Below are 60,948 nucleotides of genomic sequence, written 5' to 3'. Positions count from 1 at the left end.
CAGAGTTATTAACAACCGGCTAATCTCGCTAACGACGCAGATTACCAACACTAAGCACTCTCACCTAGAGAGATCTCATTACTTTAATTTCTGTATTAACTACTCCTTAATCAGGTACTAACTTGACCGTTGGAGGCGGAGCTCTCAGGAGTCTCCGTTATTTTGCAGGTACAGGCGTCCGGTTCCAGTCTCGGAATTGTAACTCTCCCGCAGGACATCAGAAAACCCCGAAACAAATGATATAAAGACATCTAAAATTATCGTGGAGCAGTTCAGAAGCGATGTCATTAGTTTAGGAGTGTTTAATTCTTGTATTGAGAATTTAGATCTCTTAATGGATGATTGTAAATGCCGAATGACTATTATTATTTAACAAAATCACCCCTCCCTATTCCATTCAAAAAAAAAAAAAAAAAAAAAAAAAAAAAAAAAAAAAAAAAACTTTTATAACCTTGTATTAATATCTTAATTCATTATTACGGTTCAGTTAGTCAAAGAATAGTCATATATAAATCAAGCATATTTTTGTTTCACAACTTTATAAAATTATAAATATTTTTTTTTTGTTGAAAATAAAATTATAAGTTATAAACCTTTGTAGATTAGCTTAAACATACTTTAGGAAAATTGGCTTAAAATAATACCAACTATCAACAGTGTGTGCAAAATAATACGAACTTTACTATTTGCTATTAGCTGTATCACCTTTTGTACTATATGTGCAAAATAGTACACCAGTCACTGGAAAAGTATCGTCTATATTTATATTTATTATTATTATTATTATTATTATTATTATTATTATTATTATTATTAATTTTCTGTTTTAAATAATACCCCACCCCTTTGTTAGGCTTTTTTTTTAATATTGAATGTGTATTTAATTTTTTTTTTTTAAATACTTGTAGTAATTTTTTAACCATACAATAGTAAATAGGGTATTTAAATGCATTATTATTTTGATACAATTAGTTTCAAAAATTGTCTAAAAGATCCAAAAATTTCCCCACATTATTTTGGTCGATGAATGTGGGGAAAAAGCCTAACAAAGGGATGGGGCATTATTAATTTGGATTATAAAGAAAATTGTTAACAAAATATGTATTTTGAAAAGAAAACATAAAATTAATAAAATAATAATAATAATAATAAATATAGACGGAATATTCCTCGAAATACTTTTTCGGTGACCGATGTACTATTTTGCACATATAGTACAAAAGGTGGTACCACTAATAGCAAATAGTTGAGTTCGTATTATTTTACACACACCATTAATATTTGGTATTATTTTAAGTCAATTTTCCTATACTTTATGTTATTAAGATTGAAATGTCATGCGTGCTGTATATTTTTATCTTAAGATGGGTAAATAAACAAAAGAAAAGAGGGTTATCCGTTAATTAAGGGATCGGAAAGGTTAGCAATCAAGCAAATATTGCGAAAGGCTCTAGATTACTACTAGCACACGTATATACTCAAATTAGATTGTTTCAAGGTTGTAAATAAGCAGAAGAGAGAGAAATATTGCCATTTGATCAAATGAAAAACAACCCTTAACAAAAAAAACAGAAAGGAAAAAGAGGGAGAGGAAAAAAGAAACAAACTTTAAAATAAATATATGGAAGCTTGAATTGGTTTTTATAATTTAATTCTTACATTATTCAACATCTCTAAGTGATTCTTCTTATCCTACATCTCCTCTGCGTTCTCTTTTCGAGGAATCGAGGCGCGGAGGAGGTACAACATAAGAAGAATACACACAAAGAGGAAAAAGAGAGGGGTTAAGGTTAAGGTTAAGAAGCTAATTTATAAATTAAGGCAACTGCGAACAAAGAAGGTTGATAATATATGATGTGGAATCAACAACACCACCACCTTCAACAACAACTATTACCACCACCACCACAAAATGTTGTTAGTGAGGTTAAGAAAAATGGTGAAGTTGCTGTTGCAATTGATAAAGATAAAGGAAGCCAATATGCTCTTAAATGGGCTGTTGATCATGTTCTTAATAAGGGTCAAACTGTTACTTTGCTCCATGTTAAGCAAAGAAATCCTACCAATTCCCTTATAAGTATGTAATTGTTTAATATGTTTCTCTGCATTCATTTATGATAGAGTATAAAACATATTCTTGGGCCTCAACCATCAACTTAAGTTTTTGGTTGAGATGGTGCTCTAACATGGTATTAAGAGCTAGCGAAATATATTCTTAGGCCTCAACCATCAGTTTAAGCTTTTGGTTGAGATGGTCTTCTAACAACTTATTTATGTTTTTGTGTACTATAAACATGCAAACATAACATTATTTCCTTCATCTATACATATATGGCTCTCTCCTAGGGTCGGGTTGGGTTGAAAGTCAAACTTTTTGGCCTTTGGCGTGGGGTGTTTAGGGTCGTTATGTTCTTAGGCTATTTTGGCCGAACAAACCTATTTTACCATGTTCAGGTGGAAATCTCGGACAAAATGTGTTTTTATGGTGAACCTTGCTTGCAGAACGATTTATGATCATCTCTAATGGATTTCTATGGAAAGAGGTGTTAATTTAAATTGTTAATTATGAACCATTTGGAATGTAGGTTGCATGGCTGTTACATGTTACTTTAACCATCACGAAAAGAAAAAAAAAAAAACCAACATTATACCATAAAATGTAACAGTATATGCATGATGTTTAATGATTTCATTATTTGTAGGGTTGTTTAAATATCAATTAATTCATAATTAGTATATCACATCGTACTTAAAAAGATATAATTTCCTCTTAACAAAAAAAAAAAATTATGTGGTTGTTTACAATGTGTTGCTTACTTGCCTTATTACCAATGTCTTATGCAATTACAGATTCGCCGGCGCCCCTCTCTGATAGCCATGAAGATGTTGCTAGATCCGCTAAGTACTACGCTGAAACTCAAGCTCGGGAGATCTTCCTTCCTTTTCGATGTTTCTGCAGTCGTAAAGATGTTCGTTTTCTTTACATTCTCTTTTAAGCTTCTATTGATATGTTGTTCTTAGGTACAAAATTAACTTTGTTTAAGCTTACAATCTTATCCATGATTTTTTTTTTTTTCCTTAGGTTGTATGTAATGAGGTTATTTTGGAAGACATTGACATTTCGAAAGCTTTGATAGAATACTGCCAACATAACGCGATTGAGGTCATGGTTGTAAGTGCTTCATCAAGGAATCAATTGATGAGGTAATATTTGTGTACGTTAATGATTAGACATACAAGTGTTAAGAATCGTGTATTTTGGATCAAGATCGGTAGTTAATTCTTGGACGATTAGACAACCAATAGGGGGCATAATGTCGATAGTTGTCTTACATGAGTCTCACTATAGTTTGCTCACTAAGGGTATTTACGACATTTTGCCCTCTATTAATTGCCTAATCTATTAGGCATATTAGACTTTTTATGTCATGCGCTTCTTTTGTTTGGAGCAGGAGGTTCAAAGGCCCGGATGTTGCAACAAATCTATTCAAAGGTTGCCCTGAATTTTGCTCTGTGTATGTGATCTCGAAGGGGAAAATGTTACATAGTCGATCCGCCACTCGTCCTCTCCCAAGACCTTCTAGCCGAAGCCCGCCACATTGCCAACCCATTCCCAATGGTATCCCTATATATGAATCCCCTATGCGTCCAGGTGGTTACGTTTCAAGAGGTACAATTATCATTTAGACCGTGCTCTCTTCACTTAATTGTTACACCTATTAAATAGACTTTCATTGAATATTAAGTTGAAATAAACAAACCTTATATCAAATCTTTTTTTTTTTTTTTTTTTTTTTTTTTTTGTGCAACAGACAGAGAAAAGATGCATTTTAACCCAAATAGGGGCATTGAAGAAATGGACTCAATAAGGCAAGTGCGCGATTTTTACAGCGGTTGCACCAGATAGTTTCTGCGAAGTACCATATATGCATATACAACAACCATTTAACCATAATCTTTATTTTTTTGGAAATAGGTCACCATTTACTAGGGGAAGAGCAGCAAATGGCAGGGCATATGGTGAAATTGGTATGCCAGATTCAGACATATCATTTGTTAACCCTTCTTGGCCAACCAATGAGCCAAGAGTTAGTATTGATCGTCCTTCCTTTGATGCAATGGACTGGGGTCTCGCGCCTCGGGCTTCGAGTGGATCGGATGCAGATCGTATGAGTGTTGGTTTAGTGACAGACAGGAAATCAATCGATCAAAATGCCTTATTGGAGTATTCCTCTTCAAATTGTAGTGGCTTTTCATCATCTTCAGTAAGATATCTAACAAAATTGAAGGATAAGATTTCATTGTCTTTGTAAACCTTCGTAAAAATTGATTAAAAGTTTGATTTTGATTGAAATTGACAGGAAGATTTTGAGTCTGAGATGAGAAGATTGAGAATGGAGCTCAAGAAAACTATGGAGATGTACAATGCAGCTTGCAAGGAAGCACTAACTGCAAAGCAAAAGGTACTGAAATATTTTTTTACTAAGATTAAATACATGTGCCATATGACTTGTGTCCGATTACTCGAATTGAATATAAAATTACGTGGCTTGTTATTGACTCAAACTGAAATTGACATGACCGTAACCTATCCAAAAATTTTGTTGCTTAGAGAGCCACAAGGGCAGATGATGAGAATCGATCTCAGGATCTCCTAAAATCGGGAAGAAAACTCTAACTAACCTGCCCAAAAATTAACTTGGCTAATATTGATAATTCAACCCGTTAAGATAGATGAATGTAGACTCAATATGATGCACGAAAACTTTGTTTGGAATCAACATTTCTATTTTGGGCACGCTTTTATACCCGAAACTCTCTTAAATAATGTTTCATTTCCCTGATTTTCCTCTTCTCCAAAACTTATGTTTCCTAGTTTAATTTCCCCGAAGCACTATCTTATTATCCGTTTCCATGTAACCACAAATATCTGAGCCCGAAAAATATGTAATGCAAAGTACACTAATAATTTGTTTGTTTGCCAATTTTATCCTTAGGCAAGTGAGCTTCAAAGATCAAGGATTGAAGAAGATCACAGATTAGAAGAGGCACGTTACGCAGAGGAAACAGCACGAGCAATCGCGGAGCAAGAGAAAGCCAAGTGTAGAGCGGCAATGGAAGCAGCCGAAGCCGCTCAGAGACTGGCAGATCTCGAATCACAAAAGAGAGAGCTAGCAGAAAAGAAAGCCACCAAAGAAGCAGAAGAGAAGAAGGCAGCACTTCAAGCTTTGAATCACAATGATGTTAGGTATAGGAAATATAGCATCAAAGAGATTGAAGCTGCTACTTCTTACTTTTCTGAATCACTTAAGATTGGTGAAGGTGGTTATGGTCCTGTTTATAAGAGCACTCTTGATCATACACTTGTAGCCATTAAGGTTCTTAGGCCTGATGCCGCGCAGGGAGAGGCACAATTTCAACAAGAGGTAAGTCATGTGCTTCCAGGTTCATAAAATAATTTGTACATATGATTATAGGTCGTGTTTAAGGAAATGAGGTTTAGCTTATTATTTTAGGACGGCCTAAAATTGGATAAATGTTCGCATATATCAAGATGCTAGGGCCAATATATGTATGCTAACTATATTCCCTTACCTCCCCTCTCTACTTTCAAGCGTTGACCTGTATAGCTAAGCTAACTGACTTGTGAGAAATGCTGGTTCAGTAGGGTCTTTCTTACAAAAAATAAGATGCTAACTATATTAACTGGTCTATGGTAAATGCTACAAAGTATTCAACTTGCTAAAAGTTATGGAACAAAAGACTATAATATATGCACAATTACATGTGATGCAGGTTGAAATATTAAGTTGCATAAGACATCCAAACATGGTGCTCCTCTTGGGAGCATGCCCCGAGTACGGTTGTCTAGTCTACGAGTACATGTCTAATGGAAGCTTAGAAGATCGCCTCTTTTGTAGAGATAACACTCCGCCACTCCCATGGCAACTAAGATTCCGTATTGCAGCAGAGATCGGTACAGCATTACTCTTCCTTCACCAGTCAAAGCCTGAGCCATTAGTGCACCGTGACCTTAAACCAGCCAACATTTTACTAGATCGAAATTTTGTGAGTAAAATCAGTGACGTTGGTTTGGCAAGGTTGGTGCCACCATCTATAGCCGACACAGTAACACAGTATCGGATGACTCAAGCAGCCGGAACATTCTGTTACATCGATCCAGAGTATCAGCAAACCGGGATGCTAGGGACTAAATCGGATATTTACTCCTTAGGCATCTTGTACTTGCAATTGATCACGGCTAAGCCAGCTATGGGTTTAACTCATCACGTACAAAGGGCTATCGAAAGAGGGACTTTTCGAGATATGTTGGATCCGTACATACATGACTGTCCTTACGAAGAGGCCTTACAATTTGCTAAACTTTCGCTTCAATGTGCAGAGTTACGAAGGAAGGATAGACCTGATCTTACACAAATACTTCCTGAGCTTAACAGATTTAGGGAGTTTGGTGAAGCAAATATGCCCACCATCATGTTTTCTCCCGTACCTTCAAACTCGTCGTATAGGCCAAGTCAAGTCATGACCATAAACAATGTAAGTTCTACACAACTATTACTACTATTACAAGTACAATACAGTAATCCCTCGTCCCTAAATAATATATCACATTCAATTTTTGGTCACTAAACATGTACATGCTACAAGGACTAACGATCTGTTTGGTTTCAGTATTCACAGGATAGTGAAAACCCATCATTGCAATCGACGGCATCTAGCAACAGAAGCCAAACAAGTGTTTCATCTTCATCAGGAGAAAAATTGTAGCATCTATAAAATCTTTTTTATTTCTCTCTCTCTCCAATCGTAAACTTTATAACATTTGATCAATGTAAACTCCCTAGAAGGCTAGTTTTCACCTAGTCCTCCCTACCCATGGATCGCCTATTGGCCACCAAAGAAAACGTAAAGATGAACAAAATATGGATGCGACAGAGGTGGTAATACGCTATAAGCTAAGTTGTGATGAAAAAAGTGGGAGAATAGTATATTTTTCAGATTTATGTTAAGAGTTGGATACAATTCGACTTTGGAATAGAGTTTTGTATGTACAAAAATTTTATTAACAGATAATTCCATTGTCTTTTTAGTCCTCACATTTTTGTTGTGGCAAATTAGCAATGTTTCTATAAAAAAAATTTGATGTACTCATATCAGTTTCATCAGGGTTGATTTGAAGTTGTAGAATTTGTCAATGCAACTTTTTGGAACATTTTCCCTATACAAGACTATAAAGAATATACTTGTATAAGCTTTTAACTACAAATAAGTAAAAAAATAGGGAAAAATACATATATGTTTATCCTACCAAAAACAAATTTTGAGCAATCCTTTCAAATTAGATTATTAATGTTGCAAAGAAGCAAACGAGTATAGGAAAGTTTTGAAAGGGTAAGAAAACACAATAACTAAATTCAAAGTCTTACCATCTTAGCCAACTATTATTTTTATAGACGAGTATAGGAATTGTTATAAAAGGTGCAGCGGGCTGGCAGTGTCCAGTAGGCTGAGGCCCTTGGAGTAGCCTACGCAAGCCTACTCCAGCAGACTGAGCTACCCAGCGCCACCAACTCGGACAAGTACAAAGGTAGAGCTAGAGCATAAGTTTAAACGATAATAACCAAGAAAGGGACCAACATGACAACAAATTTCTGCTCAGCTAACCCAAGAAGAATTAATGAGTATATTCAATATTAACAAATTATCCACACCATTCCAAGAATTTCATTTGCAACCACGGATTCAACCCCCAAACAAAAAGAAAGAGAAAAAATACTACAAGTTGAAGGGATGTCTTGCCTATTTAAATGTAAACAAGTATCCTAGTAATAACTAGACTATCTGCATTGCTTGAGTAAGTCTTGGTTCTAAATCCAAACACCCCTCCCCTCTCTTCCCCAGGCAGAAATAAAGGGGAAACAAAGACGAGGATGTCTAAGCAGCCAATTGTTTCACAGGATCATTGCAGTAAAGAAACAACAATCTCAAACTGACATACACTATTGCCCTTCATCCATCTGATCAGTTCCTTGCCCCAATGCATCAGGTTCCAAACCTTTTGTTACGGAGTCTTCTAATGCCTCCAGGAAAGAAAGAACAGTAAACTTGTCTGCATGCACGAAGAAAATAAAAAATACAATCAGCTTCAATAATTAAAGCTTGTCACACAGCAGCACTCGAAATCATTGAACTCTTCAAAACTGTTATTAATCAGTACACAGATATCCTGATACATTACTCAGACAAAATCCTGGTTTTCTACAGACAAGTGGTTGAGCAGAAAGCCTCAGAATTGAAAAACAAACGAACGAAAGGCAAGAGAGGAAGGGAGGGTGCAGGTTGCTCACATTTACTCGGGTCAATGCCAAATTGAGCCAAATCTATTTGGCCTGTCTTCAGAACCTACAGAAAAAAGAATATGAATAACAATACATGCAAGAGGGGTGGGGGGAGGAAAAAAGAGCAACCCTTTTGATGATATATGTTCTTACATAAGTGAAAGCATCAACTTGTTGGCGGAAAGGAGCACACTGTAGTACTTCTAACAAGTCATGACGTGACTGTTGACCCTGTAATCTCAAAGATATAAAACATAGCCCTGTAGAAATATAGTAAGCTTAAAAAAGTACCAAAATATATTTACCTCTGGCAAATATGAAGCCAGGCGTTCTTCAATAGGTAAAGTCTCAAGTAATGGTAATACCAAATCAGGCTTCAAAAGATCCCCTAAACCAAAGCCTGTAACAGACAGACAGCAACAATAAGACACAGCCATTATAAGACACTTCCTTTTATCTGATTTGATGAATGATATACGCTTATATTCACATACTATCCAACAGTGAGTCAGTGAGTTCAAACGTACACAAGACAAGCAGCAAAAGATGAACAAAAACCACAAAGCTTATTGATTCCCATAAATACCAAGGCATCCTTAATCTACAAATGACAAAATTCTCCTATGCAGACAGCAGAGTGAGGTAAAGACTAACAACCATCAATGAATTTTCCCATTTAAATGGCAATCAATATACAGCCATGAAGCAGATAATGCATCAGACTGGGTAACACTTGTAGCATTTTATTGAATCGGAGATGGGCATTACCCTTAGTGATGTTACAGCTACAAATATTTTCCTCATTACCTTAATTACAAAATGCTAAAAATAGCAGGATAATTCAGAAGAAAAATGAGTCATTCTTCTTTAACACGAAGCCGATATAAACCAGGAAAATAAGATATATCAATCACTTAAAACAACTCAGTAACAATAAGAGAACAGACTCTATATATAAATAGATAAGTCCTTCATATACCAGGAGGAAAGACTCAAGCTAAAATGTTTGATTACCAAAACACTCTCACAACTGCATATGTAAGTGATATATAAATCTTAATGAAATGTGTGGTTACCTCCATCAGGATCTTCCATATCATCTACAGATCCTACAAGGTAACAGATAAGAAATGAACATAGGAACTGGGGGGACGGGGAGAACAAAGGAAGAGGCCAAAATTTTGATGGTCGAAACAACAGTGTTTTCAGAAAAAGATACCTGCAGGTTGTAGATTACTTAATATCCTTTGCAAATCAGACATTTTTACTGGTCCAGGGGCCGAGGTCACATCACTCACTACTTCACCTCCCATGCTAGAGCCAATCAAATTACCAGCTCTGCATTTTACAAACAAGTATATGAAGATTTAAACTATATGGGCAACTTTTAAAAAATACAAGTATTTAAGAAATGAACATATAAGAATACAAAGAGATGATGGTCAAACTCAACTTTAAATCCATTATGGAAACCGGGAAACGATTATGTAGGGAGTAGTATTGGTTGACATCACAGAATGTTCCAAAATGCTGACATTAGCAGAGTGTAATTTACCAAATTTATACTACTAGAGTTGAACCATTACAGGCCATAATACTACAAGCCATATAAACTTCAAAGTAACATTATATTCCTACCCAAAACATAAGTTATTTTAGCCCATTCCTTTCACCCAAAATATAAATGCACTATGATACAAACGCAACATTAAAAACCATTACTTTTAATACACTACAACACTAATGCAACATTGATCAACTTACTAATTATAATGTGTGCTATATAAATGTCAAATTATAATAGTACTCATAAGTTATTTCAGCCCATTCCTTTAATCCAAAATAAAAATCTAAACAGATATATTAAAAGGCGTTCCTAAGAACGTCTATGTGCCACGTAGGCCCTTTCACTACACCATGTCACCTACTCTACATCTCATTATGCCGCATCAGCACTCAATCAACCTTAATCATTATGCCACGGCACCCAATCAACTAACATTACTCCATATAAAAGCATAAGGATAAGGAGATTCGAACACCCAAGCTCTTATAATAAGGATGGTTTTTTAACCATCTAAACCAATTATCAACCATATTAATAACATGAAAATAAATGTATATAATTGCAAATCACAAGGTCTAATTTAAAAAAGAAAAAAAATTCACCATAAAAATTAAATACATATAATCACCAGGTTTAATTAAAGTAGGAACTCGGTGCAATGCCCAGGCCACACACTAGTGTTCTATGATAACAAAACAATATTAAATGCCATTAATAGTCTTAATACACTACAACACTAATGCATTATTAATCAACTTTCTTATTATGTGTGACAATTCTTGAAGTGTTATATTTTGGATCAAAGAGAGTAGCTCTTACTAATAAATTTTTTTTTTTCACTCAATCAATGGCAACTTTCCAGGGGCAACTTACTAGAACAGAACTATGCAAGTTATCCTAGACAGACAAAATTAACGCAAAAAAGGTGTGCTGTTTGAATTTTTGAGTGTATAATCTTCAACATATACATGATCTCATCTCGTAAAAGCAAGCATTTTCTATTCTTCTTTTTTATTTTCTTTTTGGGCATTTGAAATGGAAAGAGAAGCACTTCATTGTAATACTCCCAAATACTGACATAAGCAGAGTGAAGTTAAAATTAGACAACCAAATTAATTAGTAAAGGCCACAACACAGCAAACATTGTGATCGTTTGGTTAAATACTTGCACTTGCCTAGCATTAGCAATTCTTTTGTATTTTCACTTCCTAGAAATTGAGCAATATTGTTTGGTTGAGCATAGGAAGATGGAATTCCCATGAGAAGTTTTATTTATATAGGGGGGATTAGGTAAGCAATTTCCCTCATTATGTGAGAATTAGAACTTTCCTAAGTTTCAATTCCTATGCTCATGTCAACCAAACAATACTAGCTTCTTTTTTTTTTCTTTTTTTTTTTGGTTTAAGGGGTAGATTAGATTAATTCATCAACGTAAACAATACTTCCTCCGTTCTAGTAATATTGCAACAACTGGACTTTTACACTATTCATCACGCTTGTTTGACCACATATTATGATTTTATACGTAAGGTAAAATTAGTCATATGGAGTCTTGTCAAATTCGTCTCGTAAAATACTTTCACAATATCAACTTTTTATAATTTTTACTCTTTATATAATTACAGATATTTAACATATAAAATGTGTTTTGGGATGCGTAATTTCATCCTTGTTGCAATATTTGTGGATCAAAGAAAGTATAAACTTCTAGTTTTTAGAAAAGTAGACTTCCCATGAATTAGAACATCAGCCAAATAAAATCATACTAACTTCAACAAAACAATGTAGCTTTTACGAAGGCTTTTTATCTCAAACATTGATAAGTTTCCCAGGAGAACAGAGTTCTGCAAGTATTCTTATTCCAACTGTGTACGAAAATTAATACATACATGATGACATCCCTTGAAAGCAAGCATCTACTATCATTTTTCTTTCTTTAATTTTCCCTTCTCCCTTTTCTCTGTTTTTATGCAAGGTATAGGCACATTTCATTCTCAATGCAATATTGCAATGGTTGATCATCAAGTACAAATCCCCTATGAAATCTAAGCCTATAGTACATCAGATTCTCAGAGAAGAAAATGTACCTAGATGATATATCATCTTCAACCATATCCTCGGTTTGAATGGGAATAGATGCTCCAGAATCCTCTTCAGCAAGAAATTCTACAACCAAAAAAAAAAATAATAATAATAATAATAAATATATAAAATGAAGCTCAATAATTTGTCCAACATGGTTAACATATATATTTCACTGTCAGTCTGAACAAAAATGAATTCTAATACTATATTGCAACTAAACAGGATGACTGAGACAAACTACAAACATCTATCATGCACAAAGACCTCTGATTGGTGACATTTATCATCTTCAAAATATCCCAATTACAGAGGATTGTGTAGGATGTCTTTGAAAAACTTTAGAAAGATGAGGGTCGAAGTCCAGTAGACAGCGAACAGTGAACAGTGCCCATGCATTGCAAACATGCTTGGTTTGCCCACCAACCAACAATTATAGATAAACTAGATAATGACTGGAGAGAAGAGAGAGAAGCAAATGGAGTCCAGGACAAGGCCAACATCATTATCTTCCAACAAAGGACTTTCCGTCCGCTCTTAAAAGATAATTCTTGAACCCCATAATTCTTTTTTTTCTCTCTCACTCTACAAAGATGGGTTCTTGCAGGTAACCTCTTGCAAAACGATATCATCAACATGAGTTCCTGCCAAAACCATCTTACAACAGAAAAAACAACTTAACAAACACCAAATAAAATGTCCAATAAAAAAAATTCTCTTCCTTAGACCCAAATAAAGCAAGAGAGAGAGTGTCTACAGAATGGGTCCACATGCTTTCTTTACTGTTCCATCCTTCAATGTATGCACCAATTTTCATATTGAAATGCTCCTAACTGTATGCCCCATTCCTCGTAAGAAAAAGGATGGAATATATGGTCTCACTACTTTTCTCTTTCAACAAATCCACCCAACCAAATATTACAAAACAGCAATTACATGCATAAAAAAAGGGGCAAAGGGAATATAGTTAAAGAAAGATAGGGTTATATAGTAGTCCTTAAAGACGGGACAAAAAATGGAAAGTGCATTGCCCTTAATTATATACTTCATTACTTCCTCTGTTTTTTTTAATTTCAATGGTTTAATTTTGCACTATTCACATGTTCACTTTGACTCTCTCTAATAATTCATAGTTAAAGGAAATAACAGGCATATGGGGTTTCAAATTATACTTTCACAATAACAAATTTTATAATTTTTACCTACTGATAATTAGAGATATTGGTGACAGAAGTTATAAAACGGAGAACATGAAAAGACAAATGTTGCAACTAAAAAAGCAAGTATATACTAGGCACCCTTTACTCCTTTATACATGATCCCAAATACATGAAAGCATGGCTCTCATCTCTCTTTTCACTTTATATGATAAGCAACATTTGTACATGATTCCAAATCCATGTATACATGAATATATGTGTGAGACTTGAGAAAGGACAAAAGTACGCAACCCAGAACAAGATGTGACAAAAAAAGAAAACTACTCTGGGCCAAGAGGGGTTCAGGCTTTTTTAGTAAAAAACAGAGGTATAAACTGAGAAGTGATAGTAATTGGTAATTTGGTACCTAATGGTCGATTAAGGTGATAATTTACCGAACGACATAGTTGTTGATCATCCTCGGCTTTTGGCTCCTGGAAATAGTTCAGCAAAGAAAAGTTAGAAAGGAATAAAAAATTAAACCAAAAATTCTAGCTCAGTCATCAATGCACCAAATGAAAGAATAGTACAACTCACTTGCATCCAGAAAAAGAATTTCCTATCATCGGTGTTAAACTTCAATATGTAGACCCTTCCAGCTGCTTGTTCAACCTGCATATTAAATATAAGGCTTTAAACTGGAACCATGGAACCAAATTAAACATATATATATATATATATATATATATATATATATATATATATATATATATATATATATATATATATATATATATATATCAATGTTTAAGAAAAGGAAACATACCTTCTCAAAAACTGCCTCCTCTGGAAAAACAATCTGGTCCTATGTTGCATTAAGGAACAACAGGGGCATCCCAGCAATGACAAAGAAAAGACCAAAAAATAAAAATAAAAAAAAAAAAAACATAGAAGCTCTTTTGGTGGGCAGTAATACATAACAGTATTGGTAGTAAAAATGCATGTATTTCACAAGGAAAGCCACTTACATATCCATGGTAATGCAACTGTAACCCCAAGTTTCTCGGTGGGGTAACGGAAATATATGCAGAATAATAAATACTTAGTTGTGGTAAGAGCATTGTCATGGGATTTTTCTTATAAATATTACACATAGATTCATAAATGTTGCCTTTTACCAAACAGACTGGTAACGTACAAGCATTTGGTATAATTAGAAAATATAATGTAAAATAAGTTAGCAAGTGAATGGACCACACTGGTATAAATGAGGCATTTATAAACTGACGAGAATCAATGATCTACTCAGGTTTGCAAGCACTCCATCCATAGTAATCCAATGCAATAAATGCTGGGTCATATTTAAACTGAAATACAAGGATCATACACAACATGACATACAGCATCTTACTAGATCAAGGGAGCATCAATAACCCTAAAACTAAAAAGCACTTTCCACCGACATCACCTTACAACCAAAATAACTACCCTTATAGTCATATGATTGTGCAAAGTCCAAGATTGTCTCTTGCATTCATTCCTTACTCCATGACAAAATCCTCCATGAACAATTTAAAAGCCATAGCAACATATCCCCACATAACCATTCAAATCTCTAATTCACTCACTGTATAATACCTTGTATCACCTCTCAAAACCCTCCCTTAAGAGCTTCCTTTGGGAAGTATATGCACTAAGTTCCCAATCTCTACCACAAATGGACTTGCCCTTATAATCTTATCCTCTTTTCACTAAACCTCAACTACACCTTCAAACAGTCGCTCATCGATAACAACACCAACTCCATTTCTAGTCTTAACTAGTCCAGACTCCGGAGTAATTGGCCTTACAATCTAACCTTTTCTCTTACTCACTTCCGCAAGACATGTGAAGTCAATCACCCTTTTCTTCATCACTTCCACCAACATAACTAACCTCTAAGTGGCCTGCGTTTCCAAGATTGCATGATTCTACTGGTTTAAAAAATGAAGAGGAGTAAGGTTGCATGACTTGCAAGTACAAGATTCCTACTTGACATTGTAATTAGTGACAAACTCGACAAGATAACAACAATCAATGTCAAAAGTGTCAAATTTAAGCCGCCAAAGCTGACAAAAAATGTTAGCTTGGTGGAGCCGGCAATTTCACTGTCCAGCTTCATGATCTTAATTATCACACTTATACAAAGAAGGCGCAAATTCTGTATAGTGTGAATTCTCTTTCTACTGGATCATGCCAGGGGTTGACTAGGCAGTAGGCACAACCCACTATTCACAGGATGTTCCGTGCTACATTTTTCAATGGGCACACCAGGATATGGTCAATCCTACATGCCTAAGGCAGATTTCAGTGATTTTGTCATGCCATTGTGTTAGAACATTACATTAGGCTGTGGGCCATGCTTTTCATGCGAGGCCTAAACAATGCCATCTTTATATGATTCATATATCAGCAGTTTTGAAAAGACACAAAATGCATATATGGACCAAAGGAAACATATATACTTTAAATAGCCCCTTCATCCAGAGCACTAACATGCAAAGGCTTTTTTTACTGCATAAATCATCCCAGAAGCCAGAACACAATAATTTCATGAAAAAGATTCAAATGTATCAATCCTCATTCCATTTTGCTAGTCAGTTTCACACTTTCAAACAGCAAACATTTTTATACACCAATTAATGGTTAAGTAATGTTCTCCAATCAACTCCTAAAGAAGTACAAATATCAAATCTAGAATGATTAACAACAGGAATACGGGATGGACAGGGTATATATAGTGGTCAGAATTAAGAACAAAGACAATAATATACCTGGTTTGCTCAACCAGCAGTGCCAGCACAGGCATTATCAGAACACAGCTAAGAGCATAATTTATGTAAAACATGGCAAAAGGATACATCTTCAATCACATTTTGCACCCGATCAAGCCACATAAAATGGACCAAGCCCTCCTCACCCTAAGGAAAACCAAAATTAATTTCAGTAATAAAACATCGTGTGGCAATATCACTTAAACATTTGAAGAGAAATTCCAAAATAAGCTTCAATGCAAAACATTTTCCACAGATGTCAAGCTGTAATACATATTATAAAAGAATGGAGCAAAAAGTTGTAAGGTGAAGCATACCCGGGCAATCCTAACTCGCCCTTTACGAGAATCTGGGGTTACACGTTTTCCCTCAAATAGCATTTTACCAGCACGAAACTCCAGCATGACATCCTGTTCAATCAAGTCTTCAGAAACAATTGGAACATTCAAAAAAAAAAAAAAAAAAAAGACAGGTGCAGAATTACAAATTGCAATAAATCAAATCTCACAAAAAGCCACAAGATAATTCATTCCAAAATCTATCCAGAACGAAAATAAAGCACTCCACTAAATGAAAACAAAAAAACTCCCAAACTCAACAATTAGTACATGGATTAAGTCAACTTTCTCTTTCAACAATGCATACAGCATAACAAATAGACAAGGTCATTGTTAAAAATGTGTGATAACCAAACATGAATGTGTTTCAAAAGGTTCAACTTACTTGTACTTTATTTTTATTTTAGGCAACCCCATATCACCACCTTATCCCCCTTACCTCACAATATTTACACATTTGTCACTCTCTCTTAATCTATATCCACTTTTTTCTTACATCCACCCACCTTTTTATTCCATTTCTCTTACTTTATTAACCTTTTTTCTAATAACTACTCACTCTTTCCAAACTTTCCTATCATCAAAACTGGGTCGGAATTTCGAAAACGGAGGGAATATTGTATTTTGAAAATGACATTGCTTTCGTAGAATCAGATTTTCGATGCTATGTTTATTAAGATCATTACGTAATGCATCATGTCGTATGGTTGGTGCTACATTGAAAGCAAAAAATTAAGAGTGCTCTAGGAATCATATGGGATGCCATATCCAGTTTAAGAAAATGTTAACCCCCTTAGTCCCTTAATATTTCATAAAGTATCCATCTGACCTAACTAAGCCCAAACTACTTAGCTCCTAATATCTGGAATTTAAAGCTTTTACTTCTTAGAAACCCTCATCAAAGGGACACGATACTTTATCAATAAGTTTATAACATATTTAAAAAATATTTAAAAAAAAAGGTTGCCAGTACCATTCACATCAAATATATAAGTATCTTAAAAACAGGAATAATGTCAGTACCGCATCCAACCCATTAATACTCAGGATACGATATACAGCTAACTACAACCCCTAACAACACCCAAAGCAATGCCTCAATCAAAGAAAAACAGAGAAACAAGACAATTCTCTAAGAAGTTAAAACTAATCTTAGTTATGCTATGAAAATCAAAACCAAAGCCTGCTTGCTTGAGTATCAGGCTTTAATTGTCAAACAACCTTGACGGCGTTGAAGCTAAATATCATACTTCATGCTTCAAAACTATCCAAATTCAAAAACCTCATATTCTTATACTATCAAAATTTGAAAACCCTTCCAAATGTTTATCCATTGTAAAACCCTTCAAACCATTTTTCTCTAATGTCCACAACATAATGTTCCTCCATCGGACGATCCCCCAACCCTCCGTCATCGAAAACAAAAATACAAGCTTCCCTAATCAATTTAAAACACCAAAACCCAGCATTAACTTAAACCAACTTCCCCATAGATAACAAAATTGAACCACAAACTCAGCTACCTTAACTGGTATTTTTTTGTTTTTTCTTTTCATTCTATAATACAGCTTTAAAGCAAAATATTACCTGAACTTCTTGAGAAGCATGCTCAGAAGATGCCATAGTTCTCTTCAATCTACCCGTTTCTGAAAAAACAAAACCATGGGTATGAAAACCAATTGCACAAAATCAAAAACCCAATACATCATCTAACAATGCATGCATTCATGCCGATTGCTAAAAGAAACAATCAATTTCTGTGCAGTGGCATATCCTAGGCAGGCCTGCAGCCTGCCCCGAGCCAGGGCGGTAGGGGGCTAGGGGCGACCGCCCCGAGCCAGGGAGAAAAAGTCTATTTTTACAATTAAACATTTAAGGATTATAATGAACAACAGCCTGGACACATTAGCAAGACCCAAGCACCCACTTATCAAATTAGGCTCCAAAAATCACATAAATTCTTCTCACTAAAGAATTTTAACGTAAATTGCATATAGCAAAATTCTATCAAACAATATCAATCGTCATAATCATTCACTAATTCAGTAATTAAAACCAGAAATTCAATAATCCACCTTAGAAGAACCCTAAATTAAGTATACTGAATTAAATTAATGATAAACCCTAAATTGAAAAACTGATATTTGATGATTCTAAAAAGAAAAGAAAACAATCTTACCTCAGAAAGCTGCTTCAATGGAGAAAAGAAAGCTCAGTAGCCACTTCAATGGGGAATTCAGAGTAAGCGCTTCAATGGAGGAGAGAGAGTGTGCAACGTAACAGTGAAACGGTCCGAAGGAGAAAAACAATTGAAAACTGAGGTTGGGTATGTTCTTTATTAGGTTAGGTCCCGTGCCAGGTAATTTTCAATAACTACGCTATAATTATTAACACTATATTTAATTATAAAAAAGATCTATTTAATTTACTACTTTGTAAAATGAATTAATTATGAAAGAGTCTATTATTAACAAAATAGATTATTTAAAATATACATATATGTATATTTATATATATTTCACTAACTAATTTATATCATTTCTTCTTTTAACCAAATGAATATCTTACAACTATATATCTAATTCGTAAATAGATTTACTTTTTATACACTATTAATCCATTTTCTCTTGCGCGGTATTTATTTTTCTTCTCAATAATCAACTGGCTTAGAAAAAAATTCATATCTTTTCTAGCAAGCTTTTCAAACGTAATTAAATACAAAAATATTTTTAAAAAAAAAATAATCCTTGTTGTAAAAATGGTAAGAGTAGTATATAGCACTATGTATGTCACAAATTATGTTAAGAATTTGATTTTCATTTTTTTAACTTTAGCTTATGGTATCAATATATATAGTATAAGGATACATTAAATCTTTTTAATCTTCTATTTACATATAAGATTTGTTTCCTAAATAGAGTTTTTTTTTTTTTGGACACACCAGAAAATGACACGTGTCATTGTTAGTGTGTCTTTTAGTATATACTTATTGATTTAATAGGTTAGTCTCCTGTGATGCACGATTTTACGATTTTAATAAAAAATTCAAATAAAAAATTCACTTGTAAGTGTGTAATATAAGGACTTGTTCTTTTGAGCTTCTAGGCAGGGCAGAGCAGAGCAGAGAAAATTTCAGCAGAGTAGGAGATTTCAGCATTGTTATTATTATTATTATCATTAATTATTTTTTATTATTATTATGGTTATATTTTTAATATTATTTTTATTATTATTATTATTATTGTTAATATTATTTTATTATTATTATTATTATTATTTGATTTTTTTTAGATTTTTTTACTCATTTTATAACATTAGAAAATGTGTTAAATAATATAAAATATTAATTATTATCATTAAATATTAGTTATTATTATCAATTAATATTATATATTAATTATTATTATTATTAAATATTAATTATTATTATCTATAAATATTAGTTATTATTATTAAATATTAATAACTATTATTATTTTTATTAAATATTAATTATTATTATTATTTTTAAGCGGAGCAGGGTAGAGCAGAGCAGAACAACTCAAAAGAACAGGGCCTAAGTCTGTCTATCAATCTATAATAAATCGTGATCCCTCTCGTTAAATTTATCTATCTATCTATCTATATACTAAAACAGAGGCAATTGAACTATACTTTGACACGTGTCGCTCTAAGCTTAAAAAATTTACATCCTTAATATGATTATACATATGAAATCATTGACGGATATAATCTCATATTATACTTACTTATAATATCATACATCAAATTATTTGTATTATCTTGAATATAAATATTTCTTGATATTCTTGACATCTTTTTATTTTAATAAAGGTATGAGTCTTTTTGACAAAGCATTTGTTCTGATGTATTAAAATATGTGTATGTCTAAACCTTTTAACACGTGCAATTGCATAAGAATTATACGAGTCTATAATTATACAAAAACACAAGCATTTAAAACCAAACTAACAATTGTTGCCTTAACGTTAAAAAAAAATCGCTTTTTTCCCCACCCGTAAATAAAAGACTTTATTTTAAAAACATTATATTATTAATGGATCATGATAAATTAAATAGCTAATGAAATTTCAATACTTTTTTGTAAGCTATAAATGACTGCCAAAATGTTTTGTCAAATAAGATATTAGAAGATTGTGGTAAATAATATATATCAAAAAAATTGATCTTTTAAGACCGATATTCAGCAAAAAAAAATTTATATCAGACATATATGATACACTAAGTAAACAAATTTAATATAATTATTAATGTATGATAACAATATGATATTATTAAAGATTCAACATATTAAATATATTAACACATTTGTTATAGTGTATGAGTATATCTATATTTTTGATAATATTATTATTATTACCAATGGAAATAATAAATTATCCTACTATTCTGCAGAAATTTTGGGATACAAAATACTTACAAGAAATAGCAATTTTAGCCCCAACTCATGATAATATAGGAATTATGAATAATTACTTACTATCAAGTGATGAGAAGATATATTTGAATTCTAATGTATATGTAACACGGATGCAAGCATGGAGATTACAGACCTTTATTTAGTTCAATTCCTAAATACCCCTAGGTGTTAACTATATTTTTCTGATTACCAAGTGTATGTTTGGTTCAATTTTGGAATGAGTTTTTCCATCTTTTTATTTGATACGTACTTGAAGTATTGGTATGGGTCAAAATATCAAATCCATCTATTCTTTTGGATTTCCGAACCTCATACCTGGGTGATTGAGGTATGGGTTAAGTTAAGGGTTACTCGGTCGGTTAAGGGTTACTCGGTCGGTCAAGGATTACTCGATTAGTTAAGGGTTTCTCAGTTAGACACGGGTTACTCGGTCAGAGGTTACTCGATTGGTCAGGGATTACTCGATCGATCAGGGGTTACTCAGTCGGTCAGGGGTTACTCGGTCGGTCAGGGGTTCCTCGGTCAGACACGGGTTACTTGGTCAGAGGGTTAATCGGTTGGTCAGGGGTTACTCGGTTAAATGTCAAATCCATCTATCCCTTTGGATTTCCAAACCCCATACCTTAGGTGATTGAGGTATGGGTTAAAAATTATATAATTTATTTAACACAAAGTTTCATATGTGGCCGGGGTTACTTATTCAGGGGTTACTCGGTCGATCAGGGGTTACTCGATCGATCAAGGGTTACTCGGTCAGTCAGGGGTTACTTGGTCAGAGGTTACTCAGTTGGTCTGGGGTTACTCGGTCGGTCAGTATTTTCTCGGCTAAACACGGGCTACTTGGTCAGAGATTACTCGGTTGGTCAGGGGTTACTCGGTCGGTCAAGGGTTACTCGATCAAGGATACTCAATCGGTCAGGGGTTACCCATTTAATGTTTTCGTATGTGTCAGCCGGCCACACAAAAAACGCGTTGTTTATTTAATCATCATCCTAACACATGGTATGGATTTAAACCATTTGAAACCTATACCTAGCTCATTCATATAATTCATGAACCAAACGACCACTACATAGATATTCGTAACTTTTATTTATATTGGTGTAACTTTTGGTCATTTAAGGATAAAAAAATACCATATGGACAATTGTAAACTAGGTTTTTACGTTCTATGACAACATTATCGGACTAAGAAGTATGTTTTTATGAGCTTGATTAAAACAAAAATACACATGAAAGATGTTGCATGAGATATGTAAATGGGCATAAATCATTTTGATCTAAAAGGTAAAATTTATCAATAGAGAGCGTAAATCTCATTCATATCTTTGTTTTTGTGTATTTTCTTAAACATTAAATTGCAAATATATATGGTAATGAGTATTGTGATAAATGAGTACACATTAAGTTAATTGTGTCTTTCATCACTATTGTGCATTAAGCAAACTATTACTTAATTAATTTTGTGAGATTTAATATTTGAACTTTTAAAGTCGTGCAATTGCACGAGTTCTATACTAGTTTATTGAGCTAAAATGAAGGATATAAATATTTTAATTAACTTCATAGCTATAATAAAATTTTAAAAATGTTAGCTTTATCTTGAAAAAGTAAATAAATAAATAAAATAATTATAAAAATTGATGTCAACAATAGTTTTGGAGGGAATTTTTTTTTAGAAGCTGCCACGTGGATAGTTATGATGTCAGCGGTAATTACTTTAGTATTAGTTATATATTTTATTTTCACTAATTTATCTTACTCTGTATTTAAATTTAGATACGGTTTAAAATAAGTTTACACAAAATTATTATTGTCAAATAAGTTAAAATAAAAATAATTTTTTCTTGATAAAAAAAAATTAAAAATCATATAATTGTTAAAAAATTATTTTTTTACGATGAAGTTCTAATAAAAAAATAATTTAAAATGATGTTTGTAAATATATTTTTTACAATAAATTTATTTTTTTGCATGTACATTTTGCATTATTATTATCTATTATTTATTCATATTCATTAAGAATATCACTAAAAATGTTATTTGATGGGATACCATATTGATAATGTAAATTTGAAACAATTTAATTTTTGTTGTAATGAATCAACTTTCAAAAAAAAAAGTAAGTTACTAAAGTTTACTCACCTAAAATAAAATAAGCTTAAGTATTGTTCATGTGTTTTTTTAAAGTAAGGAGGGACTCTATCAGACCTCAATCTTCGGGTTTTTTTATCCGATTTTTTTTAGGTCATCTGATACTCGGATTTAGAGTGTAAAGTAAAGGGATCCTAACTTTCAAGTGCTATCACTTTATAACATTCAAGAGAATGAGGGGTATCTCAAGTGGTTAGAGTTTTCCTTCCGATTTTTAGGAGATTTTGGGCTCGATTCTCACCCCTGTCCTGTGGCTCTCTAAAAAAAATTGGTAACATTCAAACCATGCATAGACCTCTAAAATTTAAGGTAAGTCTCTTGCCAAGTTAGCCAAGTCTTGCTTGGTAAAGTTCCTTCATGTTATCACTAAGGGGTCATTTGGTTGGATGATTTGGAATGGGTTGGAATAGAGTTAGAATCCATTCTATCTAGTTTTTTGTTTGGTTGAGTTTTTTAGTAATGAAATCTCATACCTAAGGAGCTCTAACTCTCTCCCATACCCATGGAATCCCATAAATAATAAAACCAAATAACTTTGGACTATTTGGGTTTTACTGTTTTAGAATCCATACATCTCTAGTATGATTTGATATTCCATATCAAACCATTCCAATTTGATGAACCAAACACCCCCTAAGACTTCATCACAAAATTTATTGGAAATTAAACATGCAAGGAGACACATACAAGCGCAAATAAAAAACGAACGACCTTACTTGAAATTGTATGAAGTGGGACATCACTGTCCTAAAAAAGTGAATTCATCGGATCGGAGTACGGGTGCAGATTTCATTCGGCGATCACCCTTCAAGATTAGCACAACACTAACAAATTGTGTGCACTCACAAATAACTAGTTAGAGTAACAGTTTTGACATGAATCAAGAGATGAGAGAATGAATTGTATTGGTGGTGGTTATATAATTGATTTTTAATTTTTTGATATTTGTAATTTGGGGCAAGAATCAAGCATTAATGAATGTTGAGGATTTTAATATCAAGTTCTAACTATTAAATTAAAGGCAATATTACATCTATTGACACCAATTTTGGAGGATTTTGCATATATTGACACCAACTTATTGTATCAGTTGTTAAATTGACACTAAGTTGTTTAAAAAAGAATGTAATTAACATAATGATCAGAGTGGGAAGTTTTTTTCATTTTAATGATATTAAAATATAATTTCAGCATTTATAAAATTTAAAAAATAAAATTAAAAAACCAAACTAAATTTGGAAAACCCCAATTCTCCTATCTCTTCCTACCTCTCTCCTCTCTCATCTCTTTCGTCTGATGTTTCCCTCTTTATGTGCTTACTTTCCCGAATATTCATCGTCATTTTGTAGAAATTTGTTGTTAATGTATGATAATTGTAAGTTAATTAGTCAGTAAAAAAAAAAAAAGTTAGCCATTTATGCAAATTTAAAGGGGTAATTTTAAGAAATCAATAACATTTTTATTCATGTTTGAAGTATTTAATTGCTAAGCATGAAACTACTTTAATGTCAATGAAATTTTGACTTTTTTTTAACTGAATAGGGGATGTGTTGTTAAGTGAGATTAAGAATATATGGGGAAGATACGGGAGAGTGGGGCGGTGAAGATGAAAAAATAGAAGAAGAGAAGATTAGAGAAAGAAAATGTGGGTTCGTTTTCTTATTTTAATTTTAATTTTTTTAATTTTAACTCATTAAGATAATTTGTTTAATTTTTATATTCAATTATAAATGATGAAAATGATTTAAATATTGTTAAAATCAATTTTCCAACAATTAGGCCCACTCCAATGTCATTAATGATAATTTCGTTCTTTTTTATACAAGTTGAAGTCAATTCAACAAGTGGTACATGTTGGTGTCAACAAATGTAACTCACCTCATAGTTGGTGCCAATGAGTGTAATTTTGCCTAAAAAGTCTGTTTGTTGAAATCATCAAAACATGCAAATAGACAAACACCAACGCAAATGAAATGCACATTCTTACTTGAAAATGGAGAAGATAATGAATTGTCATGATGTGGGAGATCGTCACATAGCCTAAAAGGCGATTTCGTTGGAGCACGTGTGTAGACTTCCACCAATGACCTTCCTTCAAGATTAGCACAACACCTTTTCTTTTTGGGTGTTTAGAGAGTCACAAGGGCAAATGATGAGAATTGATCCCAAGATCCCTTGGAATCGAGAGGGAAGCTCTAACCACCTAAGCTATCCCTCACTCTCAGCACAACACTGTCAAATTGTAAGGACTTACAATAATTGATTGGAGTAGCAGATAAAGAATGAAAAACATTATTGCAATAGTGGTGTGTTTATTATTAAATTGCATTCTGGTATCAGTAATCTGGGGCAAGAATCAAGCATTAATGTATGTGGGGGATTTCAATGTCAAGTTATAACTATTAAATCATGCAACGGGATACACAACAAACACAAATAAAAATGAATGATCTTACTTGAAAATGGAGAAGACAATGAATTGCTATGACGGGCAAAATCATTGTCCTAAAAAGTGATTTTGTCATAGCACAAATGCACAATTCCACCAATGACCACCCTTCAAGATAAACACAACGTCATCGGCAATTGGGTATGTACACTCACAAAGATCTGGTTGAAGTAACAATTTTGGCCCAAACCAAGAGATAGGGAATAAGAAAAAAATTATATTGATGGTGATTTTTTAATTAATTTTTGCTAGCTGCGATTTGGGCTAGAACAAGCATTAATGTATGTGGATGATTTCAATGTCAAGCCCTAACTATTGAATTAAATGGTCTAATTGTTTGAAATTAAATATGCAAGAATACACAAACAACACAAATGAAAAGAAAAATCTTACTTGGTGAAAATGATCGAAGAAGGCAATGAACTACTATGACGCGGGAGATAATTGACCTAGAAAGTAATTTCGTTGAAGCACTGGTGCAAACTTCAACAAATGCCTACCCTTCAAGATTAGCACGACGCTAACAAATTGTGTGCACTCGTAATGAATTGAATGGGTTGAGTATCAATTTGGACCTAAATAAAGAGAAAGAGGATAAATACATTATATTGGTGGTGGCTAGTATTTAATTAAAATATGATAAGAATCAAGCATAATGTATAGCCTGGGGAGGATTGTAATGTCAAGTTCTAGCTATGAAATTAAATGATCTATTTGTTGGAAATTGACCATGCAAGGAGACCGACAGTGCTACGAGTGGCTCGTGGTTGCTACTGGCATGACAGTGGACATTGGTCGATGGTGCGTGGTGGTTTTGGAGGCAATGGATGAAGAAATTGAGCATGGAAGAGAGTGAGAGCCATGAACTTGAGAGGAAAAGAGGAGAGAGAAAAGTTTAGGGTTTTAGATCTTCACTCAATTTGGGGATTTTTAGGACCAGGCTTATGAAATTGAGATATTCACTAGCTTTTATTAAAGGGGGTAAAGTAATTTTTTCTTAGCCATAAATGATAGAAAATGACCACCTTGCCCTTGTTCTAATTAATTAAGGAATAATTATAGTATTTAAAATTCAACATCTACTTTTAAAACTTACCATATTTAATTAGAAAATAAAATATAATAACTTTAAAACAAGTCAACCCTTTAAAATTATTATTTTATAAATCTTGAAAATTATGTACAAATTCTGATGGGGGTAAAACATGAGTACAATTTCATAAGAATTAAAAAATAGACAATTGCATCAGAATTTAATATATATGTTCACACATGTATACTTAAAAGGGCAAAATTAAATCTAATTTCATCAAAAGTAGCAACAAAAAGTAACTAAACCCCATATATTTTTTTCAACATACAAACCCACCATTATTTGATGATCAAAGCACCGCCACTTATTCATTTCCTATGTGATACAAACTAACAACACCCTATTTTTTGCCGAAGCACCACTATTCCAACAGTTCAAACCCATATTCATTTTTTATTACCCAAAGACCTCTTGTTTTAAAAAAAAAAATAAAAAAATAAAAAAAGAAATCCAAGTTTTTAACCTTGATAACATTTCGGTGTATAAATATAATTTTAGGAGACATTTAGGGATATGTTGGTAAATGACAATGTTAAGGGTTAACTAGTAAATTGACAGCGCGAGCCATCGTTTCTCTGTCCTCCATTATTGAAGACCTTCATGATTTCTCTCTCCTTCATTGTTGAAAACCTTTCTCCATGACAAACACCTACCCTTATAGGGTTAACAATTCACCTAAACTTCATGTATTTCTTAGGGTTTTATTTGAATTCTTATCACGAACTTCCTGGGCTAGGATTCTTCTCACTCTGTATCTCTCTTTTGTTTCGAGGAGGAAGATAATTCTATCTCTTTCTCTTTTGTTTCGAGGAAGAAGATGAGGCATTTATGGAAGGGAGTTTTAAGTTGGTATACATTTTCTCTCTATTTCCTTGCCTTAACAACATAATTTCCTCAGCTGAAAGAAAATTCTTATTTCTACATTGAGTTGATTTCTCCATTGAATTTAATGGTGGCCATGGAGGGGAGGTGAGAGAAAGAAATAGGAATACTTTAAAGTATGTTAATGGTGTGAGTTCACAAAGAATATACCCTTTTTTAATTTATTATTTATTTTTTAATTTTAATTTATTCTTTTTTTACCGAGTTAGCACAAAAACAAAAATATAATCACAAATTTCCATCTGATTATCTTTGTGATTAATCTGGGCCTCCTTATTTTTTTAAGCGAATGAAACACCTCTCTATTTTTTTATACCTCAAATCACCTAAGATGTTTGGTAAAATGTCTAAATATTTTGGGGAATGAAAAAGAATTAGAAAGAAGATAATTACTTGTGCCTAAAGCCCAATATATGTAGGGAGTGCAAAAAGAATGATAAAGGTAGACTGTTCCAAGTATCCTGTGTGTCCAACTAATATTCTTGGTGCCAAAATCCAAGTAAACCAAAACCTTTCGGTTTGATTCAATTCACAATTTCATCAATATGACGACTTGAATATCCGACATGTTTTTTGTTGTCGTTTAAATTTGATTTGATTCAATTCACAATTTGTTTCAATAACGTCACATTCCCGTTTAAATGTCTAGAATCCAATTCTTGGTTGCATTTTTGAATTTTGAGTGTGTTTTTAGGTTGTATTTGCAAATAAAATAGACTTAAAAGGTTGTAACCCGCAAAGGGGGTACTTTTGTTCGTTATTGTATTCGAGTTTCTTTTTTTGAAGTTTTAATAATAACACCATTTAATGATTTTTGCTCCCTCCGTTCCACAGTGATGTTTCTATTTGAAATCTTTTGACTTTAAAAATAAGAGAGAATCTTTGAAATTTCTGTTAATCTATATGAACAAATATTCCTATTAATAATTTTAAAGAGCGAAATTGTGAATTTTTTTTCTTTTGGCTTTTTGTTCAACTAAAGGCTATTATACATATATACTTTTTTTTTTAATCCAATCATTAGTTATTGAAGATTTTATGTCTTCGTCAAGTGCAATTACTAGATATATAAATGGATCAAATTATGGAGATAATTAAGTTCGTCCATTTGGGTCGTCGTTATATCATAGCTAGAGGTATTAGCAATCTTTGGGCTAGTAAAATAGGCCAAAGCCTAATCGAACGGATCCTATAAGGTCACACAAAGGGGCTAGATTCAACATAAGAGGAAGAGGTCCATGATTGGCTTCTCCCTCTAGGTGGCCGACCATTAGGGTCTTTTAGTGGGCTTGGGTTTTCTAACTTAGTCTACTTATAATATGATAATAAATAGACTAGGTGCCTAGGGTTTGATATAGATCAGTTAACAGTTAATTTGATCAAACTCTAATTAGCAAACACGAAATCAACCCCTCTCAAACTCCCTCTCTCACGTCCGGCTCTCTCCTCCATATCTTGCACCGGTGGTGTGTACGGTGGTGGTGATGTCTTGTGGTGGTCCTATTGTCCGCAAAGGTGGTGATCATGGTGTTTCCTCAATCATCCGACCAATATAGCATTGGTGGACGTTCGATCAAATCTCGTGGACTAAGTAGAGGAGCAACGCTTGGAGCTTTATTCTTTCTCTAATTGACGGTTAATCGCAACGTGAAAATCACGCTTCAGAGGTATAATTATGTGATTCTTATGTGTTATGCATGTGATCCTGTTTCGGGTGCGTATGAATGTGATTCATGAAATTTTGCGTAGAGTACCTAAATCCCTACAGTGGTATAAGTTAGCCTCTTGCATGAGCACGTTTGATCATAATAATATGATTTTGATCGCGTTTACACGTCCTTATGACTTGGAAACAGAGGTGTTTTTGGCACTCATGTGTCTTGTGGGCAATGAAGTGTCATGGGCACTTCCTTTACTATCAAGAATTCTTAAAAATGACCCACGTCGTCTTTTTTTGGAAGCGATCTCACCGGTTGCTTAGTAAATTTTGAGAAAAACTTCGGGAAGTCATAACTTGGCCCTCGGGTGTCCAAATTGAGCAAATTTTTTTCGGTTTTTTCACCATATACCCCTGAGTTTTTTGTTTATTCACCATATACGCTTGAAAATTTTCAAATTCACCATATATCCCTGAGTTGTTTACAAAAATTCACCATATACACTTAATGACAACAAGATGAGTGGAATTTGGTTAATTGAATTGATTTGGTGAATTGTTTATGAGGCATGAATGTTGTGGAATGATTTATTGTTGGAATTGATGATGTTTGGTATATTATAGATGAACCACACTTTTATTATTGACATGATTAAAGACATGTTTAATTAAACTAAATGTTTAATTGGTTTGGAATATTGAAAAGAAATTTTATTATGGTTCATATAATTTTTATTGATGCTATAAGCATGGGGATTTAGCTATTTAAGTGTCTAGGTACACGAGAATTAAACTATATTTTGGTGCCTACGTGCACTTAAGGTGTTTTAAACATCGAGGGATGGGATTTGTGGTGCATTATGCGCTTAAGGTGTTTCTATACCAAGGTAGTTTAAAAAGGGTTAAACATTAAATTAATTGTGATCACTAATCATTCAAGAATTAAATTGGAATGTCTGATGGCTGGAATGAACTATGTTGATTGATTGTTTTATGGATTGAGAGTCATCACTTAGTTTAAAATATGTAAATAACGTAAGAAATAAATTGGAATGTTTGATGGCTTGAATGAACTATGTTGATTGATTGTTTGATGGCTTGAATGAACTCTGTTGATTGATTGTTTTATGGATTGAGAGTGATCACTTAGTTTAAAATTTTTAAATATTTTTGATAAAAGTAAGAGTTTTTGATGAAAGTCTTTGATTTTGGTTTGAACATGGAGTTCGTGATGATGGTAGGTTGAAGAAAAGTGGCGAAATTGAAGAAAATTCTATGTTGTCTATATAAACAACCAGATCTAGAATTTTAGAGGAGATGGAAAATGAATAATATGGGGGTTTTGCCATATTTAAGCTCATACAACCAACAAATTGTAAAATTATTTGAGGGCATTTGTAAAGTGGACAAAATCAAGCAAAGAGTTCAATTTTTCTTTGAAAAACCAGTTTGAATGGCAATATACAAAGAGAGAGAAAGAGTTAAAACTAGAGGTTGAAGATGAAGTTTGAGTAGAGAGAGGGAAAAAGTGACCGTTACCAATTAATGCCAAAAGGGATGACCAGTAGTTCAGTACATAAACCAAGAAAAAAACGCTAGCTCACTATTTTTTGAGGATTATTGAGGAATTAATTAAGTGAAATGAGGGTATTATTGTCAAAAATTACAGTCCTAAAATAGAAGGCGGGAGGGGGGGGGGGTACTAAACCACGTCCGGTATTTACCGAGTAACTCCCGTATTTTTATATGAACTCCCTTAAGTAATCCTTTTTTAAATAACTCTTCAATCTTCTCTCTCTTACTTTCACTTTTACTTTTCTCTCTCTTCACCTTAAGAATTTCATCCACAATCACCACCAAGCAAACCACCACAATTCCGTCACCACCAAGCAAAGCCACCACAATTCCGTCGCCACCAAGGGTTGCGACCGGCTACAAGGGACGATGTCAAGAAATTGGAAAGGTAAGGGGGTTGGCGATCAGGTACTTGTTTCACATATATTTTTTTTTTTTTTTTTTTTATTTCAGTCGTTCCAGACGAACGCCTGAAATTTTAGAATGTTCCAATCTCCCCCGAAACATTCTAAAATTTCAGGCATTCCCCCCATAACATTCTAAAATTTTAGGCGTTTCCCCCTTTGAGCGCCTGAAATTTTAGCATGTTCCAAGGGTGATTCTAAAATTTAAGGCGTTCCTTCTATGATTAAGAAATAAATAAAAAAAAGACAAAAATTCAGAGCATTCCCCGACTCCGTAATGCTCCGACGACCTTTCCAGTGGCGTCGTTGCTTCCTTAAACTCGTCCATTCAACGTTTGCGCTAATTGGTGAAGAGTAAAACAATATTTTTTAAAAAAATATGACGTGGTGGTTGTTTGTAGGTGATGGTTGTTTGGTGGTTGGTGGGGTAACAAGTTAGAAAGTGGTTAAAAAAGTGAAAGTGAAATAGAAATAGGGTACATTTTATATGGGGGCATGTTTATAAAGTCATGTTAATATCCGAGCGTTACCCAGTAAATAATAGGCATCTAATTTTGAAAATCCAAAAAAGAAATACAGGCTTATAAATAAGTATGAAGGGAGTATTAAACTGAAATGTGGTTAGGGGTTTAAGGGAGGACCCACAGCAAAATTGAAACACTAACGCTCCCCTGAATTTGAAAAACACAGAAGAGCGCGAAAAAGACAACCCACCACACTCTCTCTCGAATTTCGTCTTCTTCTCGTGTTTCCCCATTTTCCAGCATTTCTCTCAGATTCCCTGTTTAATTAATCATTTCTGCTCCTCTAACTACGACTTCTCTACTGTTTTCCCCATTTCTTTTTTACATTTTCAAAATTATTCACATTCTACCCTTTTCAAATTTCTGTTTTTTAATTTTCCTTCAAATTATTATTAAATTCAAATAAAATACTATTTTTTGAATTGTTCCCAGTTCAAAATTTTCAAACCCCATTTCGAGGTACTTGTAGTTGTACTACGTCTGCTGTGGAATGAGTTGTTTTCTCTCTCCTCTTCCTCTTCTCGAGCTTCTAGCTCGTCAACTATGGAGCTTGTTGAAGGATTGATAAATGGTAAGTTTTTTTTTTCTTCCTACCCTTTTATGTTTTCTGGGTTTTAAGTTTTAAGCTATATGGTATTCAGTTAGTCCCAAATTAATAGTTGCGTTGATAGTGTAATTTATTTTGAACCCGTGTTGTGACAATTAAATCGGGACGAAGGGAGCACAAATAGTTTGGATCTGTTTATGTGAAATATGCATTTTATTCAAAAAATTTGGTTGTGTGTTAATATGTGTTGAATTCATTATATTCTGATTTCTGGTTGTTTTTATATTTTTTGTAAATTTAGAAATTACAATTAGCTAATGGGTAGCCAAAAATAGCATTATTGTTCTTGTTGGTTTCGGGTTGTCAGTAATATGATTTGGATTGCGTCAGTTTTAGTTGAAGTGATATGACAGAATCCACGACTTAATAAAGGAGAATCACAAAAGGTAATGATGTAGACGGGGTTTGATCTAAGTTCTTGTGTTGGGTTATGGGTACGAGCAGTAGCACTCCCGAGACTAACTAATTAATCTAGTTAGCACGAGCTAATGAAAGTGAAGCAATATTCTCTACACCATTAAGTTGTTTATTTTGAGTTGTGATGCATATTTGTTGTCTGATGTCTTGCAGCACAAAGTAGGGCTGTTGTGGAAGCTTCAGTGGTCTATTGACCTATGAATGACTCAGATTTCTAGCACTTGGTGTGCTTGGAGTTGTTTTATTCCTCTTGAAATCGGTTAAGTTTTTATCCTTTTGTCATTGGAAGGTTAAGTTTTTATCCTTTTGTCATTGGAAGATTGAGTTTCGAAATAGAAACAACTGAAGATGATGAAGAGAAGAACTGAGGTGAAATCAAGGGGTTCTAAAAAGGTGGCTAATCCACAACATGTTGTGTATGAACTCAAGCATCGAGTTGTTCTTGCTATTAATAAGATTGCGGACCGTGATACATACCAAATTGGAGTTCAGGAGTTGGAAAAAACAGCTGAAAGTTTGAACCTAGATGGACTTGTCCCATTTTTGTCATGTATATTGGATTCAGATTCGGAACAAAAGAGTGCAGTTCGCAAGGAATGTGTTAGGGTGATGGGAGTTTTGGTGAAAATGCATGGGGATCTTATAGGGCCACACTTGGCGAAGATGGTTGCTTCAATCGTAAAACGACTAAAGGATCAGGATTCTGTTGTTAGGGATACATGTGTGGAGACAATGGGTGTTTTTGCATCAGAATTTGGAAATCGTCAAGTTGAAACTGATGGTGTCTTTGTTTTGCTAGTGAGGCCCTTGTTTGAGGCCTTGGGTGATCAGAATAAGCAGATTCAGGCAGGTGCTGCAATGTGTTTAGCCAGGGTCATTGAAAACATGACTGATCCTCCAGTGTCAATCTTGCAAAAGATGTTGGCTCGCACCATGAAATTGCTCAAGAATCCACACTTCAAGGCTAAACCAGCAGTGATTGAATTGAACAAAAGTCTTATTCAGGTTAGTTAAGTTCCGAGGTCTACATAATCTCATTATACTTGTATGTTTTGTACTATGCTAACCTTATTATGCATAACTTTGGGGGAGGGTATGTTTGCAGAATATGCGACAGTCTAGCTTTCAGCATATGTGGTTTATTTAGGCTAAGTTTCTTGTTTCATCAATTTAATAGTTATAGGAGTGCACAATGAAATGCATAGAAGCAGAAAAGGATTATTTCATTACATTGACGACTTGCAAATTGTAGAACCAATCTTTAGAATTTTATTATATTGCTTATTGTCCCCTTGATGTTGTGTGCATATTCTTGATGCTTAGGCGGGAGGTGCTCTGTCACATAGTGCTTTATCAACCGCAATTTGCAGCATACAAGAAGCTCTAAAGGATAGTGATTGGACAACTCGTAAGGCTGCGTCATTAGCATTGGGGGAGATAGCTTCAAGTGGAGGATCCTTCTTGGTGCCTTTTAAGGCTTCTTGCATTCAAGCACTTGAATCATGTCGCTTTGATAAGGTCAATATTGATAATACCTCTTCTATTTAAAAAGATATTAAGCCTACATCATACAAAAGGTTTAGTTAACGTATGCTTCCTCTTATTATACAGGTGAAACCAGTAAGAGATACAGTATCACAAGCACTGCATTGCTGGAGAAGCATTGGACGACAGGATGTGCCCGAACCTTCAGGTTAGCTGATTTGGCCGGTAGAATTATGCTTTGGATTTTGATTTAATGATTTAATCCTACCCTAGGACATTTTAGCCTTAATGGCCTAATCATAGCTTAGGATTGTCATGAATCTAATTCTAAAGTTGATACCTAGCCTTTTTCTATTTTCTGCATTCATGCTTGCAATTAGTTTTCAGTTGCATGAATTAACTAGATCAAATAATCATAATTCTAGATTTTTTGAAGTTTCTTTTGACATGCCTTTGTTTTCAAGAAGATTGTTCAAGGGCTCAAGTAAAAAAACAAAAGATAGTGAGAGAGTGAAGTACTGGTTTGTTGGGGTATGGAATCATGGTACTTCAAAAGGAGTACATTTTTATCACAACTGTCCTGATATATATATGAAGGGAAACTTTATTGAGTTTATGTTACATAAATATAAGTAGAGCAAAAAGTTTAAAATGAAAAGAAGCATGTTATGAAATAAGAAGGTTTCAAATGAGTTTGGCGTATAGCAAGTAGGTAATTATGTTAAAGGGACAAGTTTGTACATATTTTCTCATGAAAGAGACAGAGCCATCTAATGAATGATTTCTGTTAGGCATTTTATTGTGCCAATGAATTGGTGAAAAGGGCCATGTAGCAAGAACTTTTATTCTTAGAATGCTGATAACTTATACTTTGTACTAAAAAACCGCACCTGACTAATAGGAGCACAAGCACCATTTACAGACCTATAAATCAAAGGATGGTATACCATTTTTGCTCCCTTTTAAATAAAGATGTGTAATGTCTTTTAAGCCAAGGATACGGGTCTTCCATTTGTAAAGTTGTATAAACAATTTAAGTTCCATCTAGATACAGAAGAGTGATGCCTGGTGCTATGGTTGGACCTTGTTTGGTAGGGCCTTAATGGTCTTGATCATCATATCGTTATGCCTGACTAATTTTATTTAAGTGCTTTACCTTGACTTCTTTCCCTTTCTCTGGTTTTTCTCGGCGGGTCCTTTAGTTTTTTTTTACTCCTAGTCCAGATTGGTTTGAGGTAATGATGCCAATCATCCAAATTTCCCTGACTCTGCTAGTTATAGTGCCCTAATGTGATGAATTAAGTTTGGTTACTGAAGAAGTATTAGAAAGTGTACTTGTGAAGAGAAATCTGCAAATGTTCGATTCATCTGATTTTTCAATTTCTTTGGTGGTGCACTACTGCTGGAACATTTTTCTGCTCCATGAACATTTATATCACTGTTACCAGCATGATCTCAATCATTATTTAGCCCATGTCTGGCATGATCTAATCGATGGTTTGTCATATTGCAGATAGTTTGTGCGGTGATGACTGCAGTGATCTAATTACTGCTGGAAGCTCTATGTGGAAAGATGTTTCTCATACAGAATCAAAGACCAATGTTGTAAGGAATAGAGCTTTCGAATCAAGAAGAAAAGGAAGTCCTAATTTCGTTGAGATTTCTAGCAAATCTAATAACAGTGACTGGCATGTTGATGTTGCTGTTCCAAAAATGCACTCCGGTATTTCACAGTATCTTCATAATGATAAATCTGGAAGCAGCTCTGTTTGTAAGACACAAGAAACAGTGACGGCTGATGTCATAAGCATGAAAGACGTTGGGCATGAGTATGATCTAATTGACGACAAGCAGGAGTATTCATCTGCATCGAACCGTGTTTCAGATAATTTTACTAACAAGTTTATGTCAGATTTCCATTGCAATTCTCGTAGAGGTGATATCACAAAGTCAGTAGGAGGAGAAAACAGGTTTGCAGTGGGAAAAAATGATGTTGAAACTGAAAAGCAGTCATACATATCAAAGCTGGAAGATCGAAGAAGTCTTGATTCTACAGTTACAGAAGCTGATGAGTGTCATTCTGTGCGTGTTTATCGTCCCCAAACAGAAAACGAGATTATTTCTATCCAGAAACAGCTTATGGAAATAGAAAACAAGCAGTCAAGATTGATGGATATCTTACAGGTAACTGCTTAGATGCTTTAAGTATGCTTTTGTGCGCTGCCCAACTTCCATTGTCCACCAGTCGAAGTATACATGACATTTTCTTATATTTTAGATTCTTCAAATGGCCTTCAGTAATAACTCTGAACCCTATTATTCTCCTATCAGCATTTTTTTTCATTACAGGCCAACCTATACTAAAAGCATTATGAATATGAGAAGTAGATAAGGAAAAACAGAACTGAACTCTGTTGTTTGTTAATACTACAAGCCAATGATTTCTTGTAATTTGATGTATTTCTGAAAAGGAGCAAATCACTGTTTCCTTGATCATACGGTGATTTGTGACTCTTGTGTGATAAAATTTTTGGAGTCTGGTCCGACCATGGTAACATGGCCTACTAGTTAGCACATCAATGCATGGTTAAATTTTCTGTCAGATTTTGCAAATTATTCATATGCTGTTAAATCTGCTCTTTGTTTTGTGACAGGGATTTACAATGAGCACCATGGAGACCTTATCTATCATACAATTAAAGGTTTCAAGTCTGGAACATGCTGTTGACAGAATTGTGCATGACCTTGCTCAGGGAGGCAAATTTAGTGATCTCGCTAGCAGGGGATCTGTTGAAAAAGGCCGGAGTGTTATTTCTCCTGGAATGTCCAACAATTCCACTCCTAGGCAATCAATCGAAACTCAGGACCGAAATCTTGCTGCACAATGCTTAAGCAACAGAAACAGTTGGGAGGGGAAAGCTGTAGGGATGAAGAATAAAAGCAATCCTATTAGCCCATGTCTGGACTCTCGAAGACAACCATTGTCAATGGTGAATAGAAATCATATTAGAGAAGGGCCTGAGAAAAGTACTGGGCCGAATCTGCAAAACACAACCTACCACCGAAGCAGGAAAACTAACATAATTTCTTCAATTTCTCAGGGTAATACTAGGCAGAATGGAAGAGTGGATAAAAATGACATTGTTTCTTCAACTTCTCATGGTAATACTCAGCTGAATGGAAGAGTGGATAATAATGACCTCTGGAAGTATGTTAAGAGTCTTCTGTGCGAAGGGGACCTTGACTCTGCCTACAGAGAAGCTCTCTATTCAGGCGATCAACTACTTCTGATTGAGCTCATTGATGGAACTGGTCCCGTGCTGGATAGTTTGTCAGATGAGACCATCAGCAATCTCTTTATTGCATTAGCATCATGTGCCTCGGAACACAGAATTGTTGAATCTATAATTCCATGGTTGCAGCAGGTAATTTATGTGACTTCCTCACAAATTTATGTCAGAATTTTGTTTCATATTAACCTTCGTGCTTGTTAATTCATGACTGTACTCTTTAGAGTAACTTAAATGTCAATGGTTCAGTGATCACTTTTTGATGATGACTTCTTCCCTTTAATGGGAGTTAAATAATTGTCTCACGGAGTCACTGGTAAAATGCAATCAGGAACCTGAAAATTATTGGAGGTCATGCAAATTAAACCTTCATGCTTCTTTTCACATTACAGTTGTATTATATGCCAATATGACATTTATAACTTGTTAATAGAAAGCTACATTACAAGGATATGGTCACATAAATTTCATCTCACTTATTAGATTATCATATTTATGGAAATATGAATTTCATCTACTTGTCAGTTTAATGTTGTCATAAAATAGTCTGCCCTGAACATTCTTGCTGACCTTTTCTTCATTACAGATAGTAGATCTGAGCACAATTCACGGACCAAACTGTGTTCCTCTTTCTCTGAAAGTAAAGAGAGATATTCTATCGGCAGTGCAGGAAGCATTGGATGTTGAAGTTACTCATCCTACAAAGAGACGATTGGTCGCCCAACTAGCGATGAAATTACAACAAATTTGGGGTTAGGCTGTTTTCTCATATGGTATGCTGTCAAATGACCTGTTTCGTGAAATGAACATGCTGAAAAGTAGGTCTTGTAAGGTCATTACTGCCATTGGAGTTGAGAAGATGCATCTAATCTTCCTAGAAACTGACATTATTGTAATATATCTCAACCTCAATTTTGACTCTCTGCTTTTTTTTCACTCTCAGATTATCTAGTGTCCAAAAAGATATTCCAGAAATCTAAAGCTTCAGCCTACATAGCAACTTCCATTGAAAAAAGTCAAAATTTCTCTAATTTCTGAACTAAATTTCCAGCTCAATTTTGCAGCCTAAATTTCTGACATCTCGCCTCACTTATCTGATATGATGCCATGATGGGCTGCAAACATATCACTTATTTGAGACTAGTGGCCCTTATCTGAATTTATTTATAGTTTTGTCCTCCCTAGTATGATTCTAGTTGTAAAATGGACTAAACAACCATTATCAGAACTTATCTAAAATTATCTTGGTTCTTATAATTTATTTAATTTTATATAAACATAATCTTATCTGATACAGTTACACCCCCCCCCTCCCTTTTTTTTCCTTTCCTTTTTTAGATGATATGCCTTTGTTGTGAATTGGTGGATGTATAGTTTTTATTGTACTTGATTTTTCCCATTCTTTCTATAGACTAGCAAATGTCAGCATATCTTGAATCCCATCCTTTTGCTCTTCTGTAATTCTGTCTGCTGCTTTCAATTTTACAGTCAGTAAGTTGTCAATTTGCTGATTTTGATTGCTGTCTTTTGTAGGACAGTGTCCTTCGACGTTGACTAAGGTGATGCTCCGGCTACTCTGAGTTAGTATGTATCTTGTAGGTGTCAATCTTTATCTTCTTTTTCCATTACAAGCTTAGACTAAGATTCTACCAGTAGAACAGTTTGTACATCTTGCATAATGTTGTCAGAAAGTTTCTCTACTAGTCATGTGCATGGATGATCGATTCTAATTTAGTGTGCTATCTTCCACAAGAAGTGGTAAGCAGCGATTATTAATGATCTCATATGATGACATGAATCGTACTAGCTGGATCACACGTATGTAAAATTTTGTCAAGCTTGTGGAAGCTGATTTACAGTTAATGAACATGATTGCAGCTGGAATTTGCACCGTAGGGCTGAACTCTCTCTTCCAATGGTTGTACCTTAGTTTAACAAATTTTTTAATTTACAATTTATGTATTTATAACCCTAAAGTAGCATATGATATGAAAGATGTTTACTATGCTCAGCTGCCTCCTGTATGGATTGGAATCCCATCGTTGGACACCGGCAGAGTCACCCAACTCCTCCACCATAGGCAACATCTAGCACAATAGGTCTGTTATCAAGTAATCTGCTTTATCTGCAGAGTAGTTATGGTATTTTCAGTTTCAATTTCATCGCATTTGTCACGTAGTTTGCCTGATTATTTTCATTGACACAAGATGCTCCCATATGCACATTATAACATCTAACTTGATTTACAGATTGTATCAACCTGTCAAATGTAAACAGGTTGTAACCTGTCTCAATAACTTGAATCTGGCTTGACACGAATTAAAGTGACTTGAACTTGACCTGTTTTGATCTATCCGTTTATCATGACTATGTAAAAATTGTAAATACGAATATTATCAGAAACAAAATAAGATGTTAAGAACCCTACTTATATATTTAGACAATGGTTTAGAAGGAGAGTATGGCGTATACAAAAGAAAGCACAACTCATAGAGAAACTTTGAATTATTTCACAAAATCAGCCGATTTACTTCAAATCAATCTTTCTAGTTTTCCGTTTGCATTTCCATTTGAAAACAAACACTAAACCTCATGATGAGGTAGTGATCCCCCAAATTTATTTTTGCTCAATCAATTTTTGCTGACCTTTTGCTTTACTACTAACATATGGTGAAACTTATCTTTTAGTCAAACATTGGTTATTTTTGTTGTACAAAAATTATATGTTAACTTATAATTGTTGAAACTCATTTTCAAGAATTGAAAATTGTAAAGTATTAATACTCTCTCTATCCATAAATAATCATCTAATATTAAGGTACGAAAGTTAGTGGAGGGTTTCACATCACATGGGTTGAGTGTAAAATTTATCCATTTTATGAAACTAAAAGATTTTTTTGAAAAATCCCTAAAAAGAATAGCTTATACTTGTTGAAACTCATCTTCAAGATATGAGAATTATTGAGTATAAATACTCCTCGCTACAAATAATTTTATTAGGTTTGGACATGTATATTAAGGAACTTAGTAGGGTGGAGTGAGAATGTGATAGAAAGAAATTTAATGGAGGAGTCCACATCATATGAGTTGAGTGTAAATTCAATCCATTTTATCCAATTAAAAGTCTTTTTTGTGAAAATTCTAAAAAGAAATACAAGAAGATTATTTGTGAACGGATAAAGTATTTCTTATTGATAAAATAATAAGTGCGCACTTTGCTATACAACGTGAAGGGTAGAACATGGTATCTACTTTCCCTTTTGATAACAGATAACATTTAATTGCGTGACAATTAAAAAAATAAGGGATTAATGTCATAATTGATTTGAGTATGAGTGTCCATTATACTTTGTATATATCACTCATTCATTCAGAATTCTCCAAATGACCAAAAAAAAGTGTTGGATGTACTAGAAAATGACATATACAACAATAGGACTATAATAAAAATGAATTTATAAAATGTTAGATTATGTCATTATCAATCTCTATTTACATCCAAATTGGTTACTACTCCCTGTTGATACCGAAGGCTTGACAAAATATAGCTACTACTCAGAGAATCAATGCCTCAATTCTCTCTCATACAAGATTTGCTTCCGAGATCAGACAACTAGACGAATACACCACTTTGCAGTGCTTGAACATTCATTTCGAAATCTGATCTCTGAAAGATCTATTGTGAGTCCTTAATTCAGGGGAATGACTGCGACGGGAAAGACTGCGGCCAAAAAAATCATTTTGAGGCTCACTCATGGCTCTACCCTCTCTCCTCCTTCGACGTTCATGCTGTACACCAACTCTTTCTTCTTCATTCTTAGCAAGAGTTTTCTTCTCCACTCGAGGGTCCACGTTAAGTTTCTCTTTAGGAGCTTCATAAAGGGTGACTCCACCATTTTGAGATGACAATGCCGTTTCCCGGGTTTGCTCCTCCTCATAAACAGATTCAAGAACTTCCACTGCTTGACTCATTGGAGGTCTTCCCTTCGGATTTTGGCTAAGGCATTGGTACCCAAGGCTTGCCACTTTCATCATAGCCTTGACTGAATACTGCCCATCAATTCTTGCATCTAAAATTCGAAGAAGTTTCTTATTATTGTTCAAGAGAGGGCGACACCATTCTACCAGATTATGTTCTCGGCTGGGTCTACTCTTGTCTAATGCTCTCCTTCCAATGAGCATCTCAAGCAGCACAACTCCAAAACCATAGACATCACTTCGTGCCGTTAGATGCCCTGACAAAAATAGGCAACTTCACATTGATGGCCTCACTAAAAGAATGTATAAATATCAATAAAATTTTTAACTCCATCCATCCATAATAAAAAAAAGTCACATAATACAACTATTAGTAATGGTTAGTGATCCCCTAAAAAAAAAAGTAATGGTTCATGATTGTATGTCCTAATATGCCATCACTTAAATTAAGTGTTGGAATGACGATTAAATTCAAACATAGTATTATGACGGGTCTTATAGTAAAATTGTTGCATTAATTAAGAGTTGGGATGATCAGCAGATGTTAATTACCGCAAATTATCTTACGCTACAATCCAAGTCAGGAAAACTAAAAGTTATAATGACGGAATATGCAACTCCGAAAGATGCCCACATAATGAAAGACAAAAAGGTTACATGTTATCGTATGTGTCACTGGCACACTCCAAAGCAAAGCAAATAATGGGGCTCATGGTATTCATTAACTTTTGTACATCAAAAGCATAGACAACACAATAATTATACAACTACAAACATGCAAGGTTAGAATCTAATGGGATAGAAACTATTAAAACAGCCTAATCAGATTCTCATTAAAAGCATAGACAACACAATATTTATACAACAGCTTGGAAGCCAATATACAAGGTCAGAATCTAATGGGATAGAACTATTAAACAGCCTAATCGGTTTCTTTAGAGCTTCTCACTCTTTGCATTTTCTCTCAATTCATAGAGAAGTAATGGACCAAATCTAAACCTGTGTTAATTAAAGGAAAGGCACCCAGTTGGTTGAAATTTAATAATCCCACCAAGCCAGATCGAGCCTCACAACTGGTATGCTGTGTAACGAATACATACCATCTACTCTCTTTGCAATAGTCACGTATATTAATAAGATGTCTAGAAAGACACCACCTTTCCTACTACAATAGTAATTCTCTGTCCCTTTTTATTCTTCCACTTTCCCTGTTGAGGTGTCACTAGTTATTTCTTCCTACTTTCACTTTTCCTTTTTTGGTCAGCATTGTCCAATATTATACCCTTTTTGGTATAATATTTGGGGTCCTACTTACTATCTATCACCCAACAGCAACTCACCTTTTTCTCTCCTTCCAGTTAAAAGTAGAGACATCATCCCACTTTCTCCATCTCTTAAGTATTAAACTATGTGGCCCAAAAGGGCGGATGAATAATTATGGATGGAGGGAGTTGATCTTAATGATGAGAGTATGAAAGTTAGATCGGGTCTATGCCAAAATGGTCCACCCTCTCTCCCCCTCCCCCCACCCCCCTCCCGAGTATATGCTTCAACAGGAATCGCACAAGGGGAGATTGATACAATAGAAACCTCAGTATGATTTATGATTAAATGTCCTGATATGCCACTACTTAAATAAAATAATAACAGGAGGATAGGGAAAACACTTCTATTATCAAGTGTCATTTTTGTGAAGTCATGTTATATCCTTAATTATAAGTGGTTAAAACAATGAAATAATAATTTCAGACAATGTATAATCCAGATTTTTCCCCCAAAAATGCCCTTATTTGAAATGCATGAAAACTGTTTTAGAAGCTGGAAGGCAAAGCAGTGCATAAGACGTAGTACAGTGTAAGATGTAACTCACATTGAAGCAAATCATTTGTCAAAAATTTCGAAGAGAAGAAGATACCCTCCGCAAGGGCAAGATGAACTTATCAATCTAACAGTACATTAGAAGCCTTACCAGTCATCACATATTCTGGAGCTGCATAGCCATAAGTGCCCATAACACGTGTTGATACATGTGTTTGGTCACCCATCGGCCCTTCCTTAGCAAGCCCAAAGTCAGAAAGTTTTGCATTAAAATTCTGCACATTGCAAAAGAAAATATCAATCAGAAAAGTCAGCTATAGCAAAGGCAAATCAGGATGGGACAACTATATATTTCACTTTAAAATTTAAATTTAAAAAAAAAAAATCAAAAAAAATGAAAAACGAAGAAGAAAGAATAAAGATATTGAAGCAAAATGTGTACATTATCAGCATTACAAAGGATATTAGAATAGAAAAAAAAAATCAAGAAAAAAAGGTCAGAGCCCTTACGACCCTACCCACTTTTCCCAACACAAAAAAGAACCCAAAAGCATATATGTTCTGTAAGTACTTCATACATACAAACTGCTAATCGAAAAACATCTCATGTTTCTGAGATTATTGGTAAAAAAAAGTACTTCTAAAAATGAAAGCGGAGTTAGTTAGAAAAAGGCAAGGGACAACAGCTAACCGCATCAAGCAAGATATTTGATGTCTTGAAATCACGGTAAATGATTTGCCGCTCCAACCCATGAAGGAAAGCAAGCCCTTTTGCAGCATCAAGAGCAATTTTTATTCGCCTCAACCACGTGAGGGTAGAAGACATTCCTTGCAACAGCAGAGATACTAAGTGAGTACACTATATACGAAAAAACTTTAAAAACACTAGTTCTTATTCATATCAATGCATGGTATTGTCCTGTTTTTTAAACGATGGTTGGCATATTTAGGAGAGTTGTTTGTCATCTATTTTGAATCTTTTTGTTATTTATCATATGAATAAATGCATAAATTCTTAAGTTTTTAGCTAGACATGTTTTCATAACTTGATTGAAGATACGATGGGATTTTGCTAATTTAGAGTTTTTAATATGGTCATGGTATGTGCCGGTCAAACATGAAAGATTGTCATGGCCATATGGAGGACTTGGTGAGATCATGGGATGATCAATGCCTTTTAATAATACAGTACTTATAGACAATAAATGTATGGAATTTTGATTGTCTTTCTGTCTTGCAATTCAGGAAAATACAAAATGCGTTGAAGAATACAAATGTACATATTAACAATAACATGTCTTTCTCATTCACCTATTACATCTACCTGATAGCTATATAATTCAATGAAGGGGTCCATTCTCATGTCAAATCCGTTCTGGAGTGCTCTACCAAATCAGTGGCAATAAACTCACCAAAATACACCTAATAAATATTCTAATTTTTGGGAAAATATGTCGCCATATTTATAGCCTATTGTTTGCATAAGTTGACAAAACATATCAAGTGAGATGACTAGTAGAAATACAATTATAGACGCTTAGCTTTAAAGGCTTGGAAAGGCGAAAATGAGTTACTTCTATTCACTCCTTTATACATATGAATTTTGAATAAACTATTGACATCTACACTAATAAAGGCACAAGTGAGATTCAAAGTGTTTTATGGTATAAATGTAAAAAGCATGTAAAAATTTAGAACATTCCCAAAATTTGAAACAAGCAAATAATACATTTTAAGGGAGAGTATTATTATTACAAAATTTTACAAAGAACAGCCTAATATAGTTGCCCCCTTACAGAGCATTGGGGTGTGTGTGTGTGTGTGTGAGAGAGAGAGAGAGAGAGAGAGAAAGAGAGAGAGAGAGAGAGAGAGAGAGAGAGAGATAAAAACCACTGAATATGTTACAATTTATCTGTTGAACGCACTTTAAATTTTTACTTCAAGAAACTATAACTCAATGTGCCTGAACTATCCATCACATATATCTTATAAAATCATAGTTCACACTTTAATTCCTAGTTTAGCTTAAAAAGTGGGTATGACAACACTTGGGCATAACATGGAAATAATGACTCCAAAAAATTATAGCTACAAATGCTATTACAATTTGAACACACAAGAAGGCATTTTAAAAATTATTCCATCACAAAAATAGAAAGAAGGGGCATCTTACATGATAAAAGTAATATTAAGGTGGTTTTATGTTGAAACAATCATATTTGGTGGATCTTAATAAATGCACAAATATTGTACGTTGCACGTAGTTTCGCATTACTCCTTTGGAGTGTCCCAGAAGAGTTTATACTTTATTTTTCAATGTAGTAAAGTTATATTTGTTCTCAGATATGGCTCTTTCACGATATGCAATACATTCTTGGGAGTAACACAAGTACTTGAGTATGAATAATTATGTAAAGGAAATGTGTTATGTTCACCTTTACATTAGCATCTTAATCTCAATGATGCAAGTTAATTGGGACAAAGGGAGGATTAATTTAGCCATTTCTGCCATCTATGTTTACATGAGTCTATAGCTTCGCATCAAATATAACTATTATTTTTCCAAAAGATTGTAAGAGAGAAGAATCATAATCAACAAAACATCCATGCAATATGCTTCAAATGGGGGGAAAAAGGCAAGTCAAAGCCCGGAAAAAAACTAGGGAAAACGCATTATTCACGCACAATGATTATAATTGAGGGAGATATTAAAATATCATACAAAAGAATGCAGATGTTTCAGACAAGAGATGATTCCCAATATGTAAAGAATAGAAGAAGCACATTAAACACCTGTATGTAAAATACATTATCACATCATGTATCATTAGTTTTGCGTGGAATCTACTTCAAAAAATTATTAATCATCATATTTAATTCAACTGGATTGATCTACTAGATTGAAATGATAGTAAAAAAAATGGCTTTGCAGCTGTTAATGGCAACTTACTGCGGAAGAGATGCTTCTCCAGGCATGCAGAAGCCATATATTCGTAAACAAGCAACCTGTGCTCATCTTCACAGCAGTATCCAATCAGCTTTACAAGGTTGGGATGGCTAAGCTGTCCTAAGTAACTAACTTCTGTCTGCATCATAAAAGATCTATATTCATTACAGCCATTTTAATGCCACAAGCACACATAAAAGATCTATGTTCATTACAACCATTTCAATGCAACAAGCATATATCATATTCTACTACAGACCAAATAAGGATACTCGCATGAACTTGGGTCTTCAACAACATAATACATTAAGTTGAAGAGCAGATAATAGTAATTACTTTATCGTGTCTTGCTACAGCTACAGGGATAGAAAATATAATTTGAGCTTTAAGATTTTTAGAAGAGAATCTTAAGTCGTCAGTTTCATGTTAAGCTCCCAAAAATGACATTTTTGTAAGAGCTCTGTCTTGCTGTTTAATTGCACCTTAATTTCATTCTCTGTTGCTATCAACAGGCCCCAATCACAATAGATTAGAAATCTAGTCAAACTAAAATAGAGACTAGGCTTCTAGTTAAATTCATCTTTAGACAAATCCAAATCAACAACTTGGTTGTGCTTGAGTGAGATCTTAGCAACTGTACACAAGACAGAGCTCTGGCAATATTATGAGCATGATAATGAATACAAAGCATCAAAAAAGCAAGAGATGTATGAAGAAGTACCAGCCATTCTTTATCTCCTTGAAAACCATTTGGGTTCAGCTGCTTAATCGCCACCTCTGTGGTCTTGTAGCCTGGCCTCACGGTCTCATCTATAACTCCTCTATAAACTACTCCAAAGCCACCTTCCCCAAGAATTAGATCTGGTCGAAAGTGTTTTGTAGCCAACTTCATCTCTTCAAATGAAAAGATGTCAACTTTACTATATTCAGGATGCTGGCGGAGCTCTTTCACATCTTTTGGGGTAAACAAGAAGTTCGGGCTCTTGCTACCCTGGCGCTCCCCTTTACATCCTTCTTTACTCGTCGAAGTAGTTGTAGTTTGATTAAGTACAGGGGACATTCGACCAACTCGATGACCACCACCTGAATAACAACCAACCAAACAAATGAAGATAATTTGCAAAAAAAGTCATGTACACGGAACATTCTAAATGCTCCAAAAAAAAGGACTAATTCGAAACTCTTCCAAGGATTCCAACATTTCCCACTTCTTCAATGCAAGTCAATATTGCAGATTACAATAACCCTTTTTTGAGTAGAGTGTAATGCTACAAAACACAAGCAGCAAATTTTCTAATATTGTATTGCATAAGATATTTGCATTTACATAGTTTGATAATCATACTAACAACAACCACTCAGTATTGACTCTGTCAATGAGCCAGGTCCAAATACACCCTAAACAATTTCGACTATAATGAGGTTCAAATAACAAAACAATATAAACCATCAACAAAGTATAATCTAGAAAATTCTCATAGCTGAAAAGCATACATAAGCCAAAACCATCCTGAAAACTGAAAGAAAACTCATACATCAATTTACAATACAAACTAAAAGAGAAGTTTAAATAACATAACAATATAACCAACAAAAGTATAATCTCCCAAATTCTAATAAGAATCACCCCTACAAACAATATAAACCACATTAACTAATATATTATTCAACATTAATTTCTTGGCTTTGGCATTGTTATTGTTCTACATTAGTAACCCCCATTCAATCATATCATCAAAACAAACCCCATTCACATAATCAAACACCCAACAAATTCGAAGCATAAACAAAGATGGGTTCGAGACGATACCTCTCTGATTATTCCGAGGAGCTTGTTGATGTGGGCGATGTAGATTATAATGTTGGTGTTGTAAGTGTTGATGATATTGTTGATATTGTTGGTATTGTTGTTGTTTATGCAAATGTTGTTCCTCTTGCAAAGATTGTTGTTCAGATTCACTAGAACTAAAACACATTCCCATGAATTTCAACCCACCACTTTTTTTCTTTTGCTGTTTCATTTTTCCATCAACATTTGACATCTACCCAAATATTAATTTTTATATTCTTTCAAAAACTAACCCAAAAAAACCCAGAAAAAAATATACACCCCAATGTGCTAAATTACAAAAGATCAAACAAAAAAATTAAATTAAAAAAACCCAGAAAAATTCTATTCCATTCCAAAATGTCAGAAACAAAATCCTGAAATACCCCTAACAAAACGGTGATAATGTAGATAAAGGACAGATCTGATCTGGGTATTTACGGAATTTTAAAGGGTCGCCGGGAAAAGTTGGCCGGAGCTCCGGTGAAAGTTCGCCGGAGAAAATAATTACAGCTTTATTCAATGAAATTTACAACAAAATCTTCCAAAGAAATCCAAAAAGCTGATTTGTTGAATTGAAGGAGAGAAAAGAGGGGAGAGAAGAAGAAAAGAGGGAGCAATTTGGAAGGAGAGCCGCCTAAACCGGTAAACCATGAGAGGAGGAAAGGAAGAAGCTTGTTATTGAGGGACCCACAGTGTTGTTGGTGTTTTTTCTCTCTCCTGTGATATGTTGTTACTGAGTGCATGCCAAAACAGGCAGATACACCAGCAAAACATTCACCATTTACAACGGGTATTATTTTATCTCTTATCTCAAACCGACATTAATGTGATGTGCTGCTCTATATATATAAATTGGTAACGAAAATTCTGTGGAGTTCCTAAATAGGTAAGGATGGATATAAAGAATATGCTAAGATGTCATTGTCTAGAGGATTTACTTGCAATTTAGGAGGAATCACCATGGGATTGGATGCATGGATTGTTTATAGGGCTTGCAAACGGATCAGGTCGGGTCGGGTTCGTGTTCGGGTCACCTAGTTTCGGGTCAGCAAACCCCCAACCCGACCTGATCCATTTAACTTTTTCGGGTTGGAATTCCTAACCCGAACCTGATAATTTCGGGTTCGGGTCAACCCGAATTTGACCTGATGACCTGATTTTTATTTTATTTTTATTTATTTATTTATTTTTTATTTTTTTGGGCTAAATCAAATTTCAGAAAATTCACAAGTCTTCATTTCAAAACAAAATAAACAACAAAGTAACAAATATCCTAAATTCCTTAATTAGAAATTACAAACCAAAAATATTTTTATTAAAAATCAAACCTTACAAATCATACATTATAGGATGTATATAAGAAAAAGATGAGAATAGTAAACATCATCAGCTTCATCACACCCTTACGTCCTTTCACTAATTATAACTTAGCCTTTGCTACTAGATATCATCAGTAGTGTCGCCGCCGCCTCTCATATTTTTATAATTTATATGCGTGGGAATTGTTTGTCCTTCCTTATTCTTGAACTGCAATATGGATCTCCATTCTCCACTATTGAAGAGTGAGAAAAATAGAGAGGAAAATGGAAATATGAGAGAATGAGAGAAAAGAACCTCTTGCGGCTATGAGAACTGATTCGTGAGGTTGAGAATATTGAGAGGAGTGAAAGTGTGAGAGGATTTTAGGGTTTTAGTTTTTATTAGGACTTAAATATGGGCTTGGGCTGTTTCCTCTCCTTCAGTATTGTGGTTTTTTTTTTATTAATTTTTTTTTTGCTATTAACTTATTTCGGGTTAGATGGGTCGTTTTCGGGTTGAAAATTCCAACCTTAACCTGACCCATTTAATTATCAGGTCGGGTTCGTGTCGATCCATTTAAGTTTTCGGGTCAAGAATCTCAACCCAAACCCGCTATTTTCAGGTCGGGTTCGGGTCGGGTTTTCGGGTCGGGTCGATTTTTGCCGGCCCTAATTGTTTATCTTTGTATACGTGTGTCATGTGTCAAATCTATTAATGCGTAGAGGTGTCAATTACGGTGTTCGGGACAAGTTCGGTGAGGTTGGTCGGATCTATTTAATGATTGAATCAGGTTGAATTATTATGTCCATACAAGTCGAAATCTAAATTGAGTTTTGTTTGAGTCGATCGAGTCAGTTTTTAACCCTTCTAGTCATGAAGATATCACCATTCACTATGCTTTACGATTGTATTTTTTTTCCCGTCACAAGCAAATTAGAGATGATGATTTAAAAGACGGTATGAAACAGTTTAAAATTAAGCAGACTTGTTATTAAATTAGGCCCTCCGAAATGTAAAAATGCACAAATTTATTTCTTGTATTTGCTTAAGGTGGTTATTTGCTACCTTCACACAAAATACAACATTACAACAAGCAAAAACATAAATATCCTCATTACTAAGTTGCATTCTTTTTAAATTAACAAACATAAATATCCTCATTAAATATCTTGGTTAATTATAGAGCCAAAATATACATTAATATGTAAGCAAAAACATATCCGATCGAGTAGGGTCTTACAGAAATAATCTCGCAATTCAATTTAATTAGCTTGTAAATTTTTTTTAGTATTTACCCACATTAGTTCCCACACCTATCGTGACCCATAATTTTAGGTAACAAGTTGTAGTTTGGTTGTAAATGTAACAATTTATTTTATTGGAGTTGTAAATGTAAAAGAAGATAGCGGAATATATTTTATTATAAAAGTATACTCGAGATCGAGTAGAATATCATGCATTGTATTTCATGAATTTAAGATAGAGTGGGGTATGACTTTTATATAGTAAAAAGAAAAATGTGTTAGAATAATAGTGAGGTTTGTTTGAGAACTTGTATTATAGGTCCATTCGTACATAATAATAATTGGGTTTAGCGATTAGGTTCATTGTTAGGATCAAGATTATTCAAATATAGAGTTATATTTGCGTGAATATCTTTCGATTCATCTTAATAAGTACTCCCTCCATTTATAGTTTGATAAAACCAATCTGGTTTGACTTAAGAACAATTCGATTACCCAATTTGAAGTAATCCTATTTGATCCAAATGTACATTCGATTTTCATACACTAATCTATCATGACCCTAATTTAATTTGACCCAACCCAACAAATTCCAATATGAATCCGTTAGACATACCTAATTTGACAACCCAATTAACCTCCAACTTAGAATAATTTGAATGCTTAATAGTGCATGACATTTCTAATAAAATGCAGCCGTGTTATCTCTTGTTATTTTATTAAATAAATTAGGTTTATTCTCTTTAGTACATTCTCATTGGTAACAATTAATAATTTCCCGCATTCTCCTAATTAAGTCCTAAATAATATTAGTTTAGTTTTTTTTTTTTGAAAGCCGGATAGCACATATTATTAACGCATAGTAAGCGTGTCAACAAGTACATACGAAGAAACCTCGCTAGGAGCGTGGTTTTCCCAACATTGTTCACAACCGAACGGCATTAATCTAGCTAAGTGATGGGCTATATAAAATCCCATCACGTTTAACATTGGACCAAAAAATAGAAGAAAAAACAGAGCTAGAGAAGATGATGTCTTCAGCAATGCTATCAACAGTGGAAAGAGTGAGGGAGTTATTCTTTAACTTCTTAATCAGAACCTCTGAATCAGATTCAAGGATCACATCATTATAACCATGATCTTTCGCCTTCTTCAAGCCAAATAGAGTAGCCTTCCACCCAGCGTGCTTTAACTCTTCTCACAGCAGTAAAAAGTACCTTGCCAGAGCTATCACGAGCAACTGCCCCCAAGCCAATCCACCCCTCGTCCTTGGTTGAGGCGTCTACATTAATTTTAATAAACCCAGGTGGGGAGGAGACCACACCACTTTGTCAGAAGCCCGAGGAAGTCCCACCTTCCCATAGATTTTTTCAGTATACTCGCAAAAATCCACAACCATTGTGCTATGTCTGTCAAGAATTATGCTATCAGGCTCACTAGAGTGCTGGAAAAACCCACATATTCCACCTAAACCAGATGAACCAGGTAAGGAACAAGCTGCGCTAGTAAACCTTCTCGCTTAAATTATTAGCCCATAAAAGTAAAACCTCTCCAAAGTTGCTTGCGGATCCCAAGTTCAGAGCCTCAGAACAGCCACTGTCAGTCCACAAAGAACGAGTACATGGGCATGATATTGTAGCATGAATGATTGACTCCCTTTCTGAACCACACTAGAACAAGAAGGATCATTAATCAGGTGTCGTTGCTCAAGCACTCCCCGAGTTGGAAGTGAATTAGAGTAGCACTTCCAAATAAATGGCGAACTTTCGAAGACACTTTCAATTTCTAGATTTCGACCAAAAGTTCTCAAAATTCTCAAGCATAAAAAGACATACCCAGAATATTATGCAGACTTGACTTCATAGCTCCCATCCTTCGACCATTCCCACTTAAGAGTATCATCAGGTAGTCGATCACTAATGGGGATTGCCAAAATGAGATGCTGGTCACGTTCATTGAACACACTTTCCACCTTCCCCAAATCCTAGTCCTTCTCTTCCACATTAATCAAGTCAGCAACATAAGTGTACTCGTTTTACACGTTCTCGTTGATGGCTAACCTTCCCTCATCATCCAGAAGCCACGGATCATCCCATATTTTTATTTTCTTTCCATTCCCAACTTTCCATAGCAAACCATCGAGAACAAGAGCTTTTGAACTCTACAAACTTCGCCAAGAGAAGCTTGAAAAAGTACCCAAGGCAGCTTCAAAACCGAACAATTTGGGTAGTATTTGGCCTTAAACACTTGACTAAGCAATGAATCTTTCTGGGCAGCCAATCTCTAGAGCTGTTTCCCAATAAAGAATCATAAAATACTCCCAAATCTCGGAATCCCATACCACAAAGCCACTTGGGTTGACACAAAAAGGCCCAACTCTTCGAATGGATTTTTTCTCTTTGACATTTGAGCCCTACCAAAAACGTGCCATAAGATAATGAATTTCCTGAATCAGAGATGATGGAAATTTATAAACAACCATTAAATAAGTTGGGATGGCTTGAATGACGGCCTTCGAAATAACTTTTTTGCCGTCCCTCGAGAGAAGTTTCTCTTTCCACCCTTGTATTTTCTTTCATATTCGATCCTTCACAAAGGCAAACACGGCTTTCTTTGATCTCCCTACCTCCGTTGGCAATCCTAAGTACTTCACATGATTGTCAACCATTTTCATGCCAAGAATTGAGCTAAGAGTAACTCTAGAAGCAAGATCAACCCCCTTACTAAAAGTAACCTCCGACTTCTCAAGATTGATTTTTTGCTCGGAAGTTGCTTCATATTTGTTGAGAATATCAACAATGATTAAACATTCCTGTCGGGTGGCTCTCGTAAAAAGTAGGGCTGTCATCTGAAAAGAACAAATGAGAGATCTCTGGGCCTTTTCTGCTTGCTCGAACACCATGAATTTGGTTCTTCTCCGAAGCCAACCTTAGCATTCTAGAAAGAACGTCAGCCACTAGAATAAAAAGGTACTGAGAAATATGATCACCTTGACGGAGCCCTCTGGATGGAACTAAATCCCCTGAAGGTTCACCATTAATTATAAAAGAGTACTGCACGGTAGAGACAAATATCATAATCGTGTCAACCCAGGCTCCAACAAAGCCCAATTTTGTCAGAAGTCTCCGGAGAAAATCCCACTCTACACGATCGTAGGCTTTATTCATATCAAGCTTCATTAAAATATAACCCCGACGACTCTTAGCTCTCTTTTTCATAGTATGAAATAATTCAAGCGCAATTCGAGCATTATCAGTAATTAATCTCTTCGGAACAAAAGCTCTTTGGTTCTCAAAGACAATACCCTGTAAGAGATGTTTGAGCCGGTTTGCAACAAATTTTGAAGCAAGTTTGTAAAGAACATTACACAAAGCTATGGGGAAAAATTGAGAAATACAAGTAGGGTCCTTCACTTTTGGGATAAGAGCTACATTGGTCCTGTTAACATCACAGATCGAGGTTCTACTAGAAATAATATTATTCACAAAATTTGTCACATCATCACCAACAATATGCCAATATTTTTGATAGAAAATAGCATGTAAACCATCAGGCCTAGGGGCCTTGCAAGGACTCATTTGAGAAAGGGCAGCAAAAATCTCATCCTTTGAGTAAGAATGACAAAGAGAAATATTCATACCTTCAGTCACCATACTCGGCACTGTAGGGAATTTTTCAAACTCAACCTTTTGAGCTTCACTGTGATCATGTTTTTAGACATGGCGGCGCTCCAAGGGAAGGAAGCTAGAAATAGAAGAGTCGCCAACAAGTTTTAGGAACTTGTAAACCTTTCACAGGTGCTAAGGCTACACCCCATTCACGATTACGGAGATCACTAACTCCATAGTGGTCCGAAACCATGACTAGATATTCGGGGATGATGATACGAATCCAACCTAAAAGAGATTGAACCCGCCCTAAATCGGTCTCTACTTAATTCTTATGATATTCTTGTGCGCTTTCCGATCAACATACATACATCAAATTAGCCCTAAACCTATTTAATCTACATTGGTTGATTATTAGTGCACACTCAAATCTATTATTGGTGACCACTTGAATTAAAATCATATTAACCTAAATTAAAATTATTAATTATCTTATTAGGCGTGATTTCAAGTACAAATTCCCTTTAAACCTGCAAAAAGGGGTGTGATAAAGCAATAACAATAAATCATGAATAATCAAGCAACATATAATTAATTGACACAACAATCATCTTCATAATAATATCATCAAAACATCATTAGCAAGATCCTAGGCATGATACTAAACGGATTAATAACAAACCCTAGCATGTCACTAATAAAATCATAATCAAAGCGTTAACCTAAACATGATACTATTAATAAAAATCAACATCCTAAACATGATACTAGAAATCAAAATAATATTATAAACATGATTTCTACTCTAAAACCAAGGATTAAGTAATTGAATTACTTACGTTGATGTTCCTCCCTTTTTGCTATTAAAACAATAAACACGTTAGTGACTTCAAGAAAGATTAAAATCAATCAAATAAATAAATCAGATTGGGTCAACCAAATATCCATACATATTCTATTTTGACTGGGATTAGGATCATTGAAAAATAGATGTTTTATTCGATGCAATTCTTAAATCTTTATCTTTTCGGAAAAAAGGATAAATTAGAGCCTTCTAGAGGATTCTAGAAGCTCATAATAAATCCTAATGGATTTAGGACTGAAAACAATCTTCTAGAAGATTCTAGAAACTTGTAATAAATCCTAATTGGTTTAGGAATGGGAATAAGATAAATGGACCCTCCTCGTGATTATTGGGTCGCAGGCAAGGCTTGGTTCGGGCTCGGTTTAGTATTTTGGCTATAACTTTTTTGTTATAAGTCGGATTTGGGCTTATAATATATCTTTGGAAAACACTTTTTAAGCCCCATCCAACTATACAATAATTGGACCAGGATCATGGACCAAAATTATCTGGTTTGGACGTTTTTATGAAGTGGACACGAAATAAATAATTTTAAAAGACACGAAATGAATGAATTTGGTTTAAAACATTTAAATAAAGGTTAGAAATGGTTAAGGCTTAAGGGAAATTCACGAGACTCTTCAACCCTTCACCTGACTCAGCTCGATAATCAAAGACGTGAAAGATACTCATCACTGGGTTTGGTTTTTTGGTTGACGCAATCAAGTGTCTACAGAAGCCCTCACTTTGATTGAGTTCGGAGAAACGTAAGTTTCGAAAACAAAAGTCAAAGTAGATCGATAGGGATGGAGATTGATTCAGAAAGTTCTGCGGTCCTAATTCACTCTTTTTAACGCCGATACCTACAAAAAGCGTCAGTTCTACAATTAAAGGAGTTAAGGGGAAAGAAACGCGTATCTGGATTTTGCCGAGCACACGTCTCTGGGTGACATCAATTTTGCTGAATCAAATTTGTTTTTCTTGACAATCTCCACATCTTAGGGAGCGTCATCGAAGATCGCTGTGCTTTGCCATCTTCAAATCAAAGGGGGACAACCTCCACATCTTAGGGAATGTTGTCGAAGACCACTACTCCTTGAGTCATCTTCAAATCTTCTCGCCTTCACTCCTTGGAGGTGGTAGCTTCTCTCTCCTTGGAAAATCTACCGCAAAACCTCATTCCTCAAGGTCTTACCGAGCTTTAAATTGATTTCCGTAGGAACCTTCCATCCTAGGAATTCTTTCGTGATTATGATCAATCAATAATCAATCAATGTTCTTAATCAATGCTCAAATGTGCTTAATCAATTCTCAAGTGTACTCAATCAATCAATAAGGTGATCGTCATCAGGCCGATCATTAATCAAAATTGTAATTGGGTTGATTACTAATCAAATCAAATCAAATATTTATTAGTTGCTCATCATGAGGCTCAAAAGAATCAAATGCTCATCAAAAGGCTCAAAGGGATAATCATGGACCAACAAATCAAGTTGTGGGACCCACAAATGCTGACGTAGGCGAAATTAGAGCCACCGTATGGCGACAAGTCTATCGCGCCACGTCAGGCTCATTGCGCTGCGATAGGCCTGTCGCGCCGCGATGAGCCTGACGTGGCGCGATAGACTTGTCGCCATACGGTGGCTCTAATTTCGCCTACGTCAGCCTTTGTGGGTCCCACAACTTGATTTGTTGGTCCATGATTATCCCTTTGAGCCTTTTGATGAGCATTTTTCCGAATTTAAAGCTTCTTCTTCCTCATTTTTTTGGCTGCTCATTTTCGTGTTCGTCGTTCATCAAAAATTCAAATCGCTTGTTCTCCTTCTTTTCTCAACCAATTCATCTCAAATTTGCGTCAAATCGTTGCATTTTCATAAAGCGTTTATTTTGCGTTTTTCTAGAAAATCCCAAATGTTTCTTCCTTATTTGCTCAATTTTATCAAAATTCTTGCCATGAAATTGCTTGTATGTGTTTGTATGTTGCTTTGTGAGCAATTTGAGACTAGAATTGCTTGATTTGGCGAAGAAGCGAGCATTTTACCATTATTGAACACTCTAGGTTCATGAGTACAGTGTGGCTTCTTGTTGATTTTTCTTGCTCTTTGTGCTTAATTTGTTGCAATATTTGTCATAAACTTGCAAGAAATTGTTTTGGTGATCAAAATCTTTGTTGTTGTGTGAATCATAATCATGCTCTGTTTTTTGCATTTTTGTACTTTGTTTTTGACGAACATAGTATCATGCGGCTAGGCGAACTTAGATACAATAGACCATTTAATTTACTGTTTTTATGGAAACAATAAATAGTATGGCTTGACGTCGAGATTTGGTTCACGTTCCTGCTTGTCTCACCGAGAGGACGAGCCTGTACGAGAGGGAGACATCGCCTCTACCAGCCGGACGTGGTCTCTCCCTCAGTGGGATGAGCGCACCCTGGATTTTCAGCCGGTTCACCACATCACCTAGCGGGTTTTGCTGGGTCTTACCGAGGAGCATGTGCGTTGCCATGGTTCGGGCAACGACACCATCCGTCTTTGTATCGCCAACTAATTGCTTGGAACCAGGAGGTGAGAGTGCTTTGGGAGTCCTGTGGGTTGACTCCCCATCTACGAGTTGCTAAGGTCTTCTAGTCTTTTCGGGAGAACCGCTTTATTGTTCGGGGTGTCCTGGAGTTCTTCCAGGACACCACGAACACCTTCCATTTCCCATGGGGTGAGATGACTATCACCCCACTCGGCTTTTCTGTTATCAGTGGACTCGAGTTTCGCCCAGCTCGAGTTCCTGTGGACGAGCTGCTCTCGATGACTTCTCCAGAGACTGCGGCTCTTCTAGGTTTGATTGTACAAAAGGCCGCTTCTAAGGCCAGGGAGAAGGCCTCGAGTATGAGATCTATTCGCATTCGACTGTTGGTGCATGCTTTTGATGATGCGACTACGCCGGAGCAGCGGGTTCGCATTTTTGTTCTCATTCTCCTGTCGGGGACCATTTCTCCTGACAGGGGAAGCCGTGTTTTGCTGCACTATCTACCTGTGCTGCGCGACCTTCAGCGAGTCAATACGTTTGATTGGGCCAGCATTGGTTACGCTGACCTCCTTTAGGGCTGCGGCCGGGATGCCGCCAGCGACACTGTGGAGCGGAAATCTCCGTTTCTGGCCTTTGGAAGGTCGTAGAGGTATATCTAACTCTAATCTTGTGATCTTATCTCAAGTTTCGATTTTCCATTAGTTCTTAGACTTCTTGGTTTTCTTCTTGCAGGTCCGACTCTACGAGTACATTCCTTCACTAGCTCGGCGTGGCCTAGGGCTAAAGGGCTCCCGGTGGCTGCCAGCTGGCAGAACCGTCGTGCTAGTCTATCCTCTGTAGCTGTTGTTAGGGCCACTATCCTTGATGTAAGGACATTTCTTGCTTTCCGGTTCTTTAGGTTTTATCATGAGTGTTTGACATATATCTTTTGTTTCAGCGCCCTAATATTTTCCATGGACCGACTTGGGCAATTTTTGGCTAGCTTTCCAGTACACGGCCGAGAGGCGTTTCTTCTAGGGTACCTACGATGTAGTGTGGTACCTGGGTGAGAGAGTGGCTATTTAACACTCCTTAGATGTTCATCTGGTTCCCGGGATCCTCCTGCTTCGATGATGAGTCAGGAGAGACTCCGGCTGTATTCTATGGATGGTGCCATAGGTGAGGACTTCCGGAGGCATATCTACCGAGGCCGTTCTTATGAGGAGGAGTTGCTCCCTCGACTAGCTTGTCCATCTTACTGCGAGGAGGTTTGCAGATCATTCATCGTTTAGTTCATCTTTTCTGTAGCTCCCAGCGGTGCTAATTATTAGATTATCTTGCAGGAGGAGAGAGAGCTTGAGGTGTTTGAGCCCCCGCGCATGTCCATTCGCTACCAGGGGGTTCACGGTCCCTTTGAGGAGATGATCCCTCCAGCCCTGAAGGAATGGCGGTTGGTGGAGCGATCCATCCCTCACTCTCAGAGATGGGTGAGTTTTTATACTTTCTTTAGTTTCGTGCATGTATCATTCGGTTTTCTAATTTTATCTAATTTTTGTAGTTCTCTCGAGAGGTGATGGTGCGGATGGCAGCTGCTCTCGATGCCTGTCGTTATCAGCTGGCGAGGTGGAGCCACCGGGAGTCATGTCGACGTACGGAGGACGTCGCGCTGGTAGATCTTCAAGCATTTCTTTTTGTTCATCTATTTTGCTTTTTGATGACTAAATTACATTTCTTTGTCTTTGTTACAACCTGGTCCTTGGCCACGTACTCGTTCGAGGCCAAGGGGCTTGAGAGAGGCGGGAGCGAGGCGTCGACGCACCTCGTTGGAGATCCCAGGCAGGCGGGAGGTGCCTGGCTAGGCAGAGGGCGATGATGATGAAAGCCCTAGTCATGGGTCCTCGTCGAAGGATATGTTCCCACCTTGTTAAGGTACTCCAATGGTACGCCCTCACATGGTTCCAAACGCGTTTACGGCCGGTCCATCGTCTCAGTTTGGTGGTGGGACTTACGAGGTCAGCTCGTCGTCATAGCAGCCTGGGCTTACTCTTTCTGCTGGTGGAAGTTTTCAGCAGCACGGCTCTCAGGGAGATCCGCAGTTTACTCAGTGGGTTGGCCCTACGATCGTGATCTCCACGACGGGCGGTGCTGATTCTACTTAGGTGCTGACTCCTCGGTCTGCGTTTTTCTATGATACGATGGGTATTTCTTAGGAGCCTCGTCCTCCAGCACCCTAGCTTTTCCTACACTATTCTTTTTCTTTGGACTATTTGGACTTTGCTCATGGTGTATACATTTTATTGACGTTAATGTACATATATATATATGTTAGATTATCTGTTTAGACTTTATCTATCTATTTTATGTACTCTTTATTTAGTCAATAAATTCCGTCATTTCTATTATCATTGGAGGGTATCCGACTTTCTCCCCCAAAAAGAAAAAATAAAAAAATAAAAAAAAGAAAATGAAGAAAGCGCAAGTTTATAGTTAATTAATTTGAAATTCCTAAAAAAGAAATTCCAAATCAACTAGGATTAAATCAAAAAAGGTTGAGTCATCATAGGAAAAGGTAAACAAAATTTTGGATAAGGTAGGAAAAGTGAAAAAAGTTGGATAAAAATTTCGGATAATCATAGTACGAATTCGAATCAAAATCAAATCAATGAATATTCCATCGTGGGCGACAAGCTCATCGCGACGCGATGGATCCGGAGAATCCATCTCTGAATAAAATTCAATTTTTGCTTCAATTTTGTTATAAAAAGACCCTGAATTCGTTATATTCTGCATAATTCAAGTCACTAGCTTCTATGTTCTCTTAGCTTCCATAATTTAGTAATTATGTCTAAGAATTTCTGTGAAATCACCCGTGAGTGGCGTCGGTCTCTGACCACTAGTGAGAGAAAAGAGCTTGAACATCTCAATATGAATGGTCTACCGGGTATTAAGGGGGTAGATTTTGATAGTGATTTTATTCATTCCGCCATAGAATTATTGGGACCGCAACACTCACTATTTTATGCTAGGAAACGATGAAATTAGCCCCCTACCAGAAGAATTTGGTGGTATTTTTGGCTTTCCCTCTTTGCATCTTGCCATAATCCCCATAATATGTGAATATTATTATAAGGATTTTGAGCGTTTTTACAATCTAAGGGAGACTTGTTTTGGGTAAAAATACCTAAGGCCACGCGGCCTAAAAAAATGGTGACACGTGTCACCCTATGACAGGTTCAAAATGAACCAATCCTCAGCTGACACGTGGCATCTCCAATGATTGGGAAAATGAAGGCCCCAAGGCCCAATTCCCGAGAAAAGGCCGTACAACAGCGCAGCCCAACATTCCTAGGTTTTCATAACCTAGGATGGTGGCATGAATCCCAAGACTCTATAAACAGACAGATGTTCCCCCTTAGGGAACACGGATTCACACGTACACACATTCGTTATTCACAAAAAAGCCATAGCAGTCAATGATTGCAGATAATTAATTCTCACCATCGAGAATATACCTGATCTCGAAATCCGAGAGGATCCCACCTTTCTTTTCGCAATTTTTACATCTTCCGAACATGTTCTAACTTGATTGTCGGAGGCGGA

General features: G+C 35.2%; 4 protein-coding genes across 7 annotated transcripts; 2 read left to right on the top strand and 2 right to left on the bottom strand.

Annotated features, from left to right (window-relative positions):
* The first annotated feature begins 1,304 nt into the window (after positions 1–1,304).
* LOC110710483 (U-box domain-containing protein 52-like) lies at positions 1,305–7,435 on the top strand. The gene is made up of 10 exons (XM_021888795.1): positions 1,305–2,077; positions 2,851–2,969; positions 3,083–3,204; positions 3,453–3,670; positions 3,813–3,870; positions 3,977–4,265; positions 4,362–4,463; positions 4,998–5,426; positions 5,797–6,558; positions 6,694–7,435. The coding sequence occupies exons 1-10, from the start codon at positions 1,852–1,854 to the stop codon at positions 6,787–6,789; spliced, it is 2,421 nt and encodes an 806-aa protein (XP_021744487.1). The 5' UTR covers positions 1,305–1,851; the 3' UTR covers positions 6,790–7,435.
* Positions 7,436–7,670: 235 nt separating this feature from the next.
* Positions 7,671–18,628, bottom strand: LOC110710482 (26S proteasome regulatory subunit RPN13-like). Its single transcript, XM_021888794.1, has 14 exons — positions 18,479–18,628; positions 17,887–17,945; positions 16,279–16,371; positions 16,049–16,108; positions 13,975–14,013; positions 13,746–13,820; positions 13,576–13,642; positions 12,015–12,093; positions 9,580–9,698; positions 9,437–9,469; positions 8,666–8,760; positions 8,514–8,591; positions 8,370–8,424; positions 7,671–8,131 (listed from the first exon to the last, which is right to left on the bottom strand). Exons 2-14 carry the CDS (start codon positions 17,920–17,922, stop codon positions 8,022–8,024), a joined length of 939 nt encoding a protein of 312 aa, XP_021744486.1. The 5' UTR covers positions 17,923–17,945; positions 18,479–18,628; the 3' UTR covers positions 7,671–8,021.
* Positions 18,629–31,319: 12,691 nt separating this feature from the next.
* LOC110710291 (TORTIFOLIA1-like protein 2) lies at positions 31,320–39,053 on the top strand. 4 transcript variants are annotated; one of them, XM_021888565.1, is made up of 9 exons: positions 31,320–32,049; positions 32,656–33,507; positions 33,826–34,020; positions 34,114–34,195; positions 35,501–36,171; positions 36,642–36,977; positions 37,089–37,412; positions 37,864–38,029; positions 38,811–39,053. In XM_021888565.1, exons 2-9 carry the CDS (start codon positions 32,851–32,853, stop codon positions 38,855–38,857), a joined length of 2,478 nt encoding a protein of 825 aa, XP_021744257.1. In that variant the 5' UTR covers positions 31,320–32,049; positions 32,656–32,850; the 3' UTR covers positions 38,858–39,053. The 4 variants fall into 4 exon arrangements, with proteins under 4 accessions (XP_021744257.1, XP_021744254.1, XP_021744256.1 ...); XM_021888562.1 differs by having other exon boundaries at positions 31,322–32,049; positions 36,642–37,412; XM_021888564.1 differs by having other exon boundaries at positions 31,322–32,049; positions 36,642–37,412; positions 37,864–38,050; positions 38,816–39,053.
* Positions 39,054–40,712: 1,659 nt separating this feature from the next.
* On the bottom strand, positions 40,713–48,696 carry LOC110710270 (probable serine/threonine-protein kinase PBL17). The gene is made up of 6 exons (XM_021888541.1): positions 47,831–48,696; positions 46,742–47,103; positions 46,024–46,159; positions 43,765–43,901; positions 43,225–43,348; positions 40,713–41,512 (listed from the first exon to the last, which is right to left on the bottom strand). Exons 1-6 carry the CDS (start codon positions 48,060–48,062, stop codon positions 40,926–40,928), a joined length of 1,578 nt encoding a protein of 525 aa, XP_021744233.1. The 5' UTR covers positions 48,063–48,696; the 3' UTR covers positions 40,713–40,925.
* Positions 48,697–60,948: the final 12,252 nt, after the last annotated feature.

Source organism: Chenopodium quinoa, unplaced genomic scaffold (genome assembly GCF_001683475.1).
Source record: "Chenopodium quinoa cultivar QQ74 unplaced genomic scaffold, ASM168347v1, whole genome shotgun sequence".
Classification (NCBI taxonomy): Eukaryota; Viridiplantae; Streptophyta; class Magnoliopsida; order Caryophyllales; family Amaranthaceae; genus Chenopodium; species Chenopodium quinoa.
The sequence above is the reverse complement of the archived record's forward strand: the minus strand, read 5'-3'. Positions and strand labels throughout refer to the sequence as shown.

Excerpts from the sequence above, each read along its gene's own strand:
- LOC110710482 (XM_021888794.1), bottom strand. The coding sequence starts at position 17,922 with ATGGCATCTTCTGAGCATGCTTCTCAAGAAGTTCAG. Across the intron at positions 13,643-13,745 it reads AATTCTTTTTCTGGATGCAA|GAGCCAAAAGCCGAGGATGA; the intron begins GTGAGTTGTACT and ends AACTATTTCCAG. Across the intron at positions 8,761-9,436 it reads TATGGAAGATCCTGATGGAG|GCTTTGGTTTAGGGGATCTT; the intron begins GTAACCACACAT and ends TGTCTGTTACAG.
- LOC110710483 (XM_021888795.1), top strand. The coding sequence starts at position 1,852 with ATGATGTGGAATCAACAACACCACCACCTTCAACAACAACTATTACCA. Across the intron at positions 3,205-3,452 it reads TCAAGGAATCAATTGATGAG|GAGGTTCAAAGGCCCGGATG; the intron begins GTAATATTTGTG and ends TGTTTGGAGCAG. Across the intron at positions 3,871-3,976 it reads GAAGAAATGGACTCAATAAG|GTCACCATTTACTAGGGGAA; the intron begins GCAAGTGCGCGA and ends TTTTGGAAATAG.
- LOC110710291 (XM_021888562.1), top strand. The coding sequence starts at position 32,851 with ATGATGAAGAGAAGAACTGAGGTGAAATCAAGGGGTTCTAAAAAGGTG. Across the intron at positions 34,021-34,113 it reads AATCATGTCGCTTTGATAAG|GTGAAACCAGTAAGAGATAC; the intron begins GTCAATATTGAT and ends CTTATTATACAG. Across the intron at positions 36,172-36,641 it reads GATTGATGGATATCTTACAG|GGATTTACAATGAGCACCAT; the intron begins GTAACTGCTTAG and ends GTTTTGTGACAG.
- LOC110710270 (XM_021888541.1), bottom strand. The coding sequence starts at position 48,062 with ATGTCAAATGTTGATGGAAAAATGAAACAGCAAAAGAAAAAAAGTGGT. Across the intron at positions 47,104-47,830 it reads TCCTCGGAATAATCAGAGAG|GTGGTGGTCATCGAGTTGGT; the intron begins GTATCGTCTCGA and ends GTTGTTATTCAG. Across the intron at positions 43,902-46,023 it reads GGAGAAGCATCTCTTCCGCA|GAATGTCTTCTACCCTCACG; the intron begins GTAAGTTGCCAT and ends TGCTGTTGCAAG.